Source organism: Oncorhynchus keta, chromosome 25 (genome assembly GCF_023373465.1).
Source record: "Oncorhynchus keta strain PuntledgeMale-10-30-2019 chromosome 25, Oket_V2, whole genome shotgun sequence".
In the NCBI taxonomy this organism is placed as follows: Eukaryota; Metazoa; Chordata; class Actinopteri; order Salmoniformes; family Salmonidae; genus Oncorhynchus; species Oncorhynchus keta.
Genome location: NC_068445.1, coordinates 39,580,491 through 39,652,579, shown reverse-complemented (window position 1 = coordinate 39,652,579; position 72,089 = coordinate 39,580,491). Strand labels below are relative to the sequence as shown.

General features: G+C 43.6%; 2 protein-coding genes across 5 annotated transcripts; one reads left to right on the top strand and one right to left on the bottom strand.

The window, feature by feature from the left end:
• Positions 1–12,594: 12,594 nt before the first annotated feature.
• LOC118377316 (cilia- and flagella-associated protein 95-like) lies at positions 12,595–31,007 on the bottom strand. 2 transcript variants are annotated; one of them, XM_052479311.1, is made up of 6 exons: positions 30,640–31,003; positions 30,431–30,542; positions 30,058–30,191; positions 21,633–21,704; positions 15,137–15,197; positions 12,595–14,108 (listed from the first exon to the last, which is right to left on the bottom strand). In XM_052479311.1, the coding sequence occupies exons 1-6, from the start codon at positions 30,687–30,689 to the stop codon at positions 13,923–13,925; spliced, it is 615 nt and encodes a 204-aa protein (XP_052335271.1). In that variant the 5' UTR covers positions 30,690–31,003; the 3' UTR covers positions 12,595–13,922. The 2 variants fall into 2 exon arrangements, with proteins under 2 accessions (XP_052335271.1, XP_052335272.1); XM_052479312.1 differs by lacking the exon at positions 21,633–21,704 and having other exon boundaries at positions 30,640–31,007.
• A 70-nt stretch (positions 31,008–31,077) lies between these two features.
• Positions 31,078–65,120, top strand: LOC118377317 (protein prenyltransferase alpha subunit repeat-containing protein 1-like). Of its 3 annotated transcripts, XM_035764208.2 has the most exons (7): positions 31,078–31,225; positions 35,549–35,718; positions 38,018–38,084; positions 46,138–46,242; positions 55,564–55,804; positions 60,105–60,475; positions 62,187–65,120. In XM_035764208.2, the coding sequence occupies exons 1-7, from the start codon at positions 31,140–31,142 to the stop codon at positions 62,575–62,577; spliced, it is 1,431 nt and encodes a 476-aa protein (XP_035620101.1). In that variant the 5' UTR covers positions 31,078–31,139; the 3' UTR covers positions 62,578–65,120. The 3 variants fall into 3 exon arrangements, with proteins under 3 accessions (XP_035620101.1, XP_035620102.1, XP_035620103.1); XM_035764209.2 differs by lacking the exon at positions 46,138–46,242; XM_035764210.2 differs by lacking the exons at positions 35,549–35,718; positions 38,018–38,084 and having other exon boundaries at positions 31,125–31,225.
• The last annotated feature ends 6,969 nt before the right edge of the window (positions 65,121–72,089 follow it).

Genomic DNA, 72,089 nt, shown 5'->3' with positions numbered 1-72,089 from the left:
ACAGTTTATATCTTTATGTTTGAAGCCTGAAATGTGGCAAAAGGTTGCAAAGTTCAAGGGGGCCGAATACTTTCGCAAGGCACTGTATATAGAGAGAGTTGGGATATAGAGAAAGATTGTGAGAGAGAGAGTTTTAAAAAAGCCCCTTGAATTGAATTAAGAGAGTTGGGATAAAGAGAAAGATAGAGGGAGAGAGTGTTAAGATAAAGATATAGAGAGAGAGTTGGGATAAAGAGAAAGATAGAGGGAGAGAGTGTTGGGATAAAGAGAAAGATATAGAGAGAGTTGGGATAAAGAGAAAGAGAGAGTTGGGATAAAGAGAAAGATAGAGAGAGTTGGGATAAAGAGAAAGATGGAGAGAGTTGGGAGAAAGATAGAGAGAGAGAGAGTTCCGGAAAAGATAGAGAGAGAGAGTTGGGATATAGAGAAAGAGAGAGAGAGAGAGAGATTTAAAAAAGCCCCTTGAATTGAATTGAATTGAGAGAGTTGGGATAAAGAGAAAGATAGACAGAACAATAACCCAACACACCTCCAGGCTGTGTAAGAGCTATTTGAACAAGAAGGAGAGTGACGGAGTGCTGCATCAGATGACCTGACCTCCACAATCCCCTGACCTCAACCCAATTAAGATGGTTTGGGATGAGTTGAACCACAGAGTGAAGGAAAAGCAGCCAGCAAGTGCTCAGCGTATGTGGGAACTCCTTCAATACTGTTGGAAAAGCATTCCAGGTGAAGCTGGTTGAGAGAATGCCAAGAGTGTGCAAAGCTGTCCTCAGGGCAAAGGGTGGCTACTTTGAAGAATCTAAAATATAATAACACTTTTTTGGTTACTACATGATTCCATATGTGTTATTTCATAGTTTTGATGTTATTCTACAATGTAGAAAGTAGTAAAAAATAAAGAAGAAAAACCCTTGTGTGGGTGTGTCCAAACTTTTGACTGGTACTGTAAGTATTCAGTCCCTTTGCTATGAGACTTGAAATTGAGCTCGAGTGCATCCTGTTTCCATTGATCATCCTTGAGACGTTTCTGCAACTTGATCTAAGTCCACCTGTTGTAAATTCAATTGATTGGACATGATTTGGAAAGGCACACACCTGTCTATATAAGATCCCACAGTTGACAGTGCATGTCAGAGAGAAAAAACAAGCCATGAGGTGAATGGAATTGTCTGTAGCGCTCCGAGACAGGATTGTGTCGAGGCACAGATCTGGGGAAGGGTACCAAAAATGTCTGCCGCATTGAAGGTCCCCAAGAACACAGTGACCTCCATCTTTCTTAAATGGAAGAAGTTTGGAACCACCAAGACTCTTCTTAGAGCTGGCTTCCCGGCCAAACTGAGCAATCGGGTGAGGGAAGTGACCAAGAACCAAATGGGCACTCTGACAGAGCTCTAGAGTTCCTCTGTGGGGTTCCTCTGTGGAGTTGTGAGATCCTTCCAGAAGGACAACCATTTCTGCAGCTCTCCACCAATCAGGCCTTTATGACAGACGGAAGCCACTCCACAGTAAAAGGCACATGACAGTCCGCTTGGAGTTTGCCAGAAGGCACCTAAAGTCTCACAGACCATGAGAAACAAGATTCTCTGGTCTGATGAAACCAATATTTAACTATTTGGCCTGAATGCCAAGTGTCACATCTGGAGGAAACTTGGCAACATCCCTACGGTGAAGCATGGTGGTGGGGATGTTTTTCAGCGGCAGGGACTGGGAGACTAGTCAGAATCGAGGGAAAGATGAACGGAGCAAAGTACAGAGAGATCCTTGATGAAAACTTGCTCCAGACCTCAGACTGGGGCGAAGGTTCACCTTTAAACAGGACAACGACCCTAATCGCACAGCCAAGACAAAGCAGGTGTGGCTTCGGGACAAGTCTCTGAATGTCCTTGAGTGGCGTAGCCAGAGCCTGGACTTGAACCCCATCAAACATCTCTGAAGAGATCTGAAAATAGCTGTGCAGCGACGCTCCCCATCCAACCTGACAGAGCTTGAGATGATCTGCAGAGAAGAATAAGAGAAACTCCCCAAATAAAGGTGTGCCAAGCTTGTAGCATCATACCCAAGAAGACTCCAGGCTGTAGTCGCTACCAAAGGTGCATAAACAAAGTACTGAGTAAAGGGTCTGAATACTAATGTAAATTTATTATTTAAGTAATTAAAAAAAATATATATAAGCAGAAATGTCTAAAAACTTGTTTCTGCTTTGTCCTTATAGGGTATTGTGATGTCATTATAGGGTATTGTGATGTCATTATAGGGTATTGTGTGTAGATTGATGAGGGAATAATAATAACTATTTAATCAATTTTAGAATAAGGCTGTAACGTAACAAAATGTGGAAAATTACTTACCGAAGGCACTGTATATGTACCCTTGCTTTGGATCCAATTTGTAAGTCGCTCTGGATAAGAGCGTCTGCTAAATGACTTAAATGTAATGTAAATGTAATGTAATGGATCTTTAGCAAGGGTTTGTGGGTATGCCAAAATGCCATGCCAACAATCCAATCTCACTTTTATTCCTCAGGACAGACAGACAGACAGACAGACAGACAGACAGACAGACAGACAGACAGACAGACAGACAGACAGACAGAACAACAGGGAGACCGACAGGGAGACAGACAGACAGGGAGACAGACAGACAGGGAGACAGACAGACAGGGAGACAGACAGACGGGGAGACAGACAGACAGGGAGACAGACAGACAGGGAGACAGACTGACAGGGAGACAGACAGACAGGTAGAGGGACGGGGTGACAGACGGGGAGACAGACAGACAGTCAGAAAGACAGACAGTGAGTCTCTACAGGTGGAGGCATGAGTAGTGGTTAGAACACAGAATAAAGGGCTCACAGGAACTACTGTATTATTCAGATTACTCTGATTGGTCCAGGGCTGGTCCAGGGCAGGCTTCTGTGTTTTGCAAGTTTTCCACTGTACTGTACTGTGTGTGTGAATGTGCATGCGTGTGTGTCTGTAGTTAGTTTCAGACTGAGTGACTTTTCCCAGACATAAGTTTATTTTCTCTCTATCTGCATTAATGGAAACGGTTTGTGCAGAAAAGAGTTGAACTGAATCTTGTTAGTTTACGTCTTCGGAACAACTGTCCAGACCAAAGTAAAATGAATTATTGCACAATGAAGTAATACACATCTGTTGAATGTGATTTCTGTGGAATTGGGGGAAACAGTAGTGAGCACGGTTTCATGCACCAATTACTATAATAGTTTAAAGTGTCTACATGCTTTGAAAGAATAATTGTAATTAATTAACTAATTATCCTTTTTATACACTGAACATTAAGAACACCTTCCTAATGTTGAGTTGCATCTCCCCCTTTCCCCTCAGAACATCCTCAATTCATCAGGTCATGGACTCTACAAGGTGTCAAGTGTTCCGCAGGGATGCTGGCCCATGTTGACTCCATTGCTTCCCACAGTTGTGTCCAGTTGGCTGGATGTCCTTTGGTTGGTGGATCATTCTTGATACACACGGGAAAACTGTTGAGCATGAAAACCCCAGCAGTTTTTGACACAAACCGGTGCGCCTGGCACCTACTACAATACCCCCCGTTCCCTTAAATCTTTTGTTTAGCCTATTCACCCTGTGAATGGCCCACATGCACAATCCATGTCTCAATTGTCTCAAGGCTTAAAGATCCTTCTTTAACCCCGTCTCCTCCCCTTCACCTACACTGATTTGGTATTTCATTAGGATCCACATTAGCTGCTGTGAAAGCAGCAGCTACTCTTCCTGGGGTCCACACAGAACATGAAACATGACATGACACAGAACATTAATAGACAAGAACATCTCAAGGACAGAACTACATCAATGTAAAAAAGGCACACGTAGCCTTCATATCAATACATACACACAAACTGTCTAGGTCAAATAAGGGAGAGGCCTTGAGCCATGAGGTGTTGTTTTATCTGTTTTTTAAACCAAGTTCGCCTTTCATTTGAGCAATATGAGATTAAAGGGAGTTCCATGCAATGGCTCTATATAATACTGTACGCTTTCTTAAATTTGTTCTGGATTTGGGGAAAAGACCCCTGGTGGCATGTTTGATGGGATAAGTGTGTGTGTCAGAGCTGTGTGTAAGTTGACTATGCAAACAATTTGGAATTTCCAACACATCAATATTTCTTATAAAAAGAAGTGATGCAGTCAGTCTCTCCGAAAACTCTTAGCCAAGAGAGATTCGCCTGCATAGTATTTATATCAGATCTCTGATTACATCAAGAGCAAGATGTGCTGCTCTGTTCTGGGCCAGCTGAAGTTTAACTAGGTCTTTCCTTGCAGCACTCGACCACACAACTGGACAATAATCAAGATAAGACAAAACTAGAGGCTCTGGCTGGACCACTCAAGGACATTCAGAGACTTGTCCCGAAGCCACTCCTGTGTTGTCTTGGCTGTGTGCTTAGAGTTGTTGTCCTGATGGAAGGCTGAGGTCCTGAGCACTCTAGAGCAGGTTTTTATCAAGGATCTCTCTGTACTTTGCTCCATTAATCTTTCCCTCGATCCTGACTAGTCTTCCAGTCCCTGCCGCTGAAAAACATCCCCACAGCATGATGCTGCCTCCACCATGCTTCACCGTAGGGATGGTGCCAGGTTTCCTCCAGATGTGACGCTTGGCATTCAGGCCAAATAGTTCAATATTGGTTTCATCAGACCAGAGATTCTTGTTTCTCTAGGTCTGAGAGTCTTTAGGTGCCTTTTGGCAAACTCCAAGCGGGCTGTCATGTGCCTTTTACTGAGGAGTGGCTTCTGTCTGACTCTACCATAAAGGCCTGATTGGTGGAGTGCTGCAGAGATGGTTGTCCTTCTGGAAGATGCTCCCATCTCCCCAGAGGAACTCTGGAGCTCTGTCAGAGTGACCATCGGTTTCTTTGTCACCTCCATGACCAAGGCCCTTCTCCCCCGATTGCTCAGTTTGGCCGGACGGCCAGCTCTAAGAAGAGTCTTGGTGGTTCCAAAGTTCTTCCATTTAAGAATGATGGAGGCCACTGTGTTCTTGGGGACCTTCAATACTACAGACATGTTTTGGTACCCTCCCCCAGATCTGTTTCTCGACACAATCCTGTCTCGGAGCTCTACGGACAATTCCTTCAACCTCATGGCTTGGTTTTTGTTCTGACATGCACTGTCAACTGTTGGACCTTATATAGACAGGTGTTTTGACCATGACAGTTTACGATCTAAGGTAACACCAAGTAATTTAGTCTCCTCAACTTGTTCAACAGTCACACCATTCATTACCAGATTCAGCTGAGGTCTAGAACTTAGGGAATGATTTGTACTAAATACAATGCTCTTAGTTTTAGAGATGTTCAGTACCAGTTTATTACTGGCCACCCATTCCAAAACACACTGCAACTCTTTGTTAAGGGTTTCAGTGACTTCATTAGCTGGTTGTTGTTGGTTGTTGATGCCTACATACGTGGACACACATGCTTTGTTTAATGCCAGCAGCAGGTCATTGGTAAACATAGAAAAGAGTAGAGGGCCTAGAGATTTGCCTTGCGGAAGCTTCCATTTAAAGAAAACCCTCTGAGATCTTTTGGATAGGTAGCTCTGAATCCACGATATGGCAGAGTTTGAAAAGTCATAACACATAGATTTTCTTAACAACCTGTTATGGTCAATAATATGAAAGGCTTCACGGAAATTTATTCTCGGAAGTGCTCCCACAATCTATTTATTATCAATTTCTTTTCTTTTCAGGATCGTGTCTTTCAGAGATAATTCGTAAAAATCCAAATAACTTCACCGATCTTCATTGGAAAGGGTTTAAACACTGTTTCCCATGCTTAAACAATTAATGAACATGCATCTGTGTATGGTTGTTAAGACACTAACAGCTTACAAACGGCAGGCAATTAAGGTCACAGTTATGAAAACTTAGGACACTAAAGAGGCCTTTCTACTGACTCTGAAAAACACCAAAAGAAAGATGCCCACGGTCCCTGCTCATCTGTGTGAACGTGCCTTAGGCATGCTGCAAGGAGGCATGAGGACTGCAGATGTGGCCAGGGCAATAAATTGCAATGTCCGTACTGTGAGACAGCGCTACAGGGAGACAGGACAGACAGCTGATCGTCCTCGCAGTGGCAGACCACATGTAACAACACCTGCACAGGATTGGTACATCCGAACACCACACCTACGGGACAGGTACAGAATGGCAACAACAATTGCTCGAGTTACACCAGGAATGTACAATCCCTCCATCAGTGCTCAGATTGTCCGCAATAGGCTGAGAGAAGCTGGACTGAAGGCTTGTAGGCCTGTTGTAAGGCAGGTCCTCATCAGACATCACCGGCAACAACATCGCCTATGGGTACAAACCCACCTCACTGGACCAGACCTGACTGGCAAAAAGTGCTCTTCACTGATGGTCGGATTTGCGTTTATTGTGGAAGGAATGAGCGTTACACCGAGGCCTGTACTCTGGAGCGGGATCAATTTGGAGGTGGAGGCTCCGTCATGTTCTGGGGTGGTGTGTCACAGCATCATCAGATTGAGCTTGTTGTCATTGCAGGCAATCTCAACGCTGTGCGTTACAGGGAAGACATCCTCCTCCCTCATGTGGTACCCTTCCTGCAGGTTCATCCTGACATGACCCTCCAGCATGACAATGCCACCAGCCATACTGCTCGTTCTGTGCGTAATTTCCTGCAAGACAGGAATGTCAGTGTTCTGCCGTGGCCAGCGAAGAGCCCAGATCTCAATCGCATTGAGCATGTCTGGGACCTGTTGGATCGGAGGGTGAGGGCTAGGGCCATTCCCCCCAGAAATGTCCGGGGACCTGCAGGTGCCTTGGTGGAAGAGTGGGGTAACATCTCACAGCAAGAACTGGCAAATCTGGTGCAGTCCATGAGGAGGAGATGCACTGCAGTACTTAATGCAGCTGGTGGCCACAGCAGATACTGACTGTTACTTTTGACTCACCCTTTGTTCAGGGACACATTATTCAATTTCTTTTAGTCACATGTCTGTGGAACTTGTTCAGTTTATGTCTCAGTTGTTGAATCTTATGTTCATACAAATATTTACACATGTTAAGTTTGCTGAAAATAAAGGACATTTCTTTATTCGCTGAGTTTATATGACAGATAGGAGTGGCTATAGAGTCAGCTACCATCCTCAGTAGTTTTCCATATAAGTTGTCAATGCCAGGAGGATTGTCATTATTGATCAATAACAATAATTGTTCCACCTCTCCCACACTAACTTCACAAAATTCAAACTTGCACTGCTTTCCTTTCATTCTTAGTTTTTTTTAAATGCGTGAGTACGATGGCTCACTGTTTCTTGTTTTCCTGCCTGTTTGCCCACTTTGCCAATGAAGTAAGCATTAAAATAATTGGCAACATCAAATGGTTGTGTGATGAATAAGGCATCTGATTCAATAAAAGTTACATTTGTCTTTCTGCCCATAATATCATTTAAAGTACTCTGAAGTTTTCTTCCTTACTTCTCTATATCATTGATATTGGCTTCATAATATAGTTTCTTCTTGTTGATGTTGAGTTTAGTCACAACATTTCTCAATTTGCAGTAAGTCAGCCAGTCAGATGTGCAGCCAGACTTATTAGCCACTTCCTGTTGCCTCATCTCTTTCAACCAGACAGTCTTTCAATTCCTCATCCATCCACTTCCTGTTGCCCCCATCTCTTTCATCCAGGCAGTCTTTCAATTCCTCATCCATCCACTTCCTGTTGCCTCATCTCTTTCATCCAGACAGTCTTTCAATTCCTCATCCATCCACTTCCTGTTGCCCCCATCTCTTTCATCCAGACAGTCTTTCAATTCCTCATCCATCCACTTCCTGTTGCCCCCATCTCTTTCATCCAGACAGTCTTTCAATTCCTCATCCATCCACTTCCTGTTGCCCCCATCTCTTTCATCCAGGCAGTCTTTCAATTCCTCATCCATCCACTTCCTGTTGCCCCCATCTCTTTCATCCAGACAGTCTTTCAATTCCTCATCCATCCACTTCCTGTTGCCCCCATCTCTTTCATCCAGACAGTCTTTCAATTCCTCATCCATCCATGGAGCCTCAACAATTCTAACGGTCAGTTTCTTAACAGGTGCATGTTTATCAATAATTGGAAGAAGTCATTTCATAAATTCATCAAGTCTGGATGCTCCTTATTAATCACATCAGACCAACAAATATTATTAACAACATGGAAGTTCAATACAGTATGTATTCAATTACTGAATGTATAGTGAAGCCCTTATTAAGCTTTCAACTGAGTGCTTCAGCTTCAAAGTGAACCGTTTCTCATAGTAACTCGTAAAGACAAACATATTACACGTCCAGCACAGAATGTTTCTGTCGACCAAACTGACCGTTGTGTTTTTCATGATGTGTTTAACAGACACAAGCCTCAAAATACTCTTATCACAGCTCTAGGGGAGTGATGATATAAGTTCAGGCTTGTGTTCTGTGGATGTCCCTCTCCACAATTATATCACATTCACAGCCCTGTTACCATGGGGACATGATGTCACTCACCCCAGGAGTTAAAGACAACGTTGCGTTGGGTGAGAACTCCAAAAGCTGTAGATATGCCTGTCTGCCTGTCTCTCTCTCTCTCTCCCTCTCCCTCTCTATCAATTCAATTTCAATGTAAGGGGCTGTGGTATGGGAGACATATGTTTACATTGCCAAAGCAAGTGAAGTAGATAATAAACAAAAGTTAAATAAACAATAAAAAATTAACAGTAAACATTACACTCACAAATTTACAAAAGAATAAAGACATTTCGAATATCATATTATGTCCAGTATTGTAACGATGTGCAAATAGTTAAAGTGCAAAAGGGAAAATAAACATGGGTTGTATTTACAATTGTCACACCCTGATCTGATTCACCTGTCTTTGTGCTTGTCTCCACCCCCCTACAGGTGTTGCCCATCTTCCCCATCATCCCCATCTTCCCCAATCATCCCCATCTTCCCAATCATCCCCATCTTCCCCATCATCCCCATCATCCCCATCTTTCCCATCTTCCCCATCTATCTCCCCATCTTCCCAATCTTCCCCATCATCCCCATCATCCCCATCATCCCCATCTTCCCAATCTTCCCCATCATCCCCATCATCCCAATCATCCCCATATTCCCCATCTTCCCCATCATCCCCATCTTCCCCATCAATCCCATCTTCCCCATCATCCCAATCAATCCCATCTTCCCCAGTGTATTTGTACCTGTGTTCGTCTGTTGCCAGTTCAGTTTGTTTCATGAAACCTACCAGCATTTGTGCCCCTGCGCCTGTCTGGTCTTGCGCCTGTTTTCTAGTCCTTGCCGGTTTTGACCTTTCTGCCTGCCCTGACCCTGACCCTGCCCCTGCCCCTGCCCCTGACTGCCCCTGTACTAGAAATAAACTGTTGTTTCTTCGACACTGTCTGTATCTGGGTCTTACCTGAAACCTGATAACAATGGTGTTTGTTCTTCACTGGTTGCCTTTGTCTTGTGGCAACAACAGGTCACAAATCTTGCTGCAGTGATGGCACACTGTGGTAATTCACCCAGTAGATATGGGAGTTTATCAAAATTGGATTTGTTTTCAAATTATTTGTGGGTCTGTGTAATCTGAGGGAAATATGTGTCTCTAATATGGTCATACATTTGGCAGGCTAGGAAGTGCAGCTCAGATTCCACCTCATTTTATGGGCAGTGTAAACAGCCTGTTTTCTCTTGAGAGCCATGTCTGCCTACGGCGGCCTTTCTCAATAGCAAGGCTATGCTCACTGAGTCTGTACATAGTCAAAGCTTTCCTTAAGTTTGTGTCAGTCACAGTTGTCAGGTATTCTGCCACTGTGTACTCTCTGTTTAGGGCCAAATAGCATTCTGGTTTGCTCTGTTTTTTTGTTAATTCTTTCCACTGTGTCAAGTAATTATCTTTTTGTTTTCTCATGATTTGGTTGGGTCTAATTGTGGACCAGCTTGCTTATTAGGGGACTCTTCTCAAAGTTCATCTCTCTGTAGGCAATGGCTTTGTTATGGAAGGTTTGTGAATCGCTTCCTTTTAGGTGGTTGTAGAATTGAACGTCTCTTTTCTGGATTTAGATCATTAGCGGGTATCGTCCTAATTCTGCTCTGTATGCATTATTTGGTGTTTTATGTTGTACACAGAGGATATTTTTGCAGAATTCTGCATGCAGTCTCTCTCTCTCTCTCCCCCTTCTCTCTCTGTCTCTCTCTCCCCCTTCTCTCTCTCTCTCTCGGTCTCTCTCTCTCTCTCTCTGTCTATCTCTCCCTCTCTCTCTCTGTCTCTCTCTGTCTCTCTCTCTCTCTTGGTCTCTCTCTCTCTCTCTAGTTACACTATCACTCATCCACTGCTTTTCTAAATGAATAAAGGAGACCCACACACCGATTTGTCCCCTCAAAACGTTTTATTTTAACATGAACAATTCCAACTGTCGTTTTTCACCCAGCAGCAGAGATGTACAGTATAGACATTATACAGAGACAGTATAACGAGCACAGTTCCACTGACTGCACATTGGAAGAAGACAAGAAGAAGACACGGCAGGATGTGTTGTGTTTTCTCTCATGTCCAAGGTGTCGGCTAGGTAGGGTCACAGTAAGCAGACACCCACACACACATGCGCTCTACAGGCCAACGGAAATGGTTCAGATCCCATGGGGAGGGGGGGTGTTCACAATTTCATGTAAATACAATTTACACAAAGCACCGCCATGTCCATGTGGTATAGGGACATGTGAACAGGCTCCCACACACTCCATGCATGCGCACACACACACGCTTTAAGGGTCGACAGAAGGGTTTGTTTCCAGGTCACGTGCAGGTCAAACCCCAGGAGGGAGGTAGGGTAGTTCGCTCACTTTCAGCCTAACAACCTGTGTAATTCAATAAGAATGTTTTAAAAGTTGAAGAGAGACCCAGAGGAGTCTGAAAGCGTCACACCTCGAGGCATTCAATCCTGCCTGGACTGTTATTGTTGAATTATTGGTTTGTTCTTTTCTGCCCCTGCTGAGAGAAAACGAACACGGCTTTTGTTGGAGGAACTTAGAACAATGAGGTAATAGGATGGGATGTAGAAATAACAAAAGAAAGAAATGACTCGGACAACCCTAGCCCTAGGAGATACACATTATAAATAACTGGACAACCCTAGCCCTAGGAGATACACATTATAAATGACTGGACAACCCTAGCCCTAGGAGATACACATTATAAATAACTGGACAACCCTAGCCCTAGGAGATACACATTATAAATGACTGGACAACCCTAGCCCTAGGAGATACACATTATAAATGACTGGACAACCCTAGCCCTAGGAGATACACATTATAAATGACTGGACAACCCTAGCCCTGGGAGATACACATTATAAATGACTGGACGACCCTAGCCCTAGGAGATACACATTATAAATGACTGGACAACCCTAGCCCTGGGAGATACACATTATAAATGACTGGACGACCCTAGCCCTGGGAGATACACATTATAAATGACTGGACAACCCTAGCCCTGGGAGATACACATTATAAATGACTGGACGACCCTAGCCCTGGGAGATACACATGATAAATTACTGGACAACCCTAGCCCTGGGAGATACACATTATAAATGACTGGATGACCCTAGCCCTGGGAGATACACATTATAAATGACTGGACAACCCTAGCCCTGGGAGATACACATTATAAATGACTGGATGACCCTAGCCCTGGGAGATACACATTATAAATGACTGGACAACCCTAGCCCTGGGAGATACACATTATAAATGACTGGATGACCCTAGCCCTAGGAGATACACATTATAAATGACTGGACGACCCTAGCCCTGGGAGATACACATTATAAATGACTGGATGACCCTAGCCCTAGGAGATACACATTATAAATGACTGGACAACCCTAGCCCTGGGAGATACACATTATAAATGACTGGATGACCCTAGCCCTGGGAGATACACATTATAAATGACTGGACAACCCTAGCCCTGGGAGATACACATTATAAATGACTGGATGACCCTAGCCCTGGGAGATACACATTATAAATGACTGGACAACCCTAGCCCTGGGAGATACACATTATAAATGACTGGATGACCCTAGCCCTGGGAGATACACATTATAAATGACTGGACAACCCTAGCCCTGGGAGATACACATTATAAATGACTGGATGACCCTAGCCCTAGGAGATACACATTATAAATGACTGGATGACCCTAGCCCTAGGAGATACACATTATAAATGACTGGACAACCCTAGCCCTGGGAGATACACATTATAAATGACTGGATGACCCTAGCCCTGGGAGATACACATTATAAATGACTGGACAACCCTAGCCCTGGGAGATACACATTATAAATGACTGGATGACCCTAGCCCTGGGAGATACACATTATAAATGACTGGACAACGCTAGCCCTGGGAGATACACATTATAAATGACTGGATGACCCTAGCCCTAGGAGATCTGGACACAGCCCTATAAATGACTGGACAACCCTAGCCCTGGGATAAATGACTGGACGACCCTAGCCCTGGGAGATACACATTATAAATTACTGGATGACCCTAGCCCTAGGAGATACACATTATAAATGACTGGACGACCCTAGCCCTAGGAGATACACATTATAAATGACTGGAAAACACTAGCCCTGGGAGATACACATTATAAATGACTGGACAACTCTAGCCCTAGGAGATACACATTATAAATGACTGGACAACCCTAGCCCTGGGAGATACACATTATAAATGACTGGACAACCCTAGCCCTGGGAGATACACATTATAAATGACTGGACAACTCTAGCCCTGGGAGATACACATTATAAATGACTGGACAACCCTAGCCCTGGGAGATACACATTATAAATGACTGGACAACTCTAGCCCTAGGAGATACACATTATAAATGACTGGACAACCCTAGCCCTGGGAGATACACATTATAAATGACTGGACGACCCTAGCCCTAGGAGATACACATTATAAATGACTGGACAACCCTAGCCCTGGGAGATACACATTATAAATGACTGGACAACCCTAGCCCTGGGAGATACACATTATAAATGACTGGACGACCCTAGCCCTAGGAGATACACATTATAAATGACTGGACAACCCTAGCCCTGGGAGATACACATTATAAATGACTGGACAACCCTAGCCCTGGGAGATACACATTATAAATGACTGGACAACCCTAGCCCTGGGAGATACACATTATAAATGACTGGACAACTCTAGCCCTAGGAGATACACATTATAAATGACTGGACAACTCTAGCCCTGGGAGATACACATTATAAATGACTGGACAACTCTAGCCCTAGGAGATACACATTATAAATGACTGGACAACCCTAGCCCTGGGAGATACACATTATAAATGACTGGATAACCCTAGCCCTGGGAGATACACATTATAAATGACTGGATAACACTAGCCCTGGGAGATACACATTATAAATGACTGGAAAACACTAGCCCTAGGAGATACACATTATAAATGACTGGACAACTCTAGCCCTGGGAGATGGGAGGGGAAAACACAGGAGATACATATTATAAACCTCACAGAGAGACACCAGATGCTAAAAGACTGAACACTGAGGGATGCAACACCAATACTGAGCACAGCAGTGTATCCATTTCCACTGACACCACTCCTATGAAACACTGTTGTAGGAAAACATAAACGTTGGACATGCAATACTTGCTTTATTCATGTAACAATGACAAAACAGCAATAGCTCGAGGTGAAAGAAAGAGAAATACTGAGGTAAAAAGTTGCTACAGTAAAGTCTAGTGAGAAGAATAGTCTTGGTCAGTGAGAACCAGGTTAAGGAGGCCATGCTGTGGTGGTTCCCCAGGGAGGGTGAGGTTTCTAGGGGCAGATAGGGTTGGATGGCTGAGCCTGGGCCCTGGATGTGGCCCCCAGTGTACCATAGACCCCGCTCTCATCCTGCCAGGTGTTCCTTCCCCCGCGACGGTAGTCGGCGGTGTCTGTGAACTGGGACTGGGGCTTCCTGTAGTCAGGAATGCTGTCTGCTGGTCGGGCCTTCATGGTCCTCTGGAGGGGGAGACACAATGTGTGGATGTAGATGCTGCTTTTTCACAGGATCGAGGCTTTAAGCCAGGCACCAGTGTAAAACCCTGGGGGTAGGCCAGGCACAGGTGTAAAACCCTGGGGGTAGACCAGGCACCAGTGTAAAACCCTGGGGTATAAATGTGACAAGGTTTGAGTCTATCACTAGTTCTTTGCCCAAGACAAAGAGTTGTGGAAATGTTGTGCTTTGATCGCAAACTAGCTTAATAATGTGGGCCTCAACATGGTTCTATGGAGTTACATTTATCAAAGCTTAAAACATAAAAGTTTCAGATTTGGTCCCTTTTCAAAGTATTGTCAAGATTCTTGAACAGCGGTATAGTCTTCTAAGAACAGGTAGCCAACCTCTGCAAACAGGTGGACATTGATAACAGAAATCAGCACACACATGTCCTCAAATGTATTCATCTCAAAAAAAAAGTTCACAAAAGTTTACAAAATAGGGGAATCAGAAATCCACACAACAATCTCTCCACATGGGAAACCTATTGCACTATAATCCATACTTTGTTTTATTTCCTGTTGAAAATGAGAAGTAAAAAAAAATAATAATGGAATGAAAAGTTGAATATGAAACGTATGCAGCTCCCTGCAGGATAAGCCCAGAGCTCAGAATCCTAGAGACTAGTCCTCCTGTAGAGCATTAGACACTATATTACACATCTGGGAACAGTTATACTGAGGAAAAAAATAAAACCACACATTAAACACATAACACTAGAAACCTGCCACTGCTGACAGAGCAGCCTATCACAAGTGCTTCTGGGACGGCTAATAAAATTCTATGCATGACGGTACACGAAAATGTATATTTCATCACATGGTTGATGTGTGTCAGATGAGAGGAAACGGTATGTACAGGAGGAGAAGAAGTAAGGAATAGTAATTGAATAATAATAGCAGAAGACTATGAAATAGTGATGTCCGTTTGAAAAGGTGTTTTTGAGGTTTGAATGGGGTGTCCACTGATTATGTTTGACACTCAAACTCACCGCCTCTTTGCTGGAGTCCCATGGGGGCAGGTAATCCACTGCATATGTGGAGTCCAACTTCCTGGAATTGGAGACCGACACTTTAAAACAGGTTTGAAAGTTGCAGAGTGAAAGGACTCATTACATCATACAGCACGAGCACACCGTCCACCGCTTCCGAGCATATTACTCTGCAAAGTCCAGTCTCTATACAACAAGGTGGATGAAATTAGGGCACGAGTTGCCTTCCAGAGAGACATCAGAGATTGTAGCATTCTCTGTTTCACGGAAACATGGCTCGCTCAGGATATGTTGTCAGAGTTGGTACAGCCACCGGGTTTCTTCATGCATTGCGCCAATAGAAACAAACATCTCTTTGGTAAGAAGAAGGGCGGGGGTGTATGCCTCATGATTAACGACTCATGGTGTAATCACAACAACATACAGGAACTCAAGTTTTTTTGTTCACCTGACCTAGAATTCCTTACAAACAAATGCCGACCGAATTATCTTCCAAGATAATTTTCTTTGATTATAGTCACAGCCGTGTATATCCCCCCCAAGCAGACACCTCGACGGTCCTGAAAGTACTTCATTGCACTCTATGTAAACTGAAAACCATATATCCCGAGGCTGCATTTATTGTAGCTGGGTATTTTAACAAAGCAAATTTGGACCACTGCAACTCTTACTTCCGTGATGCATACAAGGCCCTCCCCCGCCCTCCCTTCGACAAATCTGACCATGACTCCATCTTGTTGCTCCCATTCTATAGATAGAAACTAAAACAGGTCGCGCCCGTGCTTAGGTCTATTCAACGCTGGTCTGACCAATCAAAATCAAATCAAATCAAATCAAATTTATTTATATAGCCCTTCGTACATCAGCTGATATCTCAAAGTGCTGTACAGAAACCCAGCCTAAAACCCCAAACAGCAAACAATGCAGGTGTAAAAGCACGGTGGCTAGGAAAAACTCCCTAGAAAGGCCAAAACCTAGGAAGAAACCTAGAGAGGAACCGGGCTATGTGGGGTGGCCAGTCCTCTTCTGGCTGTGCCGGGTAGAGATTATAACAGAACATGACCAAGATGTTCAAATGTTCATAAATGACCAGCATGGTCGAATAATAATAAGGCAGAACAGTTGAAACTGGAGCAGCAGCAGTCAGGTGGAATGGGGACAGCAAGGAGCCATCATGTCAGGTAGTCCTGGGGCACTGTCCTAGGGCTCAGGTCCTCCGAGAGAGAGAGAAAGAAAGAGAGAATTAGAGAGAGCATATGTGGGGTGGCCAGTCCTCTTTTGGCTATGCCGGGTGGAGATTATAACAGAACGTGGCCAAGATGTTCAAATGTTCATAAATGACCCAGCATGGTTGAATAATAGTAAGGCAGAACAGTTGAAACTGGAGCAGGAGCATGGCCAGGTGGACTGGGGACAGCAAGGAGTCCTCATGTCAGGTAGTCCTGGGACATGGTCCTAGGGCCCAGGCCAGTTGAAACTGGAGCAGCAGCATGGCCAGGTGGACTGGGGACAGCAAGGAGTCATCATGTCAGGTAGTCCTGGGGCATGGTCCTAGGGCTCAGGTCCTCCGAGAGAGAGAAAGAAAGAGAGAAGGAGAGAATTAGAGAACGCACACTTAGATTCACACAGGACACCGAATAGGACAGGAGAAGTACTCCAGATATAACAAACTGACCCTAGCCCCCCGACACATAAACTACTGCAGCATAAATACTGGAGGCTGAGACAGGAGGGGTCAGGAGACACTGTGGCCCCATCCGAGGACACCCCCGGACAGGGCCAAACAGGAAGGATATAACCAATCAGATTCCACACTTCAAGATTGCTTCCATCACGTGGACTGGGATATGTTCCAGGTAGCCTCAGACAATAACATTGACGTATACGCTGACTCGATGAGTATGTTTATTAGGAAGTGCATTGGAGATGTTGTACCCACTATAACTATTAAAACCTGCCCTAACCAGAAACTGTGGATTGATGGCAGCATTCGCGCAAAATTGAAAGCACGAACCACCGTATTTAATCATGGTAAGGCAACTGGAAACATGACCGAATACAGTTGAGTTATTCCCTCTGCAATGCAATCAAACAAGCAAAGCGTCTGTATATAGACAAAGTATAGTCTACAGGGTCTACAGACAATTACGGATTACAAAAATAAAACCAGCCGCGTCATGGACATCATCTCGCTCCCAGACAAATGAAACAACTTCTTTGCGCGCTTTTAGGACAATACAGTGCCATCGACACGACCCGCTACCAAAGACCGACGTGAGTAAAACATTTAAACGTGTTAACCCTCACAAGGTTGCCGGCTCAGACGGCATCCCTAGCCGCGTCCTCAGAGCATGCGCAGACCAGCTGGCTGGTGTGTTTACGAACATATTCAATCAATCCCTATCCCAGTCTGCTGTCCCCACATGTTTCAAGATGGCCAACATTGTTCCTGTTCCCAAGAAAGCTAAGGTAACAGAACTAAATGACTATCGCCCGAAGTACTCACTTCTGTCATCATGAAGTGCTTTGAGAGACTATTCAAGGACCATATGACCTCCACCCTACCTGACACCCTATACCCACCCCCAATTTGCTTACCACCCCAATAGGTCCACAGACAATGCAATCGCCACCACACTGCCCTATCCCGTCTAGGCAAGAGGAATACCTACAGTTGAAGTCGGAAGTTTACATACACCTTAGCCAAATACATTTAAACTCAGTTTTTCACAATTCCTGACATTTAATCCTCGTAGAAATGTCCTGTCTTAGGTCAACACTTTATTTTAAGAATGTGAAATGTCAGAATAATAGTGGAGAGAATGATTTATTTCAGCTTTCATTTTTTCATCACATTCCCAGTGGGTCAGACGTTTACATACACTCAATTAGTATTTGGTAGCATTGCCTTTAAATTGTTTAACTTGGTTTTAACTTAGGTGAATTTTGGCCCATTCCTCTTGACAGAGCTGGTGTAACTGAGTCAGGTTTGTAGGCCTCATTCCTTTCACACGCTTCGCGGTTGTGATGGTGTTCTTCAGCTTGCAAGCCTCCCCCTTTTTCCTCCAAACATAACGATGGTCATTATGGCCAAACAGTTCTATTTTTGCTTCATCAGACCAGAGGACATTTCTCCAAAAAGTACAATCTTTGTCCCCATGTGCAGTTGCAAACCGTAGTCTGGCTTTTTTTATGGTGGTTTTGGAGCAGTGGCTTCTTCCTTGCTGAGTGGTCTTTCAGGTTATGTCGATATAGGACTCGTTTTACTGTGGATATGGATACTTTCCTCCATCATCTTCACAAGGTCCTTTGCTGTTGTTCTGGGATGGACTTGCACTTTTGCACCAAAGTATGTTCATGTCTCGGAGACAGAATGCGTCTCCTTCCTGAGCGGTATGACGGCTGCATGGTACCATGGTGTTTATACTTGCGTACCATTGTTTGTACAGGTGAATGTGGTACCTTCGGGAGTTTGGAAATTGCTCTCAAGGATGAACCAGACTTGTGGAGTTTTTTTTCTGAGGTCTTGGCTGATTTCTTTTGATTTTCCCATGATGTCAAGCAATGAGGCACTGAGTTTGAAGGTAGGCCTTGAAATACATCCACAGGTACACCTCCAATTGACTCAAATTATGTCAATTAGCCTATCAGAAGCTTTTAAAGCCATTACATTATTTTCTGGAATTTTACAAGCTGTTTAAAGGCACAGTCAACTTAGTGTATGTAAACTTCTGACCCACTGGAATTGTGATACAGTGAATTATAAGTTAAATAATCTGTCTGTAAACAATTGTTGGGAAAATTACTTGTGTCATGCCCAAAGTATATGTCCTAACCGACTTGTCAAAACTATAGTTTGCTAACAAGAAATTTGTGGAGTGATTGAAAAATGAGTTTTAATGACTCCAACCTAAGTGGATGTAAACTTCCGACTGTATGTAAGAATGCTGTCTGTTCATTTACTACAGCTCAGCAGTCAACACCATAGTACCCTCCAAACTCATCAGTAAGCTTGAGACCCTGGGTCTCGACCCCGCCCTGTGTAACTTGGTCCTGGACTTTCTGGCGGGCCGCCCCCATGCAGTGAAGGTAGGAAACAACATCTCCACCCCGCTGATCCTCAACACTGGGGCCCCACATGGGTGTGTTCTCAGCCCTCTCCTGTACTCCCTGTTCACTCATGACCTCGAGGCCATGCACGCCTCCAACTCAATGATCAAGTTTGCAGACGTCAGTACAGTGGTAGGCTTGTTTACCAACAACTACGAGACGGCCTACAGGATGGAGGTGAGGGCCCTCGGCGTGTGGTGTCAGGAAAATAACCTCTCACTCAAGGTCAACAAAACAAAGGAGATGATCGTGGACTTCAGGAAACAGCAGAGGGTGCACACCCCTATCCACATCGACGGGACAGTAGCGGAGAAGGTGGAAAGTTTTAAGTTCCTCGGCGTACACATCACAGACAAACTGAAACGGTCCACCCACACAGACAGCGTGGTGAAGAAGGTGCAACAGCTCCTCTTCAACCTCAGGAGGCTGAAGAAATTTGGCTTGTCACCAAAAGCACTCACAAACTTCTAAAGCCCTCAACCGCAAGGCTCTCTAGAGGGTAGTGTGGCTGCACAAGGCATCACCGTGGGCAAACTACCTGCCCTCCAGGATACCTACAGCACCCGATGTCACAGGAAGGCCAAAAAGATCATCAAGGACACCCGTGCCACTGCCTGTTCACCCCGCTATCATCCAGAATGCGAGGTCAGTACAGGTGCATCAAAGCTGGGACTGAGAGACTGAAAAACAGCTTCTATCTCAAGGCTATCAGACTGTTAAAAAGCCATCACTAACATAGAGAGGCTGCAGCCAACATAGACTAAAATCCCTGGCAACTTTAATAAATTGATTTAATAATGCTATCACTAGTCACTTTAAATAATGACACTTGAATAATGTTTACATATCTTACATTTCTCATCTCATATGGTTATACTGTATTTTATACCATCTACTGCATCTTGCCTATGCCGCATGGCCATCGTGCATCCATATATTTATATGTACACATTCTTATTCCATCCCCTTACATTGTGTGTATTAGGTAGTTGTTGTGAAATTGTTAGATTACTTGTTAGATATTACTGCACTGTCGGACTTGAAGCACAAGTATTTTGCTACACTCACATTAACATCTGCTAACCATGTGTATGTGAACAATAACATTTCATTTGATTGATATGATTTGATTTACATCCTATTAGGTCTAAAGCACAGGAGGTTGGTGGCACTTTAATTGGGGAGGTCGGGCTCATGGCTGGAAGGGAATCAGTGGAACGGTATCAAATACATCAAACAAATGGTGCCATTTCATTTGCTCCGTTCCAGCTGTTGTTATGAGCTGTCCTCCCCTCAGCAGTCTCCATCGGTCTACGGGTACCCTCACAGGAAAACCTGAAAGAATCTACTGCTGAATAACTCTCTTTGGGCAGACCCCCAGAGGCAAACTCCCAGGCTCTAGTCAACATGGTGTTTATCATCTGTTACATGTGCTGCCCATTACTAATGCATCTTGTCTCCTTCAATTTGTTGTTCTACTGTAAAGTCTATTCTGATTTTAAATGAACTTTAAATCAAGTTTGATTTGATAAACAACTGAGTGTATTATTGTTTTATTTCTGCTTACATGTTTTATTTATATTGATGTGTGTATTTTCAGTCATTTATGTAATTCAGGGCTCATCTGTAAAAGAGACCTTGGTCTCAGTATGACTCCCTAATAAAATAAAGGTAAAATAAAATTGCCACTAGGCCCAGACTGTGTGTGAATGGGAGATTCTTTATAGCCTACACCAAAAAATACAGACAGATGTTCATGAAAGGTCTCTTGGCATGATTCAAATGTTGTTAAGTGAATGTTGTGTTAAGTGTTGCCAAGCCTTCTAAAAACGGAGTGGTGTGTGAGACACACTTCAAATGTTGCCGTGAGCTGTAGCCCTAGCCTCCCACACAGTAAGGATGGACGGCGACATCGGGAATACATCACTGTTTCCACAGGCGCTCTCCATGTCTTATGCAGTTGTGTTTGAAATGAATGTTAACTACAGGCCTATTTGACCGCTTCAAGTTGGACACAAAGGGATTCCATTGGTGCAAAAAGTCAAGTGTTTGCTCCTGCCCTCTAAACAAAGGATGCTCAAAACCTCTCCAACTTTGCTTATAACACTGTGTTCTCTGCTGTTATCATATTTGAAACCTGTCAATATCAACATTTGAGATTGTTGTTGTTGTTGTTGTAAAATAATGTGATTTATTCAACAAGGAGAATGGGGCCTCAACGACCAAACAGTCATATCGCCCTCTTTTGGCAGAGAGTAGTAGCGACACCATTTGGAGTCGACAGTTCACACAGTGTGAGTTCACCGTTCTCACTGTCCTCTAGTACTCGAGAAAACTGGTTACTGAGTGTGTGTCGAAGCAAGAAGAACAGAGAACAGCCTCTTACATCTTGTCATGCCCGGGGCGATGATGTGGCAGGATGCTATTGGTCACATCAGTCACATGTCCTGCTGTGTCTCTGCAGTAAAACAACACTGGATCAACACATTGTATACACCTAAATGTCATTTGTAAATCTCTGCACATAGCATACATAGCATCTCAACATTGTACTGCAACATCAAGAATATACTGTATGTGTCTAGCACAGGAGGCTGGTGGCACCTTAATTTGGGAGGACGGGCTCGTGGTGATGGCTCGAGCGGAAAAGGTGGAATGGTATCAAATACCATTCCATTCGCTCCGTTCCAGACATTATTATGAGCCGTCCTCCCCTTAGCAGCCTCCACTGGTGTATAGCCTGTAACGGCATACATGTATATTAAGTTTGTGTACTCAGTGTTATGTGTCTTGTACGTACCAATCCTTTACCACACATGAAGTACACTCTCGGGAAACAAAGGTTATTTGAAATAAATTGAATAAAGAGTCTGTGAGCGTACAAACAAGGTGCAGCCTTGCTATGAGTTTCCCCATGAAGGAGAAGAATGTGCTCCTAATTGGTCAGTGAGAATGTGCTCCTAATTGGTCAGTGAGAATGTGCTCCTGAATGGTCAGTGAGAATGACAAAGTAGATTTAGCTTTTAGTGCTTGTGTTTTTTGTGCTTCTATAGCCAGCTACTGTACCTGACGACACCATGCTACAGTCCTCCTATAGCCAGCTACTGTACCTGATGGCACTATGCTACAGTCCTCCTATAGCCAACTACTGTACCTGATGGCACCATGCTACAGTCCTCCTATAGCCAGCTACTGTACCTGATGGCACTATGCTACAGTCCTCCTATAGCCAGCTACTGTACCTGATGGCACTATGCTACAGTCCTCCTATAGCCAGCTACTGTACCTGATGGCACTATGCTACAGTCCTCCTATAACCAGCTACTGTACCTGATGGCACTATGCTACAGTCCTCCTATAGCCAGCTACTGTACCTGATGGCACTATGCTACAGTCCTCCTATAGCCAGCTACTGTACCTGACGGCACTATGCTACAGTCCTCCTCTACTGTACCTGACGGCACTATGCTACAGTCCACCTATAGCCAGCTACTGTACCTGACGGTACTATGCTACAGTCCTCCTATAGCCAGCTACTGTACCTGACGGCACTATGCTACAGTCCTCCTATAGCCAGCTACTGTACCTGATGGCACCATGCTACAGTCCACCTATAGCCAGCTACTGTACCTGACGGCACTATGCTACAGTCCTCCTATAGCCAGCTACTGTACCTGACGGCACTGGCACTATGCTGACAGTCCTCCTATAGCCAGCTACTACCTGACGGCACTATGCTACAGTCCTCCTATAGCCAGCTACTCTAGCCGACGGCACTATGCTACAGTCCTCCTATAGCCAGCTACTGTACCTGATGGCACTATGCTACAGTCCTCCTATAGCCAGCTACTGTACCTGATGGCACTATGCTACAGTCCTCCTATAGCCAGCTACTGTACCTGATGGCACCATGCTACAGTCCTCCTATAGCCAGCTACTGTACCTGATGGCACCATGCTACAGTCCTCCTATAGCCAGCTACTGTACCTGACGGCACCATGCTACAGTCCTCCTATAGCCAGCTACTGTACCTGACGGCACTATGCTACAGTCCTCCTATAGCCAGCTACTGTACCTGATGGCACCATGCTACAGTCCTCCTATAGCCAGCTACTGTACCTGATGGCACTGTACCTGACGGCACTATGCTACAGTCCTCCTATAGCCAGCTACTGTACCTGACGGCACTATGCTACAGTCCTCCTATAGCCAGCTACTGTACCTGACGGCACTATGCTACAGTCCTCCTATAGCCAGCTACTGTACCTGACGGCACTATGCTACAGTCCTCCTATAGCCAGCTACTGTACCTGATGGCACCATGCTACAGTCCTCCTATAGCCAGCTACTGTACCTGACGGCACTATGCTACAGTCCTCCTATAGCCAGCTACTGTACCTGATGGCACTATGCTACAGTCCTCCTATAGCCAGCTACTGTACCTGACGGCACTATGCTACAGTCCTCCTATAGCCAGCTACTGTACCTGACGGCACTATGCTACAGTCCTCCTATAGCCAGCTACTGTACCTGATGGCACTATGCTACAGTCCTCCTATAGCCAGCTACTGTACCTGACGGCACTATGCTACAGTCCTCCTATAGCCAGCTACTGTACCTGATGGCACTATGCTACAGTCCTCCTATAGCCAGCTACTGTACCTGATGGCACTATGCCTGACACTATGTCCTCCTATAGCCAGCTACTGTACCTGATGGCACTATGCTACAGTCCTCCTATAGCCAGCTACTGTACCTGATGGCACCATGCTACAGTCCTCCTATAGCCAGCTACTGTACCTGATGGCACCATGCTACAGTCCTCCTATAGCCAGCTACTGTACCTGATGGCACTATGCTACAGTCCTCCTATAGCCAGCTACTGTACCTGATGGCACCATGCTACAGTCCTCCTATAGCCAGCTACTGTACCTGATGGCACTATGCTACAGTCCTCCTATAGCCAGCTACTGTACCTGATGGCACCATGCTACAGTCCTCCTATAGCCAGCTACTGTACCTGATGGCACCATGCTACAGTCCTCCTATAGCCAGCTACTGTACCTGACTGTACCTGCACTATGCTACAGTCCTCCTATAGCCAGCTACTGTACCTGATGGCACTATGCTACAGTCCTCCTATAGCCAGCTACTGTACCTGACGGCACCATGCTACAGTCCTCCTATAGCCAGCTACTGTACCTGATGGCACCATGCTACAGTCCTCCTATAGCCAGCTACTGTACCTGATGGCACCATGCTACAGTCCTCCTATAGCCAGCTACTGTACCTGATGGCACTATGCTACAGTCCTCCTATAGCCAGCTACTGTACCTGACGGCACTATGCTACAGTCCTCCTATAGCCAGCTACTGTACCTGATGGCACTATGCTACAGTCCTCCTATAGCCAGCTACTGTACCTGACGGCACCATGCTACAGTCCTCCTATAGCCAGCTACTGTACCTGATGGCACTATGCTACAGTCCTCCTATAGCCAGCTACTGTACCTGACGGCACTATGCTACAGTCCACCTACCAGCTACTGTACCTGACGGCACTATGCTACAGTCCTCCTATAGCCAGCTACTGTACCTGATGGCACCATGCTACAGTCCTCCTATAGCCAGCTACTGTACCTGATGGCACTATGCTACAGTCCTCCTATAGCCAGCTACTGCCTGACACTATGCTACAGTCCTCCTATAGCCAGCTACTGTACCTGATGGCACTATGCTACAGTCCTCCTATAGCCAGCTACTGTACCTGATGCTACAGTCCTCCTATAGCCAGCTACTGTACCTGACGGCACTATGCTACAGTCCTCCTATAGCCAGCTACTGTACCTGACGGCACTATGCTACAGTCCTCCTATAGCCAGCTACTGTAGCCACTATGCTACAGTCCTCCTATAGCCAGCTACTGTACCTGACGGCACTATGCTCCTCCTATAGCCAGCTACTGTACCTGACGGCACTATGCTACAGTCCTCCTATAGCCAGCTACTGTACCTGATGGCACTATGCTACAGTCCTCCTATAGCCAGCTACTGTACCTGACGGCACTATGCTACAGTCCTCCTATAGCCAGCTACTGTACCTGACGGCACTATGCTACAGTCCTCCTATAGCCAGCTACTGTACCTGATGGAACAGTCCTCCTATGCCAGCTACTCTAGCCACGGCACTATGCTACAGTCCTCCTATAGCCAGCTACTGTACCTGATGGCACTATGCTACAGTCCTCCTATAGCCAGCTACTGTACCTGATGGCACTATGCTACAGTCCTCCTATAGCCAGCTACTGTACCTGATGGCACTATGCTACAGTCCTCCTATAGCCAGCTACTGTACCTGATGGCACTATGCTACAGTCCTCCTATAGCCAGCTACTGTACCTGATGGCACTATGCTACAGTCCTCCTATAGCCAGCTACTGTACCTGATGGCACTATGCTACAGTCCTCCTATAGCCAGCTACTGTACCTGATGGCACTATGCTACAGTCCTCCTATAGCCAGCTACTGTACCTGATGGCACCATGCTACAGTCCTCCTATAGCCAGCTACTGTACCTGATGGCACTATGCTACAGTCCTCCTATAGCCAGCTACTGTACCTGATGGCACCATGCTACAGTCCTCCTATAGCCAGCTACTGTACCTGATGGCACCATGCTACAGTCCTCCTATAGCCAGCTACTGTACCTGATGGCACCATGCTACAGTCCTCCTATAGCCAGCTACTGTACCCTCCTATAGCCAGCTGTACCTGATGGCACTATGCTACAGTCCTCCTATAGCCAGCTACTGTACCTGATGGCACTATGCTACAGTCCTCCTATAGCCAGCTACTGGCACCTGCTGGCACAGTCCTCCTATAGCCAGCTACTGTACCTGATGGCACCATGCTACAGTCCTCCTATAGCCAGCTACTGTACCTGATGGCACTATGCTACAGTCCTCCTATAGCCAGCTACTGTACCTGATGGCACCATGCTACAGTCCTCCTATAGCCAGCTACTGTACCTGATGGCACTATGCTACAGTCCTCCTATAGCCAGCTACTGTACCTGATGGCACTGCTACAGTCCTCCTATAGCCAGCTACTGTACCTGATGGCACTATGCTACAGTCCTCCTATAGCCAGCTACTGTACCTGATGGCACTATGCTACAGTCCTCCTATAGCCAGCTACTGTACCTGATGGCACTATGCTACAGTCCTCCTATAGCCAGCTACTGTACCTGATGGCACCATGCTACAGTCCTCCTATAGCCAGCTACTGTACCTGATGGCACTATGCTACAGTCCTCCTATAGCCAGCTACTGTACCTGATGGCACTATGCTACAGTCCTCCTATAGCCAGCTACTGTACCTGATGGCACTATGCTACAGTCCTCCTATAGCCAGCTACTGTACCTGATGGCACTATGCTACAGTCCTCCTATAGCCAGCTACTGTACCTGATGGCACTATGCTACAGTCCTCCTATAGCCAGCTACTGTACCTGATGGCACTATGCTACAGTCCTCCTATAGCCAGCTACTGTACCTGATGGCACTATGCTACAGTCCTCCTATAGCCAGCTACTGTACCTGATGGCACCATGCTACAGTCCTCCTATAGCCAGCTACTGTACCTGATGGCACTATGCTACACCTCCTGCCAGCTACTGTACCTGATGGCACTATGCTACAGTCCTCCTATAGCCAGCTACTGTACCTGATGGCACTATGCTACAGTCCTCCTATAGCCAGCTACTGTACCTGATGGCACTATGCTACAGTCCTCCTATAGCCAGCTACTGTACCTGATGGCACTATGCTACAGTCCTCCTATAGCCAGCTACTGTACCTGATGGCACCATGCTACAGTCCTCCTATAGCCAGCTACTGTACCTGATGGCACCATGCTACAGTCCTCCTATAGCCAGCTACTGTACCTGATGGCACTATGCTACAGTCCTCCTATAGCCAGCTACTGTACCTGATGGCACCATGCTACAGTCCTCCTATAGCCAGCTACTGTACCTGATGGCACTATGCTACAGTCCTCCTATAGCCAGCTACTGTACCTGATGGCACTATGCTACAGTCCTCCTATAGCCAGCTACTGTACCTGATGGCACCTGCTACAGTCCTCCTATAGCCAGCTACTGCCTGATGGCACTATGCTACAGTCCTCCTATAGCCAGCTACTGCCTGATGGCACCATGCTACAGTCCTCCTATAGCCAGCTACTGTACCTGATGGCACTATGCTACAGTCCTCCTATAGCCAGCTACTGTACCTGATGGCACTATGCTACAGTCCTCCTATAGCCAGCTACTGTACCTGATGGCACTATGCTACAGTCCTCCTATAGCCAGCTACTGTACCTGATGGCACTATGCTACAGTCCTCCTATAGCCAGCTACTGTACCTGATGGCACTATGCTACAGTCCTCCTATAGCCAGCTACTGTACCTGATGGCACCATGCTACAGTCCTCCTATAGCCAGCTACTGTACCTGATGGCACTATGCTACAGTCCTCCTATAGCCAGCTACTGTACCTGATGGCACCATGCTACAGTCCTCCTATAGCCAGCTACTGTACCTGATGGCACTATGCTACAGTCCTCCTATAGCCAGCTACTGTACCTGATGGCACCATGCTACAGTCCTCCTATAGCCAGCTACTGTACCTGATGGCACCATGCTACCTCCTAGTCTTTACCTGATGGCACTGCTACAGTCCTCCTATAGCCAGCTACTGTACCTGATGGCACTATGCTACAGTCCTCCTATAGCCAGCTACTGTACCTGATGGCACTATGCTACAGTCCTCCTATAGCCAGCTACTGTACCTGATGGCACTATGCTACAGTCCTCCTATAGCCAGCTACTGTACCTGATGGCACTATGCTACAGTCCTCCTATAGCCAGCTACTGTACCTGATGGCACCATGCTACAGTCCTCCTATAGCCAGCTACTGTACCTGATGGCACTATGCTACAGTCCTCCTATAGCCAGCTACTGTACCTGATGGCACCATGCTATCCTCCTATAGCCAGCTACTGTACCTGATGGCACCATGCTACAGTCCTCCTATAGCCAGCTACTGTACCTGATGGCACTCCAGCTACTGTACCTGATGGCACTATAGCCAGCTACTGTACCTGATGGCACCACTATCCTCCTATAGCCAGCTACTGTACCTGATGGCACTATGCTACAGTCCTCCTATAGCCAGCTACTGTACCTGATGGCACTATGCTACAGTCCTCCCATAGCCAGCTACTGTACCTGATGGCACTATGCTACAGTCCTCCTAGCCAGCTACTGTACCTGATGGCACCATGCTACAGTCCTCCTATAGCCAGCTACTGTACCTGATGGCACCATGCTACAGTCCTCCTATAGCCAGCTACTGTACCTGATGGCACTATGCTACAGTCCTCCTATAGCCAGCTACTGTACCTGATGGCACTATGCTACAGTCCTCCTATAGCCAGCTACTGTACCTGACACTATGCTAGTCCTCCTATAGCCAGCTACTGTACCTGATGGCACCATGCTACAGTCCTCCTATAGCCAGCTACTGTACCTGATGGCACTATGCTACAGTCCTCCTATAGCCAGCTACTGTACCTGATGGCACTATGCTACAGTCCTCCTATAGCCAGCTACTGTACCTGATGGCACTATGCTACAGTCCTCCTATAGCCAGCTACTGTACCTGATGGCACCATGCTACAGTCCTCCTATAGCCAGCTACTGTACCTGATGGCACTATGCTACAGTCCTCCTATAGCCAGCTACTGTACCTGACGGCACTATGCTACAGTCCTCCTATAGCCAGCTACTGTACCTGATGGCACTATGCTACAGTCCTCCTATAGCCAGCTACTGTACCTGATGGCACTATGCTACCCTCCTATAGCCAGCTACTGTACCTGATGGCACTATGCTACAGTCCTCCTATAGCCAGCTACTGTACCTGATGGCACTATGCTACAGTCCTCCTATAGCCAGCTACTGTACCTGATGGCACTATGCTACAGTCCTCCTATAGCCAGCTACTGTACCTGATGGCACTATGCTACAGTCCTCCTATAGCCAGCTACTGTACCTGATGGCACCATGCTACAGTCCTCCTATAGCCAGCTACTGTACCTGATGGCACCATGCTACAGTCCTCCTATAGCCAGCTACTGTACCTGACACTATGCTACAGTCCTCCTATAGCCAGCTACTGTACCTGATGGCACTATGCTACAGTCCTCCTATAGCCAGCTACTGTACCTGATGGCACTATGCTACAGTCCTCCTATAGCCAGCTACTGTACCTGATGGCACCATGCTACAGTCCTCCTATAGCCAGCTACTGTACCTGATGGCACTATGCTACAGTCCTCCTATAGCCAGCTACTGTACCTGATGGCACTATGCTACAGTCCTCCTATAGCCAGCTACTGTACCTGATGGCACCATGCTACAGTCCTCCTATAGCCAGCTACTGTACCTGATGGCACTATGCTACAGTCCTCCTATAGCCAGCTACTGTACCTGATGGCACCATGCTACAGTCCTCCTATAGCCAGCTACTGTACCTGATGGCACTATGCTACAGTCCTCCTATAGCCAGCTACTGTACCTGATGGCACCATGCTACAGTCCTCCTATAGCCAGCTACTGTACCTGATGGCACTATGCTACAGTCCTCCTATAGCCAGCATACTGTACCTGATGGCACCATACTACAGTCCTCTTATAGCCAGCTACTGTACCTGATGGCACTATGCTACAGTTCTACAGTTACAGCCTACCTGACGGTACGTTTGTCAAAGTCTGCAGACTGGAAGTGGTCAGCCTCTACCATAGACTTGAGAATCTTCTTGGGCTCATAATCTCTCTTCAGTAGATACTGTGACATTTGTGTTTCTGTGCTTGTGCTCCAATCCTGGAGGTTAAACAGAATAGAATAGAATAGAACTCTTAGAATATATTGTTTTTTTTTTCCCCAAAGGAAACTTCGGTAAAGAGATTATGTTACAGCAGCAACAACAACAACAATATATATATATATATATATATATATTTTTTTTTTTAAAGGCCAACTGATACATGAACAACCAAGATCAAATAAAAAGCCTTGATATATAATCTCCTATTGTTTCACAAATGAGAGGTATTGCTCACAGCATCCATGTAGGTTCCAAAGTGTTTGTAGGTAGATTTACTGAGTTTCTTCTTTCCATCTGGACACAGAGTGAAGTCATAGTCTTTGGGTTCGGCCTCTCTGTTTTTATGCCTAGATGGGAATAATATGTACATCATTCATGTGATCTGCAGATAGCTGTGATGTTGAGAGATATTTTAGAATGAATAGTTGGCTTGTCTATACTTACCAATTGGAAATAAGAGTTGGTCTGCTGTAATACATCTTGGTATCAGACATGGTGACTGAGTTTGAAGACTGAAACGTGATTCACCAATAAAACTTCCACTGAACTGAATGAAGCCTTTTGCACTCAGGATTCTCAGCGAACAAAATTAAGAGGCTTCCAAATTCCATTCCAATTACTGTGACGTCATAGAACGGGACTGTTTGATGAGAACGTGAGTAACATTCCACAGCATTAAACCATTCGATCGATGGAAGAGTGTAGCATAGTCCCGCAAATTGTATGAATGAATTAATGAATTAATGTACTAATGAATTAATTAATTACTGTGGACTGTAAAAACATTGTAGGCGAAGTGGCGTTTAAATTTTTTACAAATGTTGCAACAACGTTACCATGGTGAAACCTGTTTTACACATGCGCACTTGGCCTAGCCAAGTGTGTTAATTTTTAATGACCCGGATGAATTTGAGATAATCCGTTGACGTCATCAGTGTACAAAAATGGCAGAGACGGAGAACGAGGTGGAGGTATTGGTTCAGAGAGTTGTAAAAGATATCAATAACGCCTTCAAGAGAAACCCGAATATGTACGTATATCCACTTTATCGAGGATAAGCTAGCTACACTATAACATCAAATGAATCATTGCGTGGTGTGCTAACAAGCAATATCATTACATTAGCAAGCTAGCTAGCTAACGTTAGTCATCACAGATTGTTGGTCAGCTACCGTTAACTAGCTAGCAGGATAAAAGGCTAGCCAGGGCAGTATAGGCTTGCAAAAATAGCAAGGTAGCTAACTAGTGTCTTTGCTTACATTGAGCCACAAATCGCTGTGGAAATATATTTGACTTTGCTGCTGAATTTGTTTGCCATTTACCTAGTTAGCTATCTACATTAGCAGCTATTCGTTAGCCAAATAATGTTAGCTAGGCGACTGGCCATAGCTATCTAGCTTGATTAGCAGAAAGGGATAACACAGACTTGTTGTTGTTCCTGTTTCTGGAATGGTATGCACAAATCATGTGATCAGAAAGCGCGTTTCACCACATACAAGTAACTTAACCAGTCGGCCAAATATTGCTGGAAGAGTCACACCTTCCTCGGCTGGCGACTCTTAACATGCCATGTCATAGCAGTGTAGCTTTGTCAGTGTTTCCTCAGTTCTGTTGGGAACATATTTCCACAATCAAAATCACTTGGAGCTGATTTCGTGGTGTTTTTAGTCTTATGTCCAACAATGTTTTTAATTATTATTATTTTTTAAATAGTAACATGTCTTTTTTTACTTTTCTTTACTCAGAAAACTTGGGGGACAATAAAATCACCTGCTGGCCACCAGTTGGGGAACCCAGATGTAGAATGCAGAATAGAACTGGAATGTAAACTAGCTTCTGTGTAGAAACGTCCTTGAGTGAGTGTTCTAAATTAGAACTGGCCTACATTCTCATTTAAGAACAGGGTGTGGATGCTTTTACTTTAATGCTGAACATCCCAGACCTTTTCTTTAGTTTGTTTTTGTTTTGACAGTCTGCTCAGAGCTCATTATAAACAAGCCTATACACATATTTAAAAGAAAGAGAGAGAATGCTGTATGCCGCACAACGAAATGTGGAAAAATAACTTTTCATTTGATACAGTTAAATTAGTTTATCCAGACCCTGGCTGTGACGCTTTTCAATTTCAAGGGGCTTTATTTGCATGGGAAACATATGTTAACATTGCCAAAGCAAGTAAAATAGATAAACAATCAAATTGAACAGTTACACAAAAGTTCCAATAGAATAAAGACATTTCAGGTGTCATATTATATCTATATACAGTGTTGTAGCGATGTGCAAAGAATTAAAGTACAGAAATAAATCTGGGTTGTATTTACAATAAGTTCCCGAGTGGCACAGCGGTCTAAGGCACTGCATCTCTGTGCTAGAGGCGTCACTCAGACCCGTGTTTCGGGTAGGTCACCATTGTAATATAAATAAACAATGGTGTATGTTCTTAACTGATTGCCCTTTTGTGGCAACGGATCACAAATATTGCTACTGTGATGGCACACTGTGGTATTTCACCAAATAAATATGGGAGTTTTATCAAAATTGGGTTTGTTTTTCGAATTCTTTGTAGGTCTGTGTAATCTGAGGGAAATATGTGTATCTAATATGCTCATGCATTTGGCAGGAGGTTAGGAAGTGCAGCTCAGTTTCCACTATTTTGTGGGCAGTGTGCACCTAGTTTGTCTTCTCTTGAGACCCATGAAATGGGTACCATAGCAACCACCAAATAATTATTATCAAAAGTAGAACAATGTCAGACCATGCCTGAACTTCTCTGATTGATAACCTACATTTCTACTTTATATGATAAGGTTAAGAGGCAAAAAAACAAAATCTAAGCTTGATTTGTAGTGTTGGTGTGTATAATGTTGCATAGGCTTCTCCAACCCTCTGGTGTTATTGGAAGTGACCCGGGCTGTGCTCAGCTGCACTGAGTGCAGTGCTTTGAGACTGTCTGCGTTTGATACCATTCACCTGACTCATGTTGATGCATAGCTAGACTATGCACACACACCCTCAAAAGTTAAAATTCCACCCTTGTTCTGTGTCCCTCTCTGCCTGTGCCAGAGCTGGGCTGTATTCAGCATAACAACATTGTGGAACATTCAGATATAGCTGTGTAGAACATTCCTCTCTAGCATATAGAATTAGAAATCACTTCAGTTCTATTTGTGACATTTTTCGTACTATACATTACAGGTCGACCGATTATGATTTTTCAATACTGATACCGGTTATTGGAGGACAAAAAAAAGCCGATACCAATTAATCGGCCGATTATATAAAAAAATAAATGTATATTTTTGTAATAATGACAATTACAACAATACTGAATGAGCACTTATTTTAACCTAATATGATACATCAACAAAATCAATTCAGCCTCAAATAGATAATGAAACATGTTCAATTTGGTTTAAATAATGCAAAAACAAAGTGTTTGGAGAAGAAAGTAAAAGTACAATATGTGCCATGTAAGAAAGCTAACGTTTAAGTTCCTTGCTCAGAACATGAGAACATATGAAAGCTGGTGGTTCCTTTTAACATGAGTCTTCAATATTCCCAGGTAAGAAGTTTTAGGTTGTGGTTATTATAGGACTATTTCTCTCTATACCATTTGTATTTCATGTACCTTTGGATGTTCTTATAGGTACTTTAGTATTGCCAGTGTAACAGTATAGCTTCCGTACCTCTCTTTGCTCCTACCTGGGCTCGAACCAGGAACACAACGACAACATCCACCCTCGAAGCAGCGTTACCCATGCAGAGCAAGGGGAACAACTACTCAGTCTTAGAGCGAGTGGGGTTTGAAACGCTATTAGCGCGCACCCCGCTAACAAGCTAGCCATTTCACATCACATGGTTACACCAGCCTCATCTCGGGAGTTGATAGGCTTGAAGTCATAAACAGCAGCTCTGCTGGCAAAATGCACGAAAGTGCTGTTTGAATGAATGTTTATGAGCCTGCTGGTGCTTACCATCACTGTCAGACTGCTCTATAAAATCATAGACTTAATTATAATATAATAACACACAGAAATACGAGCCTTAGGTCATTATGGTCAAATTCGGAATCTATCATCTCGAAAACCAGACGTTTATTCTTTCAGTGAAATATGGAACCGTTCTGTATTTCATCTAACGGATGGCATCCATATGACTAAATATTTCTGTTACATTGCACAACCTTCAATGTTATGTCATAATTACGTAAAATTCTTTGTTGCATATACCCTAACTCTGCGTGCAATGGACAGTGACACAATTTCACCTGGTTAATATTGCCTGCTAACCTGGATTTCTTTTAGCTAAATATGCAGGTTTAAAAATATATACTTCTGTGTATTGATTTTAAGAAAGGCATTAGTGTTTATGGTTAGGTACACGTTGGAGCAACGACAGTCCTTTTTCACGAATGTGCACTGCATCGATTATATGCAACGCAGGACACGCTAGATAAACTAGTAATATCATCAACCATGTGTAATTATAACTAGTGATTATGATTGATTGATTGTTTATAAGATAAGTTTAATGCTAGCTAGCAACTTACCTTGGCTTCTTACTGCATTCGCGTAACAGGCAGGCTCCTCGTGAGGCAGGGGGTTAGAGCATTGGACAAGTTAACCGTAAGGTTGCAAGATTGAATCCCCGAGTTGACAAGGTAAAAATCTGTCGTTCTGCCCCTGAACAAGACAGTTAACCCACCGTTCCTAGGCCGTCACTGAAAATAAGAATGTGTTCTTAACTGACTTTCCTCGTTAAATAAAGGTGTAAAGAAAATCGGCAAAATCGGCATCCAAAATGACCGATTTCCGATTGTTATGAAAACTTGAAATCGGCCCTAATTGATCGGCCATTCCGATTAATCGGTCGACCTCTACTATACATGACCCTAATGCAAAAGGGACTCTTTGTGTGCGTGCTGCAGTTTTGCTGTGCGCTCACGGCGTAGACTCTCTGGAGATGCATGTGTGCGAACTAGGTTGCTCTCTACAAGGCTTGTCTCCCGTCCAGACCAGTGTTAGTTGTGCATATAAAAGCTCTTTCAACTAGAGACCCATTTGGGCTAAATACAACCCTGCACCAGACAGTCAATAAAGCCCTCATTAGACTGGGCTGGAGGTTGTTATTACTGTGTGTCTGTCTAACTTAACGTTGCAGCCGTAAAACGACCACTGAGCAGAGTCCCCCCCCTACATCCAGTTTTTCAGTGGAAACGGAAGTTACATTGAAATACTGTATCCCTGAAAACATTTGTTTTCTGCCTATCCCAACGAGAGTAGAGTGTTGTGCCCTTGTAGTTTTAGCAATTAGCATGCAGGTTTTCACTCACCTTTCTCCCTCCCTCCCTCAGTGATGAGATAGGTCTGATCCCGTGTCCAGAGGTCAGGTATAACCGCAGCCCCATCGTGCTGGTAGAGAACAAGCTGGGGGTGGAGAGCTGGTGTGTCAAATACCTGCTACCCTACGTCCACAACAAGCTACTGCTCTACAGGCAGCGCAAACAGTGGCTGGATAGGGAAGGTAAGAACTTTATTGTCCAGTTTCCTTACTGTCCTCAGAAATGTCTTTTTAATTTTTTTATTTAGTCCAACACCCCAAGATAAACACACATTTCCCCCGAGGGGTTGGAAGCACAGGTCAGGCATGGTGCAGCTCTACCCTCAGGGACAGTTTTTCAGTGATTATTTTGATTTATTTTTTCCACTTTTTCTCCCCAATTTTGTGCTATCTAATTGGTAGTAGTTACAGTCTTGTCTCATCGCTGCAACACCCGTACGGACTCGGGAGAGGAGAAGGTCGAGAGCCGTGTGTCCTCCGAAATACGACCCTGCTTCTTCTTGACACAATGCCTGCTTTACCCGGAAGCCAGCCGCACCAATGTGTCGGAGGAAACACCGTACACCTGGTGAGCGTGTCAAGCGTGTATGCACCCGGCTTGCCACAGGAGTCACTAGAGCCTGATGGGACAAGGACATCCCGGCCGGACAAACCCTCACCCGGACGATGCTGGCCCAATTGTGCGCCGCCCCATGGGTCTCCCGGTCGCGGCCGGCTGTGACTCGAACCAGGATCTCTAGTGGCACAGCTAGCACTACGATGCAGTGCCTTAGACCACTGCACCTCTCGGGAGGCCCTCTGGAACAGTTTGAGGTTAAGTTCCTTGCTCAAGGGCTCAACGGTTGGTGATGGCATCAACACGTTTTCATAGCTGCTGCTTTTAGGACAGGGAAAGTAACCTTTTGTACTGCTGCTTTTAGGACAGGGAAAGTAACCTTTTGTACTGCTGCTGGCTTAGAGACTCCTCACTGTAGATTGCAAGGCTTACTGTACTCTGAAGTCCTGAGCTGTGTTTGAATACCCATACTAACATAATGTATACCACATACTTAATGAATATATACTACATACTATTAGTTCATGTTAGTATACTGTAAACAAACGGTATCCTTTCAGTTGAGAGTACTAGCGCTTTGCCGGTCTACCGGAAGTTGATGCTGTTGCTATGCAACCTCTTGCTAGCTTGTTAGCATAACAAATTACAAGTTAGACATTTCACGACTTGGGGTGTGTTCTTAAATTCAATCTGTAGTGCCAGAGTGCACTCTGGGCGTTCGTCAATTCAGAGTGTTGTCAGATTGTCCATTTGTAAATTCATAGTGTTTTGCTTTGGGAGCGTCCAGGGTGCAAACTGGATGCTCTAGCCGAGGAGTAGGGTTGATTCCAACGTTTTGACCTCACAACGGCACCCAAGCTAACTTACTAGCTACTTCCAGACAAATAAGAGAACACCCCACTCTGACCATTTTACCCGCCCAAGCAGAGCTGGTTAGGCTGTTTTCATGTTATCCAGAACGTTGGTGACTGTAACTGCTGCTGGCAACAATTTAATTACACTTTTTGCCGACGTTTACTGACACAGGCCATATTCAATGGGTGTTGAGCCTTCGTAAATTCATCAGTTATTCTGCACTCTGGTACACTTTATTTAACTTGGCAAGTCAGACACCAGAGCGAATTTACGAAAGCACACAAATGTCCATTGAGAACGCCCAACGACTATACCACTTAGCTAAGAATAACAGGAATAATCAAGTAAATAAACGTTGGGTAGTTAGCCTATAGTTAATATATTGGCAAGTTCCATGTATTAGTAGCCAACTAACGTTAGGTAGCTAGCTAACATACTGGTACATACTGCTGTAATGCTCTGTGGTTTGTAAGGATAGCTTTGCTAACAAATTGTCAGCCAACATAACGTGTAAGGTAACTTATTTGAAAGGTAATTACTTTATTACATTGCCCAACGTTTTCTTAACATTTGTCATAATTAGATAAAGCAATGAATTTGTAGGGGCTCTCATTGGACTTCGGCTGCATATTTAACACAATTTTCTTGATGATGTGAAGCCACGCCCATTTTCCAAAGAATTGCATTATGGGTCCTAAAAGCACGAAAATAGTGTCCGCTGCTTGTATTCTTCGTATTTTGGCGAATGTAGTACGACATTCGGGAACTTTTGGCCTACCAACACTATGACCAATAAGCAATACTATATACTCAATTTACCCCACAAATAGTACGGTTAGTATGAGTATTCGAACACAGCTCTGGCCTATACCTAAAACATGTTGGTTTCTAGAGGAAGGATGAACTCAGTCTACTTCGTATAAATGAGCTTTTTGGGGATGTGACGAAATCCTTTCGTTACCATTTTGGACAGACAGAATTTATTGTACCTAACAAAATGGGCATTATAAATTACTTTACTTTTACTGAAAAGAATCAGTTGATATACTGCCCTGTCTCTCCCTCTTCAAGCTCTGGTAGACATCACCTGCACTCTGCTACTGCTCAACCCAGACTTCACCACTGCTTGGAATGTCAGGTAAGAACTCCGGCTCACACCATTCTGATCTGTATACGTTGTGGCCACAGGGTAGCCTAGTGGTTAGAGAGTTGGACTAGGAACCGGAAGGTTGCCAGTTCAAACCCCCGAGCTGACAAGGTACAAATCTGTCGTTCTGCCCCTGAACAGGCAGTTAACCCACTGTTCCTAGGCAGTCATTGAAAATAATAATTTGTTCTTAACTGACTTGCCTATTTAAATAAAGGTAAAAAAATAAATAAAATTGAAGACACAATAATACGCCCTCTAAATAGACCCCACTCAATCCCATTGGCCAGGGGTGGGCAACATATAGCATATAGGAGGTTTGGTATTTTTTATTTTTTTTTGTGTGGGGGTGATTATTATTTAGGGCTAAAAAAAAACTCCAGGCCACTCTTCAACATGTAAAAGTAGATATTAAGTATGTCAAAATTATAATGAACCTATACGTTTTGAAATAACTGCCAAGACGATGCCTTAGGGTCAGTACGCCCTTCCCCCTCTGAGGGGACAACATGTCTCTCTGTTACAGTATCCAGACTAGAGGTTGACCGATTCATCGGAATGGAAAGTTTTCATTACAATCGGAAATCAGTATTTTTGGATACCGACTTGGACAATTTATATATATTTTTATTTTTTACATCTTTATTTAACCAGGCAAGTCAGTTAAGAACACATTCTTATTTTCAATGACGGCCTGGGAACAGTGGGTTAACTGCCTCGTTCAGGGGCAGAACGACAGATTTGTACCTTGTTAGCTCGGGGATTCAATCTTGCAACCTTACAGTTAACTAGTCCAATGCTCTAACCACCTGATTACATTGCACTCCACGAGGAGACTGCCTGTTACGTGAATGCAGTAGGAAGCCAAGGTCAATTTCTAGCTAGCATTAAACTTATCTTGTAAAAAACAATCAATCAATCATAATCACTAGTTAACTACACATGGTGGTTAATATTACTAGTTTATCTAGTGTGTCCTGCGTTGCATATAATCGATGCAGTGCGTATTTGCGAAAAGGGACTGTCTTGCTCCAATGTGTATCTAACCATTAACATCAATGCCTTTCTTAAAATCAATACAAGTGTATATTTTTAAACCTGCATATTTAGTTAATATTGCCTGCTAACCTGGCTCGTTGCAAACTCTGTGAAGACTATTTCTTCTTAACGAAGACAGCCAAGTTCGTGTTCATTCATAAGTGTTCATTCAGTATTGTTGTAATTGTCAATATTACAAATACATTTTTTAAAATTTTAATTGGCCGATTAATCGGTGTCTGCTTTTATTTGGTCCTACAATAATCGGTATCGGTGTTGAAAAATCATAGTCTGTTGACCTCTAATCCAGACGACTATTGTGACAGAATAATACTATAGTATCTGTGTCTGAAACTTGTCCTCTGAGGATAACTCTGATGCTGTCTATATGGATGTAGGATCTTTGTGGTAACTTGTCCTCTGAGGATAACTCTGATGCTGTCTATATGGATGTATGATCTCTGTGGTAACTTGTCCTCCTGAGGATAACTCTGATGCTGTCTATATGGATGTATGATCTCTGTGGTAACTTGTCCTCTGAGGATAACTCTGATGCTCTCTATATGGATGTATGATCTCTGTGGTAACTTGTCCTCTGAGGATAACTCTGATGCTGTCTATATGGATGTAGGATCTCTGTGGTAACTTGTCCTCAGGATAACTCTGATGCTGTCTATATGGATGTATGATATATGTGGTAACTTGTCCTCAGGATAACTCTGATGCTCTCTATATAGATGTATGATCTCTGTGGTAACTTGTCCTCTGAGGATAACTCTGATGCTCTCTATATGGATGTATGATCTCTGTGGTAACTTGTCCTCTGAGGATAACTCTGATGCTGTCTATATGGATGTAGGATCTCTGTGGTAACTTGTCCTCAGGATAACTCTGATGCTGTCTATATGGATGTATGATCTCTGTGGTAACTTGTCCTCTGAGGATAACTCTGATGCTCTCTATATGGATGTATGATCTCTGTGGTAACTTGTCCTCTGAGGATAACTCTGATGCTCTCTATATGGATGTATGATCTCTGTGGTAACTTGTCCTCAGGATAACTCTGATGCTGTCTATATGGATGTATGATCTCTGTGGTAACTTGTCCTCTGAGGATAACTCTGATGCTCTCTATATGGATGTATGATCTCTGTGGTAACTTGTCCTCTGAGGATAACTCTGATGCTGTCTATATGGATGTATGATATGTGGTAACTTGTCCTCAGGATAACTCTGATGCTCTCTATATAGATGTATGATCTCTGTGGTAACTTGTCCTCTGAGGATAACTCTGATGCTCTCTATATGGATGTATGATCTCTGTGGTAACTTGTCCTCTGAGGATAACTCTGATGTTCTCTATATGGATGTATGATCTCTGTGGTAACTTGTCCTCTGAGGATAACTCTGATGTTCTCTATATGGATGTATGATCTCTGTGGTAACTTGTCCTCTGAGGATAACTCTGATGCTGTCTATATGGATGTATGATCTTTGTGGTAACTTGTATCTGGACAGGGTGAACTCTGAGTTACTCCATGTAAATGATATATTTGATTATCCTCTCAGGAATTTTTTCTTATTTCACAGTGTTCTCATACCCCACGCAAGCCTTTAAATGCTGGAGCTACCATCATAAATGCTGGAGCTACCATCATAAATGCTGGAGCTACCATCATAAATGCTGGAGCTACCATCATAAATGCTGGAGCTACCATCATAAATGCTGGAGCTACCATCATAAATGCTGGAGCTACCATCATAAATGCTGGAGCTACCATCATAAATGCTGGAGCAATAGTCTGTTAGTTGGGGCCTGATTCAGAGTTAAGATAAATGTGTGTAACTCAGAGTTTAATTTTTTGACTTTTTACCCACTTTTTCTCACCAATTTCATGGTATCCAATTGTTAGTAGTTACAGTCTTGTCTCATCGCTACAACGGGAGAGACGAAGGTTGAAAGTTATGCGTCCTCCGAAACACAACCCAACCAAGCCGCACTACTTCTTAACACAGCGCGCATCCAACCCGGAAGCCAGCCGCACCAATGTGTTGGAGGAAACACCGTGCACCTGGCAACCTTGGTTAGCGGCCCGCCACATGAGTCGCTAGTGCGTGATGAGACAAGGATATCCCTACCGGCCAAACCCTCCCAAACCCAGACGACGCTTGGCCAATTGTGTGTTGCCCCATGGACCTCTCGGTCACGGCCGGCTGCGACAGAGCCTGGGCCTGTGCTCGAACCGGCTCGAACCGGGCTAGCACTGCGCCACCCGGGAGGCCCGCAACTCTTGAGTTTTTCTTAAATCTACTCAACTCAGAATATCATGTAAATCATTTACCTTTCTAAAGTCTTACTACAGTGTGTACAGTCAGGAACTTTTAAAACATTTATTTCACCTTTATTTAACCAGGTAGGGTAGTTGACAACAATTTCTCATTTACAACTGCGACCTGTCCAAGATAAATGCAAAGCAGTGCGACCTAAACAACACCGAGTTACACATGGAATAAACAAACATAATAGAAAAGTATATTTACAGTGTGTGCAAATGAGGTAAGATAAGGGAGGTGAGGCAATAAATAGGCCATAGTGATAGATGTGGTGATAGAAGATGAATGTGCAAGTAGAGATACTGGGGGGGAAAAGGAGCAAAAACATGTTTTACATTATGGGGATGAGGTAGTTGGATGGTCTATTTACAGATGGGCTATGTACAGGTGCAGTGATCTGTGAGCTCCTCTGACAGCTGATGCTTAAAGTTAGAGAGGGAGATATGAGTCTCCAGTGGTTTTTGTAATTAGTTCCAGTCATTGACAGCAGAGGAACTGGAAGGAAAGGCGTCCAAAGGAGGAATTGGTTTTGGCCGGTGAAATATACCTGTTGGATCGCGTGCTATGGGTGGGTTCTGCTATGGTGACCAGTAAGTTGAGATAAGGCAGGGCTTTACCTAGCAAAGACTTGTAGATGACCAGGAGCCAGTGGGTTTGGTGACGAATATGAAGCGAGGGCCAGCCAACAAGAGCATATAGGTCGCAGTGGTGGGTAGTATATGGGGCATTGGTCACAAAACCGATGGCACTGTGATAGACTACATCCAATTTGCTGAGTAGAGTGTTGGAGGATATTTTGTAAATTACATTGCTGAAATGAAGGATCTGTAGGATAGTCAGTTTTACGAGGGCATTTTTGGCAGCATGAGTTGTTGTGAAATTGGAAGCCAATTCTATAATTCATTTTGGATTGGAGATGATTAATGTGAGTCTGGAAGGAGAGTTTACAGTCTTACCAAACATGTATTTGTAGTTGTCCACAGAACCGTCCAAAGTAGTGATGCTGGACGGGCAGTGATCGGTTGAAGAGCATGCATTTAGTTTTACTTGCATTTTAAGAGCAGTTGGAGGCCACGGAAGGAGTGTTGTATGGCATTGAAACTCATCTCGAGGTTTGTTAACACAGAGAAGGGCCAGAAGTATATAGAATGGTGTTGTCTGCGTAGAGTTAGTTTCTCTGATCCACCAAGGCAATGCATGGTATTGACCCAATTTTTATTTATTTAACCAGGCAAGTCAGTTAAGAACAAATACTTATTTTCAATTTTTTTTAATTTTTTTTTACCTTTATTTAACCAGGCAAGTCAGTTAAGAACACATTCTTATTTTCAATTATTTTTTTATATTTTTTTTAACCTTTATTTAACCAGGCAAGTCAGTTAAGAACACATTCTTATTTTCAATGACGGCCTGGGAACAGGGGCAGAACGACAGATTTGTACCTTGTCAGCTCGGGGGTTTGAACTCTCAACCTTCTGGTTACTAGTCCAACACTCTAACCACTAGGCTACGCTGCCACCCCGATATGGCCCATCATCTTCAGAGTCTAGTCGGGCCTCTCTCTTCCCTGCTGTAGGTCTCTGGTTGCCTATACTCTTGCTAGCTGCTCCGAGACCTGGCTGGGTGGTGCCAGAATAACAACCTACCTCAACGTAACCAAGACTAAGGAGATGATTGTGGAAGTAGCACCGAGCACGTCCCCATTCTCATCGACGGGGCTGTAGTGGAGCAGGTTGAGAGCTTCAAATTCCTTGGTGTCCACATCACCAACACACTAAATTGGTCCAAACACACCAAGACAGTTGTGAAGAGGGCACGACAACGCCTATTCCCCTTCAGGAAACTAAAAATATTTGGCAACATCGAGAGCATCCTGACCGGTTGCATCACTGCCTGGTACGGCAATTGCTCGGCCTCCGACAGCAAGGCACTTCAGAGGGTAGTGCATACGGCCCAGTACATCACTGGGGCAAAGCTGCCTGCCATCCAGGACCTCTACACCAGGCAGTGTCAGAGGAAGGCCCTAAAAATTGTCAAAGACCCCAGCCACCCCGGTCATACACTGTTCTCTCTACACCCGATGGCAAGCGGTACCGGAGTGCCAAGTCTAGGACAAAAAGACTTCTCAACAGTTTTTACCCCCAAACCATAAGACTCCTTGAACAGGTAACCAAATGGGCTGTTTGGGCTGTTTGCATTGTGTGTGTGTGTCCCCAACTCCTCTTTTACACTGCTGCTACTCTCTGTTTATCTTATATGCATAGTCACTTTAACTGTACATTCATGTACATACTACCTAAATTGGCCCGACCAACCAGTTCTCCCGCACATTGGCTAACCGAGCTATTTGCATTATGTCCCACCACCCGCCAACCCCTCTTTTACGCTACTGCTACTCTCTGTTCATCATATATGCATAGTCACTTTAACGATACCTACATGTACATACTACCTCAATAAGCCTGACTAACAGGTGTCTGTATATAGCCTTGCTACTGTTATTTTCACATTTCTTTTTACTGTTTTATTTATTTTACTTACCTACACACACATATATATACTTTTTTCCCCGCATCATTGGTTAGAGCCTGTAAGTAAGCATTTCACTGTAAGGTCCTGTTGTATTCAGCATTTCACTGTAAGTCCCTGTTGTATTCGGCATTTCACTGTAAGGTCCTGTTGTATTCGGCATTTCACTGTAAGGTCCTGTTGTATTCAGCATTTCACTGTAAGTCCCTGTTGTATTCGGCATTTCACTGTAAGTCCCTGTTGTATTCGGCATTTCACTGTAAGTCCCTGTTTTATTCGGCATTTCACTGTAAGGTCCTGTTGTATTCAGCATTTCACTGTAAGTCCTGTTGTATTCAGCATTTCACTGTAAGGTCCTGTTGTATTCAGCATTTCACTGTAAGTCCCTGTTGTATTCGGCATTTCACTGTAAGTTCCTGTTGTATTCAGCATTTCACTGTAAGTCCCTGTTGTATTCGGCATTTCACTGTAAGTCCCTGTTGTATTCGGCATTTCACTGTAAGTCCCTGTTTTATTCGGCATTTCACTGTAAGGTCCTGTTGTATTCGGCATTTCACTGTAAGGCCCTGTTGTATTTTCGGCATTTCACTGTAAGGCCCTGTTGTATTCGGCATTTCACTGTAAGGCCCTGTTGTCTTTCACTGTAAGTCATTTCACTGTAAGGTCCTGTTGTATTCGGCATTTCACTGTAAGGTCCTGTTGTATTCGGCATTTCACTGTAAGGCCCTGTTGTATTCGGCATTTCACTGTAAGGTCCTGTTGTATTCGGCATTTCACTGTAAGGCCCTGTTGTATTCGGCATTTCACTGTAAGGCCCTGTTGTCTTCGGCATTTCACTGTAAGGTCCTGTTGTATTCGGCATTTCACTGTAAGGTCCTGTTGTATTCGGCATTTCACTGTAAGGTCCTGTTGTATTCGGCATTTCACTGTAAGGCCCTGTTGTATTCGGCATTTCACTGTAAGGCCCTGTTGTATTCGGCATTTCACTGTAAGGTCCTGTTGTATTCGGCATTTCACTGTAAGGTCCTGTTGTATTCGGCATTTCACTGTAAGGTCCTGTTGTATTCGGCATTTCACTGTAAGGTCCTGTTGTATTCGGCATTTCACTGTAAGGCCCTGTTGTATTCGGCATTTCACTGTAAGGTCCTGTTGTATTCGGCGCACGTGACAAATAAACTTTGATTTCATTAATATATTTTGTCACAGTAGACTTTCTTTAACTAGACTAGCCTGGCCTCAATGTTTGACATGGTAGTTGATTCTTGTTTCAGGCAGTTGTTGTTATATGCTAGTACTTAAGTAAAAAAATGCAGTTGATTTTATATCAAGGGGATGCAAGACGTGAAGCAGCTGTTGCAACTTGTGCTTCCAGTTTTGGCCAGGAGATGGAGCTAAATATCATATTTTTAACCACATGCAGTGGTTTGTGGCTCAACATAACGGCAGTGTTGGGTTATAATACTAGGGTTGAAGACTATTCCAGGGAGGTATTTTAAGGGTGTGTGACTCTGTGGACTGGTTTCCCAGACACAGATTAAATTTAGTCCTGGAATAGGCTCAAAGGAGATTATCAACTGACCAGGACTAGGTTTAATCTGTGTCTCCTGACCTGTTGTTCTGTTCATGACATGTCCTGTAACAAATTGACCTGACTCCCAACACTCTCCACTGCCCTGTGTCTTAACACCAGTCATCTCAGCTATGTGTTCCCCTGAGTTCAGAGTGAACCAACACCGTTAAGACACAAGTCCTCCCTTCAAAGACAACGCCCGGGTCAAATCATTTTTGTCATACCAAATGCCGTATCCAACTGTCAAGGTCACAACCTAATCTGTGCCTGTTGTGTTTTAAACCAAGACCTTGTCCAGAGAATGTAACCACAGTCAGCAGCCCTGCCATGGTCTATGTAGTCATAAAAAATAAATATACGAGACAATTTTTCTGTTTTCGACCACCTAACCATCTTTGGGGGCGTGTGTGTGTGTGAGATGATTGATCTATTCTTTTGGGAATTTATTTTATGCAGTGTTTCTTAAAACAAACAGAAGTACGCAAATAGCACACACACAAAACTACAGTAACATAAGATTCACATCAGGAGCATTTAGATGTCATTAAATAGTTCCTCTGTCTGCTCTGGCAGGAAGGAACTGCTACAATGTGGAGCCCTGAGTCCAGAGAGAGACCTGTACCTGGGAAAACTGGCCCTCACCAAGTTCCCCAAGAGCCCTGAGACATGGATACACAGGTAGGACCGGTGGGGGGTGGAGTTTCCACGTTTACCATCCTTTTTGGTAACTTTTAACTAGTTACCGGCACCAAATCTCCAGGATTTTTCATTCATAGGTTGTTCTCATCTTCTTAAATGAAGCAATTTATGTTGTCAGCGTATGGGGAGCAATATGTTTGGAACGTTGAATCGCAGTATCAAATCGTAACACGTCTATAGAATCGCAATGCACAAGTATCGTGATATGGTATCGTGATGTCCCTGGTAATTCCCAGCCCTATAGTAACTATGGCGATTTTACAATGCACGTCTCGTCGCCAGTGGACCAAAATAGTGTATATATACAAAGGTATTTGGACACCCCTTCAAATGAGTGGATTTGTTTATTCCAGCAACGCCTGTTGCTGACAAGCGTGTAAAATCAAGCACACAGCCATGCAATCTCCATAGACGAACATTAGCAGTAGAATGACCTTACTGAAGAGCTCAGTAACATTCAATGTGGCACCGTCATAGTCGGTTTGTCAAATTTGTGCCCTGCTAGAGATGCCCCGGTCAACTGTAAGTTCTGGTATTGTGAAGTATAAACGTCTAGGAGCAACAACGGCTCAGCCACCAAGTGGTAGGCCACACAAGCTCACAGAACTGGACCGCCGAGTGCTGAAGCGCGTACAGCGTAAAAAATAATGTCCTTGGTTGCAACACTTCATGAAATGAATTTCCAAGGCCGAGCAGCTGCATACAAGCCTAAGATCACCATGCGCAATGCTAAGCGTCGGCTGGAGTGATGTGAAGCTCGCCACCATTAGACTCTGGAGCAGTGGAAACGCGTTCTCCGGAGTGATGAATCACGCTTCACCATCTGGCAGTCTGATGGACGAATCTGAGTTTGGCAGATGCCAGGAGAAAGCTACCTGCCAGAATGGATAGTAACAATTGTAAAGTTTGGTGGATGAGGAATAATGGTTTGGGGCTGTTTTTCATGGTTCGGGCTAGGCCCCTTATTTCCAGTGACGGGAAATGTTAACACTACGCCATAAAATGACATTCTAGACGATTCTGTGCTTCCAACTTTGTGGTAACAGTTTGGGGAAGGCCCTTTCCTGTTTCAGCATGACAATGGTCCACATGACAGTATGTCCACATACTTCTGGGCATGTAGTGTACTTCAGTGCCTCTAAAGTGATGGTTTTTAAAGGTTCCACTGTAAATACACACATATACACACTCTGACTCTTTGCACTGGACTCGGCTCACATGCTTCACTGACACTCCAACACACACACACTATATTATACTGACTCCACATAGACACACTATATTATACTGACTCCACATAGACACACTATATTATACTGACTCCACATAGACACACTATATTATACTGACTCCACATAGACACACTATTTTATACTGACTCCACATAGACACACTATTTTATACTGATACATAGACACACTCTCACATAGACACACTATATTTTATACTGACTCATAGACACACTGTATTTTATACCACATAGACACACTATATTTTATACTGACTCCACATAGACACACTATATTTTATACTGACTCCACATAGACACACTATATTTTATACTGACTCCACATAGACACACTATATTTTATACTGACTCCACATAGACACACTGTATTTTATACTGACTCCACATAGACACACTGTATTTTATACTGACTCCACATAGACACACTGTATTTTATATTGACTCCACATAGACACACTATATTTTATACTGACTCCACATAGACACACTGTATTTTATATTGACTCCACATAGACACACTGTATTTTATACTGACTCCACATAGACACACTATATTTTATACTGACTCCACATAGACACACTGTATTTTATACTGACTCCACATAGACACACTATATTTTATACTGACTCCACATAGACACACTATATTTTATACTGACTCCACATAGACACACTGTATTTTATACTGACTCCAACACACACACACTATATTTTATACTGACTCCACATAGACACACTATATTATACTGACTCCACATAGACACACTGTATTTTATACTGACTCCACATAGACACACTATATTTTATACTGACTCCACATAGACACACTGTATTTTATACTGACTCCACATAGACACACTATATTTTATACTGACTCCACATAGACACACTGTATTTTATACTGACTCCACATAGACACACTGTATTTTATATTGACTCCACATAGACACACTGTATTTTATACTGACTCCACATAGACACACTATATTTTATACTGACTCCACATAGACACACTGTATTTTATACTGACTCCACATAGACACACTGTATTTTATACTGACTCCACATAGACACACTGTATTTTATATTGACTCCACATAGACACACTATATTTTATACTGACTCCACATAGACACACTATATTTTATACTGACTCCACATAGACACACTGTATTTTATACTGACTCCACATAGACACACTATATTTTATACTGACTCCACATAGACACACTATATTTTATACTGACTCCACATAGACACACTATATTTTATACTGACTCCACATAGACACACTATATTTTATACTGACTCCACATAGACACACTATATTTTATACTGACTCCACATAGACACACTATATTTTATACTGACTCCACATAGACACACTATATTTTATACTGACTCCACATAGACACACTATATTTTATACTGACTCCACATAGACACACTATATTATACTGACTCCACATAGACACACTATATTATACTGACTCCACATAGACACACTATATTTTATACTGACTCCACATAGACACACTATATTATACTGACTCCACATAGACACACTATTTTATACTGACTCCACATAGACACACTATATTATACTGACTCCAACACACACACACTATATTATACTGACTCCAACACACACACACTATATTATACTGACTCCACATACACACACTATTTTATACTGACTCCACATAGACACACTATATTTTATACTGACTCCACATAGACACACTATATTATACTGACTCCACATAGACACACTATTTTATACTGACTCCACATAGACACACTATATTATACTGACTCCACATAGACACACTATTTTATACTGACACTCCAACACACACTATATTTTATATTGACTCCACATAGACACACTATATTTTATACTGACTCCACATAGACACACTATATTATACTGACTCCACATAGACACACTATATTATACTGACTCCACATAGACACACTATATTTTATACTGACTCCACATAGACACACTATTTTATACTGACTCCACATAGACACACTATTTTATACTGACTCCACATAGACACACTATATTTTATACTGACTCCACATAGACACACTATATTTTATACTGACTCCACATAGACACACTATTTTATACTGACTCCACATAGACACACTATATTATACTGACTCCACATAGACACACTATTTTATACTGACTCCACATAGACACACTATATTATACTGACTCCACATAGACACACTATATTTTATACTGACACTCCAACACACACTATATTTTATATTGACTCCACATAGACACACTATTTTATACTGACTCCACATAGACACACTATATTTTATACTGACTCCACATAGACACACTATATTTTATACTGACACTCCAACACACACTATATTTTATACTGACTCCACATAGACACACTATTTTATACTGACTCCACATAGACACACTATATTTTATACTGACTCCACATAGACACACTATATTTTATACTGACACTCCAACACACACTATATTTTATATTGACTCCACATAGACACACTATATTTTATACTGACTCCACATAGACACACTATATTTTATACTGACTCCACATAGACACACTATATTTTATACTGACTCCACATAGACACACTATATTTTATACTGACTCCACATAGACACACTATTTTATACTGACTCCACATAGACACACTATATTTTATACTGACTCCACATAGACACACTATATTTTATACTGACACTCCACACACACACTATATTTTATATTGACTCCACATAGACACACTATTTTTATACTGACTCCACATAGACACACTATATTTTATACTGACTCCACATAGACACACTGTATTTTATATTGACTCCACATAGACACACTATATTTTATACTGACTCCACATAGACACACTATATTTTATACTGACTCCACATAGACACACTATATTTTATATTGACTCCACATAGACACACTATATTTTATACTGACTCCACATAGACACACTATATTTTATACTGACTCCACATAGACACACTATATTTTATACTGACTCCACATAGACACACTATATTTTATACTGACTCCACATAGACACACTATATTATACTGACTCCACATAGACACACTATATTTTATACTGACTCCACATAGACACACTATATTTTATACTGACTCCACATAGACACACTATATTTTATACTGACTCCACATAGACACACTATATTTTATACTGACTCCACATAGACACACTATATTTTATACTGACTCCACATAGACACACTGTATTTTATACTGACTCCACATAGACACACTATATTTTATACTGACTCCACATAGACACACTATATTTTATACTGACTCCACATAGACACACTGTATTTTATACTGACTCCAACACACACACACTATATTTTATACTGACTCCACATAGACACACTATATTATACTGACTCCACATAGACACACTGTATTTTATACTGACTCCACATAGACACACTGTATTTTATACTGACTCCACATAGACACACTATATTTTATACTGACTCCACATAGACACACTGTATTTTATACTGACTCCACATAGACACACTGTATTTTATACTGACTCCACATAGACACACTGTATTTTATACTGACTCCACATAGACACACTGTATTTTATACTGACTCCACATAGACACACTATATTTTATACTGACTCCACATAGACACACTGTATTTTATACTGACTCCACATAGACACACTGTATTTTATACTGACTCCACATAGACACACTGTATTTTATACTGACTCCACATAGACACACTATATTTTATACTGACTCCACATAGACACACTGTATTTTATACTGACTCCACATAGACACACTGTATTTTATACTGACTCCACATAGACACACTATATTTTATACTGACTCCACATAGACACACTGTATTTTATACTGACTCCACATAGACACACTGTATTTTATACTGACTCCACATAGACACACTGTATTTTATACTGACTCCACATAGACACACTGTATTTTATACTGACTCCACATAGACACACTATATTTTATACTGACTCCACATAGACACACTGTATTTTATACTGACTCCACATAGACACACTGTATTTTATACTGACTCCACATAGACACACTGTATTTTATACTGACTCCACATAGACACACTGTATTTTATACTGACTCCACATAGACACACTGTATTTTATACTGACTCCACATAGACACACTGTATTTTATACTGACTCCACATAGACACACTGTATTTTATACTGACTCCACATAGACACACTGTATTTTATACTGACTCCACATAGACACACTATATTTTATACTGACTCCACATAGACACACTGTATTTTATACTGACTCCACATAGACACACTATATTTTATACTGACTCCACATAGACACACTATATTTTATACTGACTCCACATAGACACACTATATTTTATACTGACTCCACATAGACACACTGTATTTTATACTGACTCCACATAGACACACTGTATTTTATATTGACTCCACATAGACACACTATATTTTATATTGACTCCACATAGACACACTATATTTTATACTGACTCCACATAGACACACTATATTTTATACTGACTCCACATAGACACACTATATTTTATACTGACTCCACATAGACACACTATATTTTATACTGACTCCACATAGACACACTATATTTTATACTGACTCCACATAGACACACTATATTTTATACTGACTCCACATAGACACACTATATTTTATACTGACTCCACATAGACACACTATATTTTATACTGACTCCACATAGACACACTATATTTTATACTGACTCCACATAGACACACTATATTTTATACTGACTCCACATAGACACACTGTATTTTATATTGACTCCACATAGACACACTATATTTTATACTGACTCCACATAGACACACTATATTTTATACTGACTCCACATAGACACACTATATTTTATACTGACTCCACATAGACACACTATATTTTATATTGACTCCACATAGACACACTATATTTTATACTGACTCCACATAGACACACTATATTTTATACTGACTCCACATAGACACACTATATTTTATACTGACTCCACATAGACACACTATATTTTATACTGACTCCACATAGACACACTATATTTTATACTGACTCCACATAGACACACTATATTTTATACTGACTCCACATAGACACACTGTATTTTATACTGACTCCACATAGACACACTATATTTTATACTGACTCCACATAGACACACTGTATTTTATACTGACTCCACATAGACACACTATATTTTATACTGACTCCACATAGACACACTGTATTTTATACTGACTCCACATAGACACACTATATTTTATACTGACTCCACATAGACACACTATATTTTATACTGACTCCACATAGACACACTGTATTGTGTGCGTGTATATTATATATAGCACAGTTGGTAGAGCATGGCGCTTGTAACGCCAGGGTAGTGGGTTCGATTCCCGGGACCACCCATACGTAGAATGTATGCACACATGACTGTAAGTCGCTTTGGATAAAAGCGTCTGCTAAATGGCATATATATTTTTATATATATTATATATATACACACACAATTCGCACACAGACGCTCTTTCCCACGCAGCTGCTACTGTTCTGTTAATTATTTATCCTGATTGGCTAGTCACTTTTTCCCTAAATGTACATATTACCTCAACTGCCTCGTACCTGTTTTTATTTTGTCCAAATATTATTTTAACTCTGCATTGTTGGAAAGAGCTCGTAAGCAACAGATGGGAGATGGGGTGATGGAGAGAAAAGGGGCGGAGAAGGACAGAGAATACGAAAGAGCGAGAGGGCGATGAGTAAGATATTTATTTTGAGACTGAATGGAGCAGGTCAGCCTAATTCCCACAGTTTACCAGAGACAGAGAGGTAGAGAGCTATATTACCCCCAAACATCTGTGCCATGCAAGGTCATGGCTGTTGTGTGGGAATTATTACATCCTGTCATTGTGTGCTGCCTGACGGTGAGGAGGTTCTAGATGGGGATTCTAGATGGGGACATCAATATTCATTAAGTACCAACGCATATTTTAACCTGGTTGGATTACCGAAATATGGTTCCGTTTCCCACCTTTTGATGTTACCAGAATCTCTGTTAGCAAAGGGCTTTTCAAGTCAACTCTATAGAGTAGAGAGTGAGAAACGGGGGAGTGGGGGGTATTTATGTGGGTCAAAAACCTCCCCCAACAGGCCAAAGTCATGACAAGACCAAGTCCATATTATGCAGCTCAATAAGCAAAGGGAAACGATAGTCCATTACTTTAAGACATGAAGGTCAGTCAATTCAGAAAATGTCAACATTTCTTCAAGTGCAGTCGCAAAAACCATTAAGCGTTATGATGAAATGGGCTCTCATGAGGATCACCACAGGAAAGGAAGACCCAGAGTTACCCTGGCTGCAGAGGATATGTTCATTACAGTTACCAGCCTCAGAAATCAGCAATTAACCGCACCGCAGATTGCAACTCGGAGTTCAAGTATCAGACACATCTCAACATCAACTGTTCAGAGGAGACTGCGTGAATTCATTATTATTATTATTTTACCTTTATTTAACCAGGCAAGTCAGTTAAGAACACATTCTTATTTTCAATGACGGCCTAGGAACAGTGGGTTGCCTGCCTGTTCAGGGGCAGAACGACAGATTTGTACCATGTCAGCTCGGGGATTTGAACTTGCAACCTTTCGGTTACTAGTCCAACGCGCTAACCACTAGGCTACGCTGCCGCCCAAATCAGGCATTCGTGGTCGAATTACTGCAAAGAAACCACTACTGAAGGACACCAATAAGAAGAGGAGACTTGTTTGGGCCAAGAAACATGAGCAATGGACTTTAGACCAGTGGAGGGTTGATATTTTTGGTTCCAACCGCTGGTGGAGTGATGGTGTGGGGGTGCTTTGCTGGTGACACTCGAGGCACACTTAACCAGCAAGGCTACCACAGCAATCTGCAGCGATACACCATCTCATCTGGTTTGGCTTAGTGGGACTATCATTTGTTTTTCAACAGGACAATGACCCAACATACCTCCAGGCTGTGTAAGGGCTATTTGACCAAGGAGGAGAGAGATGGAGTGTTGCATCAGATGACCTGGCCTCCACAATCAACTGACCTCGACCCAATTGATATGGTTTGGGATGAGTTGGACCACAGAGTGAAGGAAAAGCAGCTAACAAGTGCTCAGCATATGTATTAACTCCTTCATGACTGTTGGAAAAGCATTCCAGGTGAAGCTGGTTGAGAGAATGCCAAGAATGTGCAGAGATCTCAAGGCAAAGGGTGGCTACTTTGAAAAATCAAATGTTGATTTAACACTTTTTGTGGGGTTACTACATGGTTCCATATGTGTTATTTCATGGTTTGGATGTCTTCACTATTATTCTACAATCTAGAAAATAGTAAAAATAGAGAACCTTGAATGAGTAGGTGTCCAAACATTTGACTGTGTGTGTGTGTGTGTGTGTGTGTGTGTACAAGCGCACACAGTGCTTTCAGAAAGTATTCAAACCTCTTGACCTTTTCCACATTTTGTTACGTGAGCCTTTTTCCTAAAATTGATTAAAACAATTAAACAAATCTCATCAATCTACAATACCCCATAATGTCAAAGCAAAAACCAACAGCCTATCACCAAACAATTGACGAGTCGACTAATTGGGATCAGCCCGAACTCCAAACGACACCTCATCTTACCAGCAAAGGGTTTAGCAGCGTTAGTAGACTGCGATTGCCCCATGTATACAGAGAAATGGGAGTTGATATTTCACTGAAGTAGCCATCATGTATTGGTGTTATCCATGTTGTGTTTGTGTCCTGGCTCTGTTGTTTAACCAGATGCTTAGGTTGTGGTTGGTTCTGTGTTTAGGGTTGTTGTTTTGGGAGCTAGCCGAGGGTGATTGAAGTGTGTGTGTGTGCCTGCGTGACTCCAACATGTCCCCTGTGTTTTCAGACGCTGGATACTACAGCAGGTGTTACGGGAGTGCTCTTCCCCCGGGCCGGACAGGAAGGAGCAGGGGGACGGTGATCGGCATGACGCAGCAGAGAAGACGCGTCTGAGTGAGCACCTCCACAGGGTCCTACACGAAGAGATGAAGGTGTGTGCCGACGCCGCCGGCCGTTACCCTAGCAACTACAATGCCTGGTCGCATCGTATCTGGGTTCTGCAGAACATGGCCCCGGGCAACCTCAAGGTAGGAGTAGAACGAGATGGGCTCTACATATGTCTCTCTCTCCCTTGTCTCTTTCTCTATCTTCATCTTAGGCTATATTTATGTTAATTGTACACGGTCTCTGTTAAAACAACTGCTCTTTCAAATGTAACCTCTCTGGTTTCTAGCAAGGCAGGCAGCTAGCAGGTCTTATACTGCCAGGAAGGTAAGGAATCCTGACCGACCGGCCGCTCTGTGTGTCAGTCAGTAGGGTCAGTAGGGTCTATAGTGTATCTCCAACAAGGACAGTGTGTCTCCAGCCTCTCTGCCTCACGTCTCATCTCTCTCTGGCCTTTCGCTGTGTGACCATGACGATAGGACCTTTCTGGTCCATTGAACTGATCTGGGAACAGCCAACCCCTCTGGACTGAGCCCTAGGGATTTAAAGGTGTATGGAGAGTGTTTTGTTGTGCCTCAGTGAACACATGGCTTGTTTTTAAGTGGCATTCCCAGGATGTGGAGTGATGCAATGGTAGGACCAGGGATATGGAGCGATGGTAGAGCCAGGGATATGGAGCTGCAATAGGCTCTTCCTGTTATTGGTAAGATGCCCTGCTCTCTGATCAGCCATTGGTGTTTAGGTTATGTAATGGCTGATGACATTTGATTGGTCGAATGTCTCTACATTGTCTTAAAGGTTCGAACAGTCATGTTTAATTATTTTTGCTGACACCCTACAGTATAATGTTGGCACCAATCTATATATATATATATATATATATTTTTTTTTTCATGTATTTATTTATTTTTACCTTTTTATTTAACCAGGCAAGTCAGTTAAGAACAAATTCTTATTTTCAATGACGGCCTAGGAACAGTGGGTTAACTGCCTGTTCAGGGGCAGAACGACAGATTTGTACCTTGTCAGCTCGGGGTTTGAACTTGCAACCTTGCGGTTACTAGTCCAAAGCTCTAACCACTAGGCTACCCTGCCGCCCCATATATAGTGACCATATTACTGCTTCACTGGCAGTCATTCAAAAATAAGTCATATTTCACCTTTATTTAACCAGGTAGGCTAGTCGAGGACAAGTTCTCATTTACAATTGCGACTGCCAAGATAAAGCAAAGCAGTGCGACACATGGAATAAACAGACGTACAGTCAATAACACAATAGAAAAGTTTACATAGTGTTTGCGAATCAATAAATAGGCCATAGTGACGAAATAATTACAATTGATCAATTAAACACTGGAGTGATAGATGTGCAGAAGATGAATGTGCAAGTAGAGATACTTGGGTGCAAAAATATTATAATATGGGGATGATGTAGTTGGGTGGGCGATTTACAGATTAGGTATGTACAGGTGCAATGATCTGTAAGCTGCTCTGACAGCTGATGCTTAAAGTTAGAGAGGGAAATATGAGTCTCCAGCTTTTGTGATTTTTGCAGTTCGTTCCAGTCATTGGCAGCAGAGAACTGGAAGGAGGAATTGGCTTTGGGGGTGACCAGTGAAATATACCTGCTGGAGCGCGTGCTACGGTTGGGTGCTGCTATGGTGACCAGTGAGCTGAGATAAGGCATGGCTTTACCTAGCGAAGATTTATAGATGACCTGGAGCCAGTGGGTTTGGTGACGAATATGAAGCGAGGGCCAGCCAATGAGAGCATGCAGGTCGCAGTGGTGGGTAGTATATGGGGCTTTGGTGAAAAAACGGATGGCAGTGTGATAGACTGCATCCAATTTGCTGAGTAGGGTATTGTAGGCTATTTTGTAAACTACATTGCCGAAGTCAAGGATCGGTAGGATGGTCAGTTTTACGAGGGTATGTTTGGCAGCATGAGTGAAGGATGCTTTGTTGAGAAATAGGAAGCCGATTCTAGACATTTACTTTTGGATTGGAGATGCTTAATGTGAGTCTGGAAGGAGAGTCTAATTAGTCTAATCAGACACCTAGGTATTTGTAGTTGTCCACATATTCTAAGTCAGAACCGTCCAGAGTAGTGATGCTGGACGGGCGGGCGGGCAGATGCGGACAGTGATCGGTTGAAGAGCATGCATTTAGTTTTACTTGTATTATAAGAGCAGTTGGAGGCCATGGAAGGAGAGTTGTAATGGCATTGAAGCTCGTCTGGAGGTTTGTTAACACAGTGTCCAAAGAAGGGCCAGAGGTATACAGAATGGTGTCGTCTGCGTAGAGGTGGATCAGAGACTCATCACCAGCAAGAGCCATATCATTGATGTATACAGAGAAGAGAGTCAGCCCGAGGATTGAAACCAGTGACACCCGCATAGAGACTGCAAGAGGTCCGGACAACAGGCCCTCCGATTTGACACACTGAACTCTATCTGAGAAGTGGTTAGTGAACCAGGCGAGGCAGTCATTTGAGAAACCAAGGTTGTTGAGTCTGCCGACGAGAATGCGGTGGTTGACAGTCGAAAGCCTTGGCCAGGTCGATGAATACGGCTGCACAGTACTGTCTTTTATCGATGGCTGTTATATCGTTTAGGACCTTGAGCGTGGCTGAGGTGCACCCATGACCAGCTCTGAAACCAGATTGCATAGCGGAGAAGGTGCGGTGGGATTCGAAATGGTCGGTGATCTGTTTTACTTGGCTTTCGATGACCTTAGAAAGGCAGGGTTGGATAGATATAGGTCGGTGGTCATGACCACAGTAAATATTCCGCGATAATCTCCTTTTATGCACTCTGAACATGCTTTGGTAGTACCCAACTTGTTAATGACCATCAGGTCCTGACGGCCTGGTACTCGGGGCTCTATTGTCCCTCTAACCACTCTGACATCAATGCAAAGGCAATGGAAAACCACATCAAACACCCAGTCGCTATTCGAGTGCACACGGGTGACATGTAGTTTTCCCCTGACTCTGATCCTGTCTTATTTGATCACAAGATCACAAACTAAATCAAAACTCATTTTACATATTAGTAAAGACAAGATTACGGTGAGAATAGTCTGATGGGTAAAAATGTGATCACTTGATGAGAGAACAGCTGTGCAGCCTGAGGCGAAGAACGGAGAGAAAGCTTTCTTTTTTTTTTTTTTCCCTGCAACCTTCTAAAATCATCAATATCCTGTAGTCGCATCATGCAGCCCATATATGCCTAGATTTCTAAGATATTCTAATGTTTGTATCATTCACAACTTAAGTAGCCAAATAACTCTAAATATAGCATATAGGACCTGTTTCAAATGATCACTTTAATGCTCAACAGCCACTTCAGGCACTGCATCGCAGTCTCATCGCGCACTAGCGACTCCTGTGGCGGGCCAGGCGCAGTGCATGCTGGCCAGGTCGCCAGGTGTACGTTGTTTCTTCCAACACATTGGTGCGGCTGGCTTCCGGGTTGGATGGGCATTGTGTCAAGAAGCAGTGCGGCTTGGTTGGGTTGTGTTTCGGAGCACGCATGACTCTCGACCTTCGCCTCTCCCGAGTCCGTACAGGAGTTGCAGCGATGATACAAGACTGTAACTACTACCAATTGGATACCACGAAATTGGGAAGAATAATTTAAAAAATATATATTTTTCAATAACAGCCACTTCATATGTGCACTCGCTCCAGAATGGGGAAAAAATATCCTTTCTATTTTATTCAGTTAAGGTATGTTCTTCTTACTATCATATAATATAAAAGAATGGCCTGGGACTTATAAGCATATCTTGTCAGGTAAATGAATAATCCTACAGCCAAGGGCACGGGACATAGCCAGTTAACATGCATTAGGCAAACTCATATTCTGTTCTTCTCAAGTGCATTTTCTTCATATCATAATGTTTCTGCCTAAAATAATGGATTTATTGTGACGGTGGATATCATATAGAATTGTATGTGTATTTTCCAAGGCCCGCAGATGCTAAACATGTTTATGTTAATTATCGGTCAGGTCAGTTACTGTGAAAGCGGCAGTTATTTGCATTAAAATAACTGGCTGACATAATGTAATGACCTCCACAGCCCCAACCACGCCCATGTCCGATGTTGGTTACGAAGCGGTATTTAAACTAGGTAATAGAATATCATGTTATCATTGGTGTATTAAAATGAGAGTTACGGGGGAAGATGTGTGTGACTATATGATCAACTTTATCAGTTTAGAACAAACATACATTTTTTATAATTTTGTCATCGTACTTTGATCTGGTTTCATCCAAATATCGTCAAATTGAATCTTTAATTTCCTTCTCTTCTCTGTGAATTCGCTTGTAAAAAAAAAAAAACTCCCATGTGAATGAAATCACCCATGATGATGAAAATACCATGAGATGAATGGTTATGCATATGGTTAGTGCTGTAAGACCTGTCTCCTCCTTCCAGGTCCTCCATGATGAGCTCTCCTCTATGCGTCAGTGGGTCTCCATGCACGTGTCGGACCACAGTGGCTTCCACTACCGCCAGTTCCTGCTCAAGGCCCTGGTCAGGGAGCTCAGCCAGTCCCTGTCCTCCTCCTCCTCTCCCCAGCACTACCATCCTCAGCCCAGCTCTAACCCTAGCCACAGCCCCCACAAAGCCAACCCCCACCACCAGGCCAACGGAGAGGCCACAGCAGCAGCCCCCTGCCCCTCTCCCCCCTCCCCAGAGGACCTGGCCTCGGTGCCGGCATTGCCCCAGCTCTTCCACCAGGAGGTGGAACTATGTACTGACCTCATCAAGTCCTTCCCCGGACACGAGACACTCTGGTGTCACAGGTACGAGCCTACAGGACCATATTACCACAGACCAAAAGGGAAACCCAGACATGTCACGGGGCATAAATCTGAAGCATGCGTTTAGAACTTCCACTCACCACCAAATATGGTCATGAGAGGAAGTCCAGTGGCAGGAAGTGGGATAAAATGGAGCTAGATAAAAACCTATTCGACATTCTGCAAATTGTCATCAATGAAACATTTGATCTCAATACCATAATCTGTTACGAACAGTGCACTTTGGAGACTTGCCCCTTTTTACAAGTTTGAAAGAATTGCATTGTTTAGAAGGAGTGTGAGGGTGAATTGAGTTATTTCCCACACACACTTCAGAGTAGACTTTGCCTAATGGAAATGTGCAAATGCATGCTAAAACAGGCCAATTGGATATCTCACAAGCTCGTGATTGGCTGTGCCCATCTCCTTTCTTGGTCTATGATCTATGATTAATTTCCATCCATTGGAAACGCCACCAATACGACACCAATCTTGGGTTAGTTATTAGTGTCTTTTAGATATTACTGTCACTCAACCTGGGACTACAATGTTAGCCAATCACAGAACACATTTTATATTGACATGCTCTGGCGTCACAGGTAAGAGCATACAGGAACTCCATGTCTCTTTATCTAGGGTGTGGCCTAACTCCAGCCATAGCCTTAGTCATAGATACTGTACAGAGTTTCTCTCTCTACCTTCCATATTGGTGGCAAATGCTTTATTATGACAATCATGTTTATTTAAGCAATAAGGTGCGAGGGGGTGTGGTATATGGCCAATATACCACGGGTAAGGGCTGTTCTTACGCAGGACGCAACGCGAGTGCCTGGATACAGCCCTGAGCCGTGGTATATTGGCCATATACCACAAACTCCAGAGGTGCCTTATTGCTATTATAAACTGGTTACCAGCCTAATCAGAGCAGTTAAAAGTAAATGTTTTGTCATACCCGTGGTATACGGTCTGATATACCACGGCTGTCAGCCAATCAGCATTCAGGGCTTGAACCACCCAGTTTATAATCTGTTAGACCATGACAATGTTCTCAGGAGTAGATGTGTTGGGGGTTATCATGACATTGATGTTGTTTTGCTGTGGAACATTCTTCCTTCTAGAGGGGGAAAACAAAGGGAGAGCGCAAGGAAGAAAAGAGAGATGAGGGAGGGAGGTGTTTTGCTGTGGAACATTCTTCCTTCTAAAGGGGGAAAACAAAGGGAGAGCAGAGCGCAAGGGAGAGAAAGAAAAGAGAAAAGAGAGATGGGAGGGAGGGAGATGTTTTGCCCCGAGGCTAAAGACCAGCTGCACAGTCAAGTGTTTATCCTGACCAGCTTTGTTGTGATAGGGAGAAGTGAGTGGTGCCATGGCAACAGTGTTCACATCCTTGTTGAATGTGTGAGACACCTATAGATAGATATATCTTAGGTTTTAAAGATGATTGTCGAAAAGTAGATTAGTTGTTTTGTTTTTTTACATCACAACAGTTCGGCTCTTCCTCAAATAATTTATTCATAAGGATATTGTTTTTTAGCCTACATAGTTTTGTATCTTTTCCCCCTTTAAAAACATCAAGTGCTTATTTATTTTTTAAGCTTCTCATTCCGTACAGATAAATAATAAAGCACCCTAAAGGCTTTGCAGTGTAGCGTACTGGTTCACATTGACATGATTCCAGTCTAATGCTCATGCAGTATTTCATAACTATCTTCTCAAGGCGACACGTCTTCTACCTCTGGCACCACTGGAGGAGGGACCACCACTACGGCCAGGGCTTCGGCAGCGAGTCTCCCCAACCGAACCACACCGATGCTGGGCTGAGCAGCCACCCTCACACGGCCTGCCCTGGAGGTGTGGGTCTAGACAGGGTGCAGCGCAGGAATGGACAGGCTCAGGAGGGTCAGGATGCCATGGAAGTGGATGGGGTTGGGGTCCCGGACCCCCGTGACACCAAGCGCCTGAAGAGGGGTCCCCCTGGCCCCTGCCCCCCTGCTCTGCCCTCAGAGCACAGCTTCGTAGCCAGTGTCCTGGACAGCTGCCACTCCCCTGAGCAGGGACGCTTCGCCCTCGCATACAGGAAGTGGTTGGACTCTGTTATTGGTCAGTGAGATATAGACTAACTCTGTCATTGGTCAGTGAGAGGATATACTTCCTGTTCCACCGGAGATGGGCAGCGGTTAGAAGTTGCCCACCTGCACAGCTCTAGCATCCTCTCACCCTTACACAACCCCTAAACTTAACCATTAGGGCGAGAACTACTAAGAACTGTCCCTAGATCAGCGTCTAGTGGCTGGTCAATTCATCCTATTCTTCAATAGTCGTGAAGGGGGCTGGGGGTCTCTGATAGGTCAAGTAATTTGTGGCCCCTCCCAAAAATGCCTGGACTCTGATTCATCCGCAGAGCTTTGTCTGGGAATGGATATCTGAGAAGGGCTATTCTCTGGAATAGTACAGTGTGTCACCTTGGCCTGTTTGTCTGTTTGTAGTTCAGGTCTCTCTCAATGTTAGGGACTAGAACAACCATTCTGTCAGTCCTTTTAGTTGTTTCACTTATGAGATCCATGTCTCGGTTTCATTCATCGTGTCATTCCTTTTGTTCTCCCACTAACTGTAGAAGAATAGCCTATGTGAAGCTGCCATTGCCATGGTTATCCATCACTAATCTTGTCGTTTTCTAGTCAGTTCTGCTGACTACTTTGAGATGAGCAGTGCAGCAAATAATGAATTGTCAACATACAAAAACAAAGAAGGAAAAACTAGTCAAGCCAATACTGATGTGTTGCTACGGACAACCGTACAACTAAAAAACCTTAAGACGGAGCACAATCATGAACCAACCAAACTCGTAAGACCCTATGATCCGTACAAGTTAGCCGTCATAGTGTTATAGTGTGCTCTAAAATATGGAGTATGACTAGATTCTAAAATACAATTTTCACATTCATTTATTCAACATTAACTACCCCCTTTTAGTTCATGTTAAGACGTGTTTGGAACAATATACTCTTCTAGTACATCACATTTCCAGAGTGGGCTCTCTGATCATACCTTCAAATTGAGCAATGTTATTATCACCACCAGCACATTGAATGGGAAATGGATTCAAAGGGAACGCCCTCTGCTGGTGACTTGCTGAATGTGCAATCCTAAAGAAGGGCTGCGATTGGTTCATGACCTATGTCAATTTCTGTGTAAAATGAGTCTTATTATTAAAAGTACCAGAGATCCAACTATGGAAATGTGATGTTTGAAGAGTATATTGTTATTTTTTTATTGTTGAAAAATCAATAAGGGTAGTAGTTGAGATTAATATTTTTTATGTTGAATAAATGAATGTGAAAATGTGTTTCAGAACACGAAGGACTATAACGACATCAAGATGTCTGTATCGTGTACGGTTCACAGATCATAGGTTCTTACAGGAGGCATGTAGAAGTCTAAAAAGGGCCTTATTCAATTAAATTTCAACCTGATTTTCTATTTAAAAAAATGGTTTGTTACAAATGTTAATAAACATACTTCCTCCCAGTGGAGTTCCTATGTGAGACCAATCTGAGATACCAAAAAAAAACATTTCACACACCTGCTGCTGTGGAATTGCCCTTTATAGGTTTGAGCTTCATTGGTGTGTGTCCCACATGGCACCCTATTCCCTTCTTCGCGCACTACTACCCATATGGCTCTGGTTAAAAGTAGTGCACTATATAGAGAATAGGGTGTCATTTGGGAGGCACCCTATTGACTCTCCAGGAGTGGTTGCTGTTTTGTTTCTGTCTGTTCTGTTTCACCCTGTTAGTGGTACTTACTCTTAGTGATCAAATCAAACTTTTATCAGTCACATGCGCCGAATACAACAGGTTTAGACCTTACTGTGAAATGCTTACTTACAAGCCCTTAACCAACAGTGCAGTTCAAGAAAGAGTTAAGAAAATATTTACCAAATAAACTAAAGTAAAAAATACAAGTAACACAAAATAACAGTAACGAGGCTATATACAGGGTACAGAGTCAATGATACCTGGGATTGTATTCACAGTGTTATATTACGAGTCCTTAATATAGGATCAGTTTGGCCCTTAGATCATAATGATTTCTATTACATGGTCAGCCCAGCCAGTCAATCAACCTTCGAAAAAAGCGTCTAGACAATATTTCCCCATGCTGCTAGCCTAGCATTGGTTTGGGTACAGCGGGGTAATAGCTAAGTCTCGCTGTCTGACTTGTTCAACATGTTGCAGTTTTTTAGTGATCTCCACCGTGTCACGCATATATGAACGTGACGATACTGACAGCTTCTCTGATCCAGGGCAAATGGATTTATCATGACTATTTAAAATTAATATATCCAAAGATATGCCAATATAAACAAAGTTGAAACCAATGAAAGTGCACATAGTTTATCATTTCAGCTGCTTGATGTGACTGTGTTAGCTTTTGTTGGCTAACAAAGGAGAAGTAACGTTAGCCTAGCTATCCCATAAGGAGAAGTAACGTTAGCCTAGCTATCCCATAAGGAGAAGTAACGTTAGCCTAGCTATCCCATAAGGAGAAGTAACGTTAGCCTAGCTATCCCATAAATATCTTATTGACTCGACAATCAGCTGGTTGTTGCCTATTTATAAAATATTTATTAAAACCATTATTTATTGAAGTTCTTGTCTCTTGTCGTCATTGAACCTCTGCTAGCTAGCTAGCTGCATGCCATTGATTTGTTTAACATAGCAAAGTGGAATGAATAGAATGAACGACTGAGTCAAAGCACAATAGAATTTATGACCAGCCTGTTTGCACTAGCGTACTTACCATTAGGTAGAAGAGGTAATTGCCTCGGGCCTCATCAAGGGGTCTCGTGAGCTGGGCATAAAACAAATGCATTTCTCCACTTGAGGCATGTTATGCCTTTAAAAAAAAAAAAAAAAATTTACATCCCTGTCAAAATCCATCCGCTAATGTCGGACTTCTGCGGTGGAAGGTGGCCAAGCTACAGCGTTTTTTTACAGACCATTTGGCGGATGCCAGGCCCCATGCATAGTTCCAACTGTAAAGTTTGGTGGAGGAATAATGGTCTGGGGATGTTTTTCATGCTTCGGGCTAGGCCCCTTAGTTCCAGTGAAGGGGAATCTTAATGCAACAGCATACAATGACATTCTAGATGATTCTGAGCTTCCAACTTTGTGGCAAAAGTTTGGGGAAGGCCCTTTCCTGTTTTTCAGCATGACAATGTCCCCGTGCACAAGGCAAGGTCCATACAGAAATGGTTTTCGATCTGTGTAGAAGAACTTGACCGGCCTGCACAGAGCCCTGACCTCAACCCCATCAAACACCTTTGGGATGAATTGGAACGCCCGACCTCACTAATGCTCTTGTAGCTGAATGGAAGCAAGTTGGATCATTGCTGTGGTGACATCTAGTGGAAAGCCTTCCCAGAAGAGTGGAGGCTGTTATAGCAGAAAAGGGGGGGGGACCACTCCATACTAATGCCCATGGTTTTGGAATGAGATGTTCCACGAGCAGATGTCCACATACTTCTGGTTCCGAGGACAGGACTTTTGTGTATCTTGATCGCACGCTCTCGCTGTCTCTGGAATCTCTCCTTGATAGGCTAGTAAATAAAATGCTCAAATTAATTGAACACAAGCTATTGATTTTATAATCAGATTATGGAATGACCGGTAGACAAGGATAGTGTGCTCCGGCTCGAACATCGCCCCAATTGATTAAGCTTCTTAGGGACAAGAAAATTATCATACCTAAGCTATAGGCAATTAAGGTCAGTTATGAAAAGTTAGGACACTAAACAGGCCTTTCTACTGCCTCTGAAAAACACCAAAAAGAAAGATGCCCAGGGTCCCTGCTCATCTGCGTGAACGTGCCTTAGGCATGCTGCAAGGAGGCATGAGGACTGTAGATGTGGCCAGGGCAATAAATTACAATGTCTGTACTGTGTGGCGCCTAAGACAGCGTTACAGGCAGACAGAACGGACAGCTGATCGTCCTCGCAGTGGCAGACCATGTGTAACAACTGGACTGAGGGCTTGTAGGCCTGTTGTAAAGGCAGGTCCTCACCAGACATCACCGGCAACCACGTCGCCCATGGGTACAAACCCACCGTCGCTGGACCAGACAGGACTGGCAAAAAGTGCTCTTCACTGACGAGTCGCGGTTTTGTCTCACCAGGGGTGATGGTCAGATTTGCGTTTATCGTCAAAGGAATGAGCGTTACACCGAGGCCTGTACTCTGGAGCGGGATCGATTTGGAGGTGGAGGGTCCGTCATGGTCTGGGGTGGTATGTCACAGCATCATCGGACTGAGTTTGTTGTCATTGCAGGCAATCACAATGCTGTGCGTTACAGGGAAGATATCCTCCTCCCTCATGTGGTACCCTTGCTGCAGGCTCATTCTGACATGACCCTCCAGCATGACAATGCCACCAGCCATACTGTTCGTTCTGTGCGTGATTTCCTGCAAGACAGGAATGTCAGTGTTCTGCCATGGCCAGCGAAGAGCCCGGATATCAATCCCATTGAGCAAGTCTGGGACCTGTTGGATCGTAGGGTGAGGGCTTGGGCCATTCCCCGCAGAAATATCCAGGAGTGGGGTAACATTTCATAGCAAGAACTGGCAAATCTGGTGCAGTCCATTAGGCGATGCACTGCAGTACTTAATGCAGCTGGTGGCCACACCCGATACTGACTTACTTTTTATTTTTACCCCCCCTTTGTTCAGGGACACATTATTCCATTTCTGTTGGTCACATGTCTGTGGAACTTGTTCAGTTTATGTCTGTTGTTGAATCTTATGGTCATACAAACATTTACATATGTTAAGTTTGCTGAAAATTAGTTTATGTACTTTACTATTTACATTTTTGACAACTTTTACCTCACTGCATTCCTAAAGAAAATATTGTACTTTTTAACTCCATAAAAGTTTCCTTGACAACCCATAATCCACGCAATTATCAAGAGAACATGTGGTCATCCCTTCTGCCTATGTTCTGGCTCATTTAACACACATGCATCTTTTGTAAGTAATAGTTGTGCCCCTTGCTATCCGTACATTTTTAAATCAAGAAATTGATGCCGTCTGCTTTACTTAATATAAGACATTTGATAGTACCCTACCATCCCCAGGAATCGGCGCAACTGGCGGCGAGTCGTGGGAGCAGCAAAAGCAACAATTGCTTCCACTTTGCCAGTTACTGGGCGCACTTGACCTCGTCCCACTTGTTTCCCTAAGTCAGTCACAGTAGCCTTCCCAAACTCACACTTGGCCAAATTGAGGGTTAAAGAAGCATTCTCCAACCACTGAAACACCCTTTTCAAAGTGGAGAGATGATCAGACCAAGTAGACGAATGAATCACCACATCGTCAAGGTAAGCAGTACAATTTGGCACATCCGCGAACACAATGGTAACTAGGCGCTGAAAAGCTGCAGGTGCACATTCCAAAGGGCATCACAGTGTATTTTACGAAGTTATCAGGGGTAACGAAAGCCGAGATGTCCAAAGCTCGAGAGGTCAGAGGCACCTGCCAATAACCTTTTTAGCTAATCTAATTCTATCAATTCCGTCATCTAAGCGAGGTAGAGGGAAAAGAATCAGACTTTGTAACTGCATTCACGCGACGATAGTCCGTACATAAGCGGACCGTACCGCCAGGTTTAGGAACAAGGATACACGGGGAACTCCAAGAGCTGTTACTGGGTTTTGCCATGTCATTCTGTAATAAATAAGCTACCTCCCTTTTCTTAGCATTAACCCGGTGTGGATGCTGACGTATAGGAGCAGCGTTCCCCAACATCCACGTCATGTTCCAAGATGGACGTGCGACTTTGAAACACATTGAGAAAACTATTTATCAATAGGATAAGATCATTATTTTGATCGTTATCCAAATGTTCCATTTGAGAGGGTAACTTTTTCGGCATCTCTGATTTACATAAGCGTTCACACTGCTGTAACGTATGGCGTAACTCTAACCAGTCCTCCTTATCCTCCTCTAGGTCCCAGCCAGGCTTCAGCACCACCGCAGCCACACTGGAGACGGCGGGCTGGACCGGCTTACCTGAGGAACTGTCGGGAGAATCACGCACATATGTTTTCAGCATGTTAACATGACACGCGGGAAGAACGCCTTCGATCTGGTGTCTTCATCACATAATTGGTGTCATTGAGTTTCTTTTCCACCAGATATGGTCCAGAAAAACGTGCCGACAGAGATGAGCCAGGGATTGGCAACAAAACTAAAACTTGATCCCCTGGTGCAAAAGAACGGCCAACAGCCTTTTCGTCATAATGCAACTTCATGCGTTTTTTGAGACGAGGAGAGAGACTTTTGGGCTAACGCACATGCGGCGTGCAGTCTCTCCCGCATCTTACTGACATAATCCAACACATTTTTAGGGGCGCTACTGGGTGTAGGAGGTAAGATATGGTCCTTCAAAACTTTCAGTGGACCCCGTGGGGTGTGTCCAAACACAAGGTCAGCAGGGCTGAACCCTAAGGACTCTTGTATATTTGGAAATGGGAGAACCTTCCAGAAGGACAACCATCTCTGCAGCACTCCATCAATCAGGCCTTTATGGTAGAGTGGCCAGACGGAAGACACTCCTCAGTAAAAGGCACATGACAGCCCGCTTGGAGTTTGCCTAAAGTCTCCCAAAGACTGTCAGACCATGACAAAACAAGATTCTCTGGTCTGATGAAACCAAGATTGTACTCTTTGGCCATGAATGCTAAAGCATGGTGGTGGCATCATGCTGTGGGATGTTTTTCAGCGGTAGGGACTGGGAGACTTGTCAGGATTGATGGAAAGATGAACGGAGCAAAGTACAGAGAGATCCTTGATATAAATCTGCTCCAGAGCGCTCAGGACCTCAGACTGGGGCGAAGGTTCACCTTCCAACAGGACAACGACCCTAATCGCAGAGCCAAGACAATGCAGGAGTGGCTTGGGACAAGTCTCTGAATGTCCTTGAGTGGCGCAGCCAGAGCCTGGACTTGAACCCCATCAAACATCTCTGAAGAGATCTGAAAATAGCTGTGCAGCGATGCTCGCCTTCCAACCTGACAGAGCTTGAGAGGATCTGCAGAGAAGAATAAGAGAAACTCCCCAAATACAGGTGTGCCAAGCTTGTAGCGTCATACCCAAGAAGACTCGACAAAGTATTGAGTAATGGGTCTGAATACTTATGTAAATGGGATGCTTCAGTTTTGTATTTTTAACACATTTGCAAAAAACTGTTTTTGCTTTATCATTATGGGGTATTTTGTGTTGTGAGGAAAAAATCAATGTAATTGTCTTTTTAGAATAAGGCCTTAACATAACAATATTTTGGAAAAAGTCAAGGGGTCTGAATACTTTCCAAATGCCCTGGATATAATAAATAGGGCAGTCAAATGATGAAACATTTTAATTGAGTTAATCACAGGATTTGCTGTGATTTTTTTATATATTTTTTTGCTCTGTGAGATGTAATTTTTTTTTATACAAAAAACGTTACAAGAATATTGGTATCTTGATTTTGTCTACAGTAATGGTTAGCAGCATGAGGTACACCTTTAACCTCAATGTCAACCATTTTTTTTACATGGCAATGTAGATTTTAGCAACATAGACTGGATGTTTTCAGTGTATTTCAACGCTTTCAGACTGATTAATCTCCATTAAAAAAGTGTGCACTAAAATGACAAAAAGTTAAGAGATACTATTTATTACAGTGCCTCTGACTAAAACTTCCATGCAATGTTATTGCCATAGAGGACCTCTTTCACTTCTAGCTAAATGTTTGGACTTCACATGACAGGGTATAAATATCAGTGGTGGAAAAAGTACCCAATTGTCATACTTGAGTAAAAGTAAAGATACCTTAATTGAAAATGACTAAAGTAAAAGTGAAAGTCACCCAGTAAAATACTACTTGAGTAAAATGAATTGCTAAAATATACCCAAGTATCAAACGTAAAAGTATGAATAATTTCAAATTCCTTCAATTAAGAAAACCATAAAGCACAATGTTTTATGTTTTTATGTTTTAATGTACCGGATAGCCAAGGGCACACTCCCAACAAACCATTTACAAAGGAAGCATGTGTATCTGTGAGTCTGCCAGGTCAGAAGCAGTAGGGATGATCAGGGATGTTCTCTGTTTAGTGAGTCTGCCAGGTCAGAAGCAGTAGGGATGACTAGGGATGTTCTCTGTTTCGTGAGTCTGCCAGGTCAGTGGCAGTAGGGATGACCATGGATGTTCTATGTTTAGTGAGTCTGCCAGGTCAGAGGCAGTAGGGATGACCATGGATGTTTAGTGAGTCTGCCAGGTCAGAGGCAGTAGGGATGACCATGGATGTTTAGTGAGTCTGCCAGGTCAGAGGCAGTAGGGATGACCATGGATGTTTAGTGAGTCTGCCAGGTCAGAGGCAGTAGGGATGATCAGGGATGTTCTCTGTTTAGTGAGTCTGCCAGGTCAGAGGCAGTAGGGATGACCAGGGATGTTCTCTGTTTTGTGAGTCTGCCAGGTCAGAGGCAGTAGGGATGACCAGGGATGTTCTCTGTTTAGTGAGTCTGCCAGGTCAGAGGCAGTAGGAATGACCATGGATGTTTAGTGAGTCTGCCAGGTCAGAGGCAGTAGGGATGACCATGGATGTTCTCTGTTTAGTGAGTCTGCCAGGTCAGAGGCAGTAGGGATGACTAGGGATGTTCTCTGTTTCGTGAGTCTGCCAGGTCAGTGGCAGTAGGGATGACCATGGATGTTCTCTGTTTAGTGAGTCTGCCAGTTCAGAGGCAGTAGGGATGACCATGGATGTTTAGTGAGTCTGCCAGGTCAGAGGCAGAAGGGATGACCATGGATGTTCTCTGTTTAGTGAGTCTGCCAGGTCAGAGGCAGTAGGGATGACCAGGTATGTTCTCTGTTTTGTGACTCTGCCAGGTCAGAGGCAGTAGGGATGACCATGGATGTTTAGTGAGTCTGCCAGGTCAGAGGCAGAAGGGATGACCATGGATGTTCTCTGTTTAGTGAGTCTGCCAGGTCAGAGGCAGTAGGGATGACCAGGGATGTTCTCTGTTTTGTGACTCTGCCAGGTCAGAGGCAGTTGGGATGACCAGGGATGTTCTCTGTTTAGTGAGTCTGCCAGGTCAGAGGCAGTAGGGATGACCAGGGATGTTCTCTGTTTAGTGAGTCTGCCAGGTCAGAGGCAGTAGGGATGACCAGGGATGTTCTCTGTTTAGTGAGTCTGCCAGGTCAGAGGCAGTAGGGATGACCAGGGATGTTCTCTGTTTAGTGAGTCTGCCAGGTCAGAGGCAGTAGGGATGACCAGGGATGTTCTCTGTTTAGTGAGTCTGCCAGGTCAGAGGCAGTAGGGATGACCATGGATGTTCTCTGTTTAGTGAGTCTGCCAGGTCAGGGGCAGTAGGGATGACCATGGATGTTCTCTGTTTAGTGAGTCTGCCAGGTCAGAGGCAGTAGGGATGACCAGGGATGTTCTCTGTTTTGTGAGTCTGCCAGGTCAGAGGCAGTTGGGATGACCAGGGATGTTCTCTGTTTAGTGAGTCTGCCAGGTCAGAGGCAGTAGGGATGACCAGGGATGTTCTCTGTTTAGTGAGTCTGCCAGGTCAGAGGCA

Bases quoted from the DNA above. Each gene is read 5' to 3' on its own strand.
- LOC118377317 (XM_035764208.2), top strand. From the start codon at position 31,140: ATGGCAGAGACGGAGAACGAGGTGGAGGTATTGGTTCAGAGAGTTGTA. The intron at 35,719-38,017 runs GTAAGAACTTTA...TCCCTCTTCAAG, and splicing joins ACAGTGGCTGGATAGGGAAG to CTCTGGTAGACATCACCTGC. The intron at 60,476-62,186 runs GTACGAGCCTAC...TATCTTCTCAAG, and splicing joins GAGACACTCTGGTGTCACAG to GCGACACGTCTTCTACCTCT.
- LOC118377316 (XM_052479311.1), bottom strand. From the start codon at position 30,689: ATGTCTGATACCAAGATGTATTACAGCAGACCAACTCTTATTTCCAAT. The intron at 30,543-30,639 runs GTAAGTATAGAC...ATTCCCATCTAG, and splicing joins CCAACTCTTATTTCCAATTG to GCATAAAAACAGAGAGGCCG. The intron at 21,705-30,057 runs GTAGGCTGTAAC...GTTTTACTGCAG, and splicing joins TTTGACAAACGTACCGTCAG to AGACACAGCAGGACATGTGA.